Here is a 72,089-nt window from a genome sequence, read left to right on the forward strand (position 1 = left end):
ATCTGGACCACCACCACCTCCACCACCACCACAAGGACCACCACAAGACCACATTGGTGGTCATGAAGAAGAGGAGGACGAAGAGGAGCAGGAGGAGAGGCAATATCTGCCTGAGGACAATCCCCCATACAAACCCAAAGAACATTTTATTTGGGAGTTTTTCAAAATGCCAAGGGGTGCCAAAAAAGTAAATGCAGCAAAGGTGACTTGCCTCATCTGTGACCAAGAACTGTCAAGAGGGAACCCAAACAAAAAATATTCGTTTGGGAACCACACGATGATAAGGCACATGCAGAGGAAGCACCCAAACAATTATTCAAGAGCAGAAGTCAGGCAACTGGCCAAGAACCCTCCCCAACCTTCTACTTCCAGCACCTACATCCAACCCACTCCATCGGGTGAAGAGGCTAGGGAGATGGTCCCTAATGTCCAAACCAAGTTTTCAAAATTTAAATTCGTTTGCATATATTGCAACAAAACGATCTCATATGGTGAGCAGAGCATCACTTTACTTAATCGAGCTGCAGACAACCATCATTGAAGCAAGCAACCTTCATTTTTTTCTTTTTTTTGCTCCAGTTGAGCTGTTTGCAATTCCCTGTCTTTTGTTTCACCCCAGAAAAACTACAAAAAAAATATAAAATTGTTCTGAAAATCCCCCCCCAAAAAAATGTTCCAAAAAATATAAAACAACAAAAAGAAAAGAAAACTGTTCTTTTCAGAACTACCTCCAATTTATATGAAAATGCTAAATTTTTTAAAAACTGTCTTTCTTTTTTCCCCCATGGTACGCTCCCCGGTCCGCTCGCCGGTGCGCGTACCGGGCGCTCCCCCCACGACAATCGAAAAAAAAAAAAAATTTTTACCCCGCGGGGCCCTTTTATGACCCCCACATCAAACCTAGGGGGTCAGGGGGAGTCTACCCCTGCCCCTTTATGGTCATTTCCCCCTTTGTTTTTGCCACCTCTTGTGTCTCGATCCTACCGAGACACAAGATGGCGGCCGCTCCGGACTGTTTGGAATGTTTACAGACACCCGAGAGCCAATCAGCTTTCTGTGCGCAAGTCGCGTGGCGCGCCCGGAGCGCTCCCCGGAGCACGTACCGGGGCGCGCTTATAGATATATATATTTTTTTTTAACCTAAATTACTCAAAATCCACTGGAGCACATATCTTGAGACATAGCAAAGGCACATCGGGCTACCAGTCCCTACAATTTTGCCAAGTTTGGTGTAAATCCATTCAGCCGTTCGGGCTAAAAGTGAGGTCGACCGACCTATGGAAATTAACATGGGGAAAATGCGTTTTGGGGCCCCCCTTTTATCTCGGCCCCGGCTTGACGCATCCCCCCCAAACTTTAAAGAAGGACCGGAGCTCGACTAGGCCATTTTGAGGAAATTTTCAGGCAGATTCGTCAACCGGCGCCAAAGGTATTCCAAATAGAATTCTGAGATTTAACATTGAAAAAAATCCTAACTATAACTATATATATATATTACCTACTGGCGGTCGCCAGTAGGTATATATAGTTAGGACCTAGTTACCATAGGAAATTCCGAACATTCTATTGGGTATAACTTTGGCGCCGATTGAGGGGTCTGCCTGTAATTCTCCTTAAATTTGCCTCGCTGCGGTCCGCTCCTTCCCTGAAAGTTTTGGCGGGATTCGTCAATCGGGGGCCGAGAAAAAGGGGGGGTCCCAAAACGTGTTTCCCCATGTTAATTTCCATAGGCACATTCTGATAAGGCTACAGCTCGAACGGCTGAACGGAATTGCACCAGATTTGGCAAAATGGTAGGGACTGGTATGCAGCAGTGCCTTTTGTATGTTTGGTGTAAATCCCTCCAGTAGTTTTTGGAAAAATTGAAAATGTGAAATGTAGCCCAATGCAATTTTCCATAGGACCTTTAGACACGGCTACAGCCCGAATGGCTGAATGGAATTACACCAAACTTGGCAAAATGGTAGGGACTGGTATGCAGTAGTGCCTTTTTTATATTTGGTGAAAATCACTCCAGTAGTTGTTGAGAAAATTGAATTTTCCCAAATTATATATATACTCTGTACCTTCCCGAGTATGAGCTGCATGCTGATTGGCTGCCACTGTCTGTCAACACTCTAAAACATAAATTGTTGGCAGCCATCTTGTGCCTCGGTAGACTGAGGCACAGGAAAGCAGAAAAACAAACGTGTAGAACTCAAAAAGGGGGCAGGGTAGAAGCACCCAGTCCCCCTAGGCCTGCTCAGGGGGTCCCACAAGACCCCTCCAGGCCCCAAATTATTATTTTTTTTTTCGGAAAATCGCGGGGGTACGTGCACCGTACGCGCACTGTACACATACGTATGCGCACAGTGCGCATACGGTGCACGTACACCCGAGATTTTCCGAAAAAAAATATTTTTTTGGGGCCTGGGGGGGCCTTGTGGGACCCCCTGAGCAGGCCTAGGGGGTCAGGGTGCTTCTACCCTCCCCCCTTTGCATGTTGGGCACCTTTGTTTCACTGCTTTCTTGTGCCTTGGTTCTACCGAGGCACAAGATGGCAGCCAATCAGCATGCCTTTCACAGGAAAGCAGCATGCTCATTGGCTGTCAATACTTCTAACCAGGAAGTGTTGGCATTCATCTTGTGCTAGGTAGACCGAGGCACAAAAGAAGCAGAAAAACAAATGTGTAGAATGCAAAAAGGGGGCAGGGCAGAAACACCCTGACCCCGTAGGGCTGCTCAGGTGGTCCCACAAGGATATTAACATATTTAAACGTTATCCGCTAATAGAATTAGCATTTAAAAAACCTTGCAAATTCAATTAAAAAACCATAGGTTTCAGTTCATATATAGTTAGGAATTAGCATTTAAAAAACCTTGCAAATTCCCTGAAAAAACCATAGATTTCAGGTCATATATAGTTAGGTATTAGCATTTAAAAAACCGTGCAAATTCACTGAAAAAACCATAGGTTTCATGTCATATATAGTTATGAATTAGCATTTAAAAAAACATTGAAATTGCTCCTATATAGTTAGTTGTACTAACTATATTTCGCGCACCCGCAATCCACTGCTGATGATGGAACATATTACATCATTCATGACATGGTCAGAGACATCACTGATGACATCACTGAGGTTAATTGACAGTACTTAGATAAAAATAGGTTGAAAATATAATTTGGAGAAGGGCCCTGGTAGTAGGAAGATTTTGTGTGCTCTTATAACATTGTACTAGAGATGTCCATCTCTAATTGTGAGCAAACACCCTCAAAGCACATTGCACTTCATGATGACAAGTACTCGCTCTACACCTGTGCATGGATCACACAAAGGCAATCTCCCTCCGACAAACACTTTGGTTGTCATGACTATGGTCATTCTAACGATCACACACTGCATGGAAACACTAGCCTCATAGCGCTACAGAATATAGCACATAGGCTAACAAGCCAAACAGGAGGGGACATTACTGTTGTTAATCAATCATAACTTCCTAGTACACTTCAGTAGAATCCATTGTCAACCAGAAAGACAATAACAGTATATTTCATCAACCATCTGCCCTGCAAAGATCACAAGTTTTAATACTGGAAAATACAATTTTAGTATCGGTATGAAGGATGTCCTGCTTGGTTCCTCTAATCCTTAAGGCATAACATCAAGTAAGACAGTCAATGATGCCTACACCACCATCCCAAACTCATCACACTGCCTACTAGCACCTAGGATAACACAATGGATCTTCTGTGCACCTTCATGAACAAACGTGTCTGTCTTCCACTGCAACACATACACTGAGCCAGCCACACTGCCATTGTCTTTAACCTCCTACACTCTGAGTCCACCCACCATGGTCAGCCAAAGCAATGGAAAACAATAAATGAATCCTTGAAACTCTTCTAAATAAATGATATCCACGACAGCCTGGAAAGAATAGTTCACTCCAATGCAGAAATCATACAAAATTGCTTCATCCGTGTCCGTGTAAATGTAAGTAAGTGCCCAAATACTTCTGTCCTTGGCCATATTTATGGGGTTTTGACATAAGGCAGTGCAGTAAGCCACCTTGTTGAGCAGCCCTATGTAAAGGTGAAAGGGAAGGAATGCAGCACACATGGAAAGAGGAAAAAAGAAGAGAAATAAGGTTATTTCTCTGCGTTGTGCCTCCCCTGGGAAGACGTAACATTTTTTGTGCATCCCAAGGTTTACATGGTTTTGTAAATCTGGGGAAGATTCGAAATACATGGGTGTTGCATGGGAACACCCATCGCAACACCCATGGAACGCCTCCCTAGAGCATAGTAAGGCAACACAGCAATTTTCACTGCCTTGCCTTACTCCATATCTATGAGGCCATTTAAAGCCACGCAAAGTGACTTGGTGTGACCTCATAAATATGCATTTGTAGATTGCACCACCAGAACATCATAAAAAGTGGCACTCCAGCAGTGCAAGAGGCTCAGAAATAGACCCCTAAATGTTTGGTAGACAGTACAAAAGCTATCAGAAATCACAAGTGAAATTTGTGGTGAACAAAACAAATGATGTCCCTAAATCCCTAATTGCCTGATGAGCTACCTGCAAGCTCTTCATGCCAGAAGTTAAACCATCCAAAAAGTTTCCAAAAAGCTTCCTTTAAAGCATTCAAGAGCAGTTTATTCCCCTCCCCAGAGCTCCCCTCACCCACTCCAAGGAGAAAAGCAGAGCAATCAATAACCTATTCAAAGTCAAGATGGACAGGATCCATCATCAAATTAACAATACAGTTGTACGTAACATCACTGCACCAATCACAACCTGCAACTGGAGAATACCCCGTACCACTTCCTCTCATTTTCAGATCTGAAAGAAATCCAACATTTTATATTGAAACAATATCATCCCATTTTTAAAAACATCTTTTACCATCCACCCTTTCAGATGCAACAGTACAATCACTTAGTCTCACTTGATTCCTTACACTGTCTCTGGGACTGATGAGTAAATATGTGATGAAAAGAAAGGCCCTTCTTTTTTAAGCATTTCCTGGTTGAACTGGAGCAAAAGATGGGAAAACAGAGTTGTGTAGTGTGATTCCTAGCTACCAATGCAGCTGTTCTTCACCTGGGATCCGTGGACTTCTACGAGTCCACAACATCTACTGAGGGGGTCTGCAAGTGCTCACAAAAGTAAATGTTAGCAGATTAATAAAGTATATGTACATAAAAAATTACAATTTGAAATTCAACATTTTTTAAATGCTCCAATAATATTTAGGAATTTGATTGTTTTTAATTGGAGTCTAAACATTAAGAGCATTATTTAGTGGTTAGTGTAGGAAAAGGCTTCTTTTCACATGGTTCGCCCCTAATCTTTTCCTGATGTCTTAAGAAATTTCAAACTGTAAGTGCAATGGGTCCCTGTTAACCAGGTTCCCAATGCTAGATCTCTTTCCCTAAAACTGTACCATGATTGGCACAACATCAGTTGCCCCGGGTACCTAGGGAATGGTTACTGAGGAGGGCCGTCAAGGACTGTAGCACTGGTTCTGCCACCCCAGGTACTCCTCACCAAGTATATACACTCTTCCATTTCAGGCTGCGTATTTTAGAGCAGAGAAATCAGAAAAGTCGACATGGCACACTTCCCTATGTAAACTGTGGCAATGGGGCGACATCTCACCCCAATCCAATCGCACAGCTTAGTTGTGCCAACCTCGGCAATTACATCAAAGACATACTCCATATTTCAACTGTCAGTTCATTCATTCTGCTCTTTATTTTTAATTTCATCTTGCTTAAATTCCACCAGCGGAGTGAATATGCAATTTCCCAAATTTCTGATGCTCCCACTGTGCCCTTCCAGACCTCTCAGAAAGAACATGACTTAAGCATTTCTTCATTTAGGGCAGTGTTTATTCGTCATAACCCAATGCATTTCGTGCTTGTAGGCACTTCTTCAGGGGTCACTACAATCAATAAAAAACGGCCTCTGATTAATTTAAATCATTAGCATTGTGTTCTCAGAACAATTCAGTTACATTGTGCGCAAAACTATCATTTTATGTGCAAACGCGAAACCTATCCTGTACCAGCAGCATCTTGTTACTTTAACATAAACCATGACATTCACACACCCCATTCACTCGTGCTCAAACCCCCAATTACCTTCAAACTACCACAACCCTTGTCCTTCCCCGTGGATTTCCACTTTGCAACCGCTGTATGTATCGCTTGACAACTGATCCTGGTTTGCTTTATTAATTAAACCCTTTATCGGACATCCCTATGTGCCATACCTCCCACACACTGCATGGGATATAGGTATGGCACCACTACTGCAGTCCATTAGTCCTAAGGCAGGCTGAACTATATCATATGTGTGGGAATATCAGCATGAGCAGATATGCTCCTACAATGTCCAGTCAATTTTGTGTTGTTGTAAGTGCACAGGGAAGCCATGAAGAGTGCTCCGGCTGGATTCTTGTCAAAACGAGTTTCCAAGTTTCCTAGCTCCATGATGGCTTCACTGATTCCTAAGGTGTTTGGTACCAAACTTGATGTCTTAATAAATGCTCACTGATGCCAGTGTTGGATTTAGTAATACATTCACACAGGAGACCCTTTTAGAGGGTCCCCTGAAAACCTACCAAGAGCCAGTGAATTCCCTGCCAGCCTGCCACTGGCAGACATATGTCTGACTTAACAGGGCGAGAGCCAATGCTCTCTGAGGACAGAGTCAAAGCCTGTGCTGGGTCGAGGTGCTTCACACCTCCTCCAGGACAATATGGCCTTCCTGGACAGGAGCTTCAAAGGCCATGCCAACTTTGAAATCCAACCAAGGAACTTCCAGATAATGGGGGAGGTGAAGCCCCCTTACCTGCACCACTTTTTGGGCAGGACAAAAGGGAAGAACATTAGGTAGATTAGGAGGAGCATCCCCACTCAGCCTACACCATCCCTAGGGCAGGGCAGGTGATCAGAAACACTCCCCTGAAATGTCACCATCTTAGGATGGTGAGAAAACCTCTTCTCAAGGCTAGGGTAGTGACTCTTCCAACAGGAAGTGGCCACTAGAGGGAGTAGACACACTGAAGGTAAGTAGACCATAAGCTACTACCTGTCTCCCCTTGTAACACCCCTAAATGTAGTATTTAGAAGGCACCCCAAAACCTGAACATCATTTAGACAGACAAGAGAAGATCACGACAAAGAAGACCTGCTGCCCGAGAGCTGAAGCCCTACTGCTGAAGAAAAAGGCGTCAAACACTGCTGGCTGCTCCCAGGACCCAACAATTGCTGCTGCTGGGCCGTACTTGAACCTGAAAAGACTCCAAGAACCCCAGAGCACCTCTAGCCTATGATACTTCACTGTGAAGCTTCCTTAGAGTTAAGGTATCAATCCCCTGCACAACACCGCCTGCACACCGCAGAAACTGGAGTCCAGTTTGTTGACATACTGCTCCCCAAGGACCTTGATGCAGCACCAAAGCAACAAAAGATAAAACAGCTCTGGAGGGTCACATCTGTCTACCCACCAAGTTTGGTGAAACCAGGACCTACCGCACACGAGGCGCACCATTATCTGGGGAATCAAACCCCCACCTACAAACACCAGGAAGAAAAGAACACTCCAAGGTCCTGAAGCACCAGAAGCAAACAGCATTAAGGGACATCGAGACACCTGGGACCCACTTCCTGAGTGGCCCAGCTGTCCCGAAATCGCCTCTTCAAGTAGCCTGCTCCTAACCGAGAGGATCTCAAGACACACAACACCCAGCAGACCTGTTTGCTCTGCACATGGCCCCACCGTCCTCAGCTTTCACCATCCCAGCCCTGTTCCCATGGTCCCCCAGGCCTTGTGTCCTCCTCCCTCCACGGAGATCCACCGGACTTACCTGTAGGTCCCTCTACGCTGTGTATTTTTCAAGTGGTCTATAATTAAAGTTCCTAGAGCGACTTCAAATTATGTTTAAAAATATATCATAATATTCTAATCAAAGGTAGAGACCATCATTCATGATTGAAAAAATATAAAAATGTAATTTATTTGAATATTTTCATCAATAATTATAAGATATTTTAGACAGAGAAAGGAACAACAAAGTGCAAACATTCAAATTCATCCATTTATCCAATCATACAAGTCACATACATATCAGGCTAATTTTAATATGTTTTTTACATTAGATATGCATTGGTTGTGCATAGACCATGATTCAATTATATGTTTATATTGATATTACGCGCATTTCGGCAGAGAGGTGCCTTCATCAGGAAAGCCACTTCTTATAATGTTTCTCAAAAGATACTGGTACCACAAATTAGGATGTACTGTCCTCCAAGAGGATTCCTAGGTGTGATGAGAATGGGGAATCCCAGGATTGGATGACTTGGGAACCGAAGTGTAGCTCCTATTGAAAAGGTAGACTTGTGACAGGCTTGTAAAAAGATCTCTAATAGCTGGAGGATGTTGGTATGAACATGAAGCATCGAGCTGGATATGTAAGAGGGCGTTCTGTTCAGAGGATGATGAACCTCTTGCAGGCAAATCCTATGACCTCCGCTCGTGCTAAAACATGGTCCTCTAAGATTTCCAAATTCAGACGGAAGTGAGGAGAATGAATGCTGGACTCTTGCCTGTAGTGCCTCCTTCACAGCGAAGGAGGCACTACAGGTCCAAAGCAGGCTCTGGCCGGAAATGCTGGCCAACCCCTTGCCACTTCAAAACCTTGAAGCAAAAACTCCTTATAACTAGCGTGTTTTTGAGAAGGGAATCCCCCTCTGACACATAGATAAACACTTTAGGGCATGTAGACACATAGTCTGAATCACACACCCACTAGTTTTAATTGCACACACCTTTTAATCTGTCCTGAAGAAAGCCAGCATATTCATAAGGCACTGGCTGAAACATGTTGACCCATCAAAGGATGTGGGAGGTCGTAACTCGCCTCTAACATCCCACAGTCTTATTTTTAACCGCTGACGGTGGCCCATGTATTAAAGTTTAATTCACTTTCGGGTACTGGGACCTCCGCCAAGCCGTTTTAAATTCACATTCAAAGCACCCTTCACCGCACGCTCAGCGATATACCTGCTCCGCTGTAATCAGGCGTCAAAGCACACCCGGGACACGCTAGGTGTCACTGGGTGGGCCCGATGATGAAGCATGCCACCAACTAGGTTGGTGGGTGAGGGCTTCATGAGCACACCTACCAGGTGTCACTACCCCTTGACGAAACAAAACTGAGTCACTTAGATTTAAATACTAAATCTTGTTAATCCTCCCTCAACTTTAGCTAGTCTCTCATTCGTATAACTATAACTGCTGTAGTCATGCTTTTGTGCTTATGCTAACCATGCCTAAAGGAAGTGTCAATGTATGATATTTAGGGCCTCTCTTTCACATTTCATCTCTCTGACAAGATATCAAGTTAATTTTCTTCCTTTCTCATGCTTTCAGATTAAGACAACTGTGTCCTGATCTGCTTTGCAAATTTGTTTGCAGAACTTGATACATTTGTTTACCAAGAACACTTCATCAGTTTGCTGTGGCAACCCCTGGTCCCCCAATTGGTTCTTCACAGATTTTGAGTTTTATTTTGTTAAAAATCCTTTCAAATTTTAATTAGCACATATGCATATTTTTTTAACAGGCTGTGTGATCAAAATGACAGCACTCAGGCACCGCACACAACTGTGAATTAACATCAACCTTGGACAATTCGTCTAATTTAATGATAGGCCTTTATTGCATGAGCAAGGTATAGCATAGTGTTGTATGGAAAATGTGGCCCTACAGAAGCCTTCTAGCAGCTGTTCTTCCCTTTTAAAATAGCAGAGGTGTGGCTACCTCAAAACTGGTACAGCTACCTGATGCTGACCCTAGTGCACTTGTTCATAATTGTCTGACAACCATGCCCTGCCAGGTGGATCGCTACTTAGAGTGAGGTAACCACTTATGTATACTGGCTGTCCAGAGCTGAATGCACCAGTAGGTCAAGAGTTTCTGATAGTGGTACCTCCGTCAGAAACCCAACAGTTTCTGTGACTTTAAAGGAGGTTGGTGTAACTAAAAGTTTGGCGAGGCAGACATTCAGCCAATTTATTGTGGAGCTTCCATTACACCAGACTCTAACAGATGCCAAAAGTATGTTAAGGACCTTTTCTTTGCAAAGTTTTAATGCACATATTTTGTTTTCATACGTATGTCAGTGCTGTGTTGCCCTAGGGTAGCTATGCGCTTTACAAATCTGAAATCAAAATCAAATCAAATCATATTTCACAATATGTTTCATATCAAATTACTTTACTCACATCAATTTCTAAATTATGTTTCAATTCAAGATTTTTTATGACAAACATGCCATTACATTGTGATGTAATACTTACTGTAATGCATTCATCTTTCAAAACCAATATATCCACAGGGAAATAGCCCTTACAATGCGGACATCACCACGCATTACATTAACAACGCAGTACTTACAACGTAACTATTGTTTGTATGCATATTCTTTACCACGCATGAATTTACAACAAGCATGCCTTACCACACATGCCTTTCCAACGAATTTCATTATAAATGTATGAAAGGTAAAGGCATATGCATGGAAAGACAATATATGCGTGGCAAAGGCAATCAAAGTCATCTTTACCTCATTTAGAGTGTGACGTAGCTCCAGACTCCAGTCAGTGCTCTGCACGTCAATATCGTGTTTAAAAAACAAAAGGTTTTCGGATGGTTCCGGTCCAGGGGAAGTATAAGCAATCTCTGTTGTTTTCTTACTTAACCCCTTAAGCGCTGCCGTCGGCCAACGGCCGACGGCAACGCTACCTCCCCAGTGCTGCGAACGACAGTTGGCCGAAGGGCCAGCGCTCGTTATTCGAACGTTCAGCACTGGGTGCTGAACGTTCGACGCAGCTAAGGTGTTAATGTGGATCTTTAATTGTGTGGATATGTTTGGCAGCACACCCCCTGTGGGGCTCGCCCTGCCTTTCCCTGCCATAGGTTAACATTGGGCCAAAGGCTGTCATTGCAAATAAGCGCCACACGAGGATGTTTTAGGGTTCAGGGCCGGGATTAGGATCTGGAGTATGTTTGTGGATGCTGGCCAGGCGTTGGAATTGGGTTTGGGAAGGGAAAGTGTGAGTTTTCTGGCTCAGGGCTGGGAAGGAGTTTTGTAGGGCTGATGGCTGGGCTCGGACAGTGGCAGTCGGGGTCCCGTTTTAGGTCAGGGGCGGTTGGTGGGTTTAGTTCTGGGGCAGTGCTTGTGCTAAGCTGTAGGGCTCAGGGTGCTTTTCTTTTAGGGCTATGACAGGGGGGGTAGTACCAGGGGCCGGTTCAAGGGCTCAGGGCTGGGAGAGAGGGTTTTCTTTGTTTTTGTTGTAAAACCCTTACCTCATATAAACCTTTACCAAAATGCCTTTACATCGAAATTTGTTCTATAGTTACGTTAGATAAAGGCATAATCGTTGTAACATCCTGTGTTTTAAAGGTAATGTGTGGCAATGGTACACGTGTTGTAACCACCACATAGTAAATGCAAGTGTGGTAATTGCATTTGGGGTTCCATCCTGTAACCTATTAGAAATGGAGGTCTTTAGTTGGCAGTGTTTTTGTAGGGATCCTAATCAGTGCAAGGGAGTTACACAGCTAAGAGAAAGCCTGCTCACCCCCTTGGTTTCTTGTCACGAGCAGTCAGGCTTGACTTGACTTCACTTGCAATGCAACCATCACATCCTAGAAAACTCCTCAGCAATTCTTTCACAGTTTATTTTACTGACACAACCCCATAAAGAATTTAATCTGCTTGATATCAAATCTGTTCCCCACTAGACCCCTGTCACCCTAACATTTTGCAACTAGGAGCCAAGAGAACTGTCCCCCGCCTTACAGAAACTGTCAACAAAGTTATTGCATCTGGATGTTTTCCATTGATATGGAAAAAGGCGGTAGTTAAACTGTTGCTTGAAAAAGTCAATTTGAATTCTGAGAACCTAAAAACTACCGCCCCATCTTCTTGCTGCCCATGCCCACAAACATCCTTGAGAAACACCTACATTCTCAAATTATGAATGATGTCAAACAATTGCAACTCCTAGATGCTTCCCAATTTGAATTTAGAAGCAACCATGGGACAGAGACGGCGCTAGTATCTGCAGTCAATAACATCCATACGTTGGTAGATGCTGGGAGGCGGCAGTGCTGTTTTTTTTGGCTCTATCTACAGCTTTCGATACCATCTCCCTGACTCTGCTTTAGAGTGGCTCCAGCAGGTGGGAGTTACAGATTTGGAACTCAAGCGCCTGACATCTTTTCTCAGAGATAGATCTCAGATGACAATGGTGGAACAATACTGCTCAAACTCCATAATGTTGCCTTGTGGGGTGCTGCAGGGCTCTTCACTGAGCCCCACCCTTTTCAATTTGTATGTCTCCACACTAGCACAACTTATTAGATCATTTGGGCGCCAAGGATTGTTCTATGCTGATGACACCCAAATCATTGTGTCTATCTCAAAGGACCTTAATGCAACTGCCTTTAATTTTAAAATCTGTATGCAGGCAGATGCCACTTGGATGAAGAGAAACTACTTACATTTTAATGGTGACGAGTCGGCGGTCCTGATCTTTGATGGGCAACCCTCTGTATGGTCCAATCTGTGGTGGCCAGATAGGCTGGGGACTCTACCTAACGCAACGGTCTCAGCAAAAAACCTCAGAGTACTTATTGACACAAAATTATCATTTAACCTACAGATAAACAGAACATTTTAGACCTGTTCTTGGATAATTAAATCCCTGAGAAAAGTATTTCCCTTCTTTCCTATTCAGGCATAAAAACAGGTGACTTTGGCACTTGGTTTGTCGAGACTAGATTTTGTAACTCTCTTTATCCGGACATCAACAAGACCGTCCTTGCAAAATTGCAGCTAGTTCAAAATGTAGCTTCTAGACTGATTCTTAATATCTGTGAATGTCAGTCTGTCTCTGAAGGATTCAGAAACTTCATTGGCTTCTTGTTACCAGGCAAATTACCTTTAAGACTCTTTGCTTGGTCCACAATGCCCTTAACTACAGAGGCCCTTAACTACTCAGGAATCTATCTCACTGCTATACCCCCACCACCCCAGACAGCTCTGATCTTCAGTCAAATATCTTCTAACTACACATAGGTACGAGAGATCAAGATGGGGCGGCAGAGACTTTTCAGTGGCAGCATTCACACTGTGGAACTCTATATCTGCATCAATTTACATTGTTCGATACCACACCTTATTCCGTAAGGCTTTAAAGACCTGGCTGTTCACTCACTAAAAGCCACTAGCTAGCTTCCTTATATCTCTTCTTCCAGAGACTATCTGGTTTTAGCGCCTTGATCCCTTCTGGCATTTGTTATGCTCTACAAATCTTTTTCAATCCTTCATTTATTCATATCTCAGAGGCAATGTCTAAAGCATTTGTACATACACACATAGTAATACAGTGAAAACACTACCAAAGCATACCACACCAGTTTAGAGAAATAACGAATATTAATCTGAATAAAATAAGATCAAAACAACAAAAATCCAACAAAGACTAGTAAAAATATTATTTTTAAAAGGTTCAAAATAGTTCAGTCCATAGAAAATTATAAAAAAGCCACTTTTAGCACAAAATATCTAGGATGCTTCAAAATCAAAGACGAAAACAGGTGCAGAGGAGGTGAGGCGCCAGAAAAGCAAAGCAATGCTTCAGTTCCATACTCCCAGAGGAGGTGATACATTGGTTCCTTACAGTCAGGGGAGGTGATGCATCGATCTCTGGACACATGGCCTCGGTTCCTTACTGAGGGTCTATGTTGATAAAGAACTTGGCGCCCAGGGATGATGCCCCAAAAATCCAGATGTGATATGTCGATGCAGCAGCAGTGAAAAAAAGTAGTGCTATTTAGAACAATATATTGACAATTGACTCCATTTTGTGTATTTTACTCAATTTTCTGAGCAGACTCCATATTGTCTAACTGAATTCAGTTTCTGTACTCTCTCGCAGTTGCAGGGTGAGGAGGGGATTTTTCCCCTCATAGCAGTGTAAGCTGGAACATGTTGTGTGGGAAGTGTGCTTGGTACCTTTCTGGGGTGTCATGCTGAGCAAAAGAATAATGGATTTAACACAGATCTCTTGACTGGGGATGAATGTTTTGATTTGTTCTGCATTCCGTCCATCAATTGTGTGTCTTTTGTTTTCTCGTCCTAAGTGTGCCAAGTATGCTCAGACTTGGGTCCCATACTAATTGTGCCACTAGATTCAAGCTATCCTGGCTGATGAGGGGCAAAACCCCGAAACTGGTCCTAGGATGCTTGTTTCTGGTCCAGGGAGGACCTGGCTTGGCAGTTTGGGCTGGAATGTTCCCATGAGGCACAGGGTCAAGACTGATTTACATATGGTCAGGTCTAAACTGGGGTGGCATGGTGAGCAAATGAATGATGGATATAATCCAGTGTCAGGAAACAAGTAATCAGAGCCACTATCACCCCACCATTCAACAAACTCTGGAGTTGGTCTGCCTTGGTTAGAAGGCACCTTCGAAAGATGAAGGTGCAGCGCTAGGTTAGCGCTGCAGCCTTTCTGCTGATTTGCGCGAGACTCGGGAGTACAGCTGAGGCTCGCACTGGCTCTGAGTCCCGCGCACTTCACCAAGACCATCAGGAGAGTCAGAAGAATTTCTACTGCGTTCGTGTTAGTGTTGAGTGTAGAAAGGCATCATAACCGTAAATCGTACCGGCGGTAGTTTAGCTTAACTATGCGTCGGTTCCTGAAGACCGCTCCAGACTTCCGTAAAATTTTCTCTTCACCGAGCTTCCAGCTTATTCAGTCACGCAAGTACCTAGAGGAAAATTAATAGAAAAATAAAGTTTAAACTAAGATAATTAATACGATACTAGAAAAATGTAAATAGTGCAAAAAACTAAAAAGTCCAGACAAATACTTACCACTGTTTTCTGTCAATGTAATTTTCCTCCTGTCAAAGAAAAAAGAAAGATGTTTATTTGAAAATTTCGATTGAAACATATGAATGGTGAATGAACACAGAGCTTACGAACTATACTTACCTTTCCAGTATAGAACTGTGCAATCTGTTTCCAGTACTGAGAAAGGACAAGGACAAGAAAACACAAAGGTGAACGTCTGTTAAGGTCTAGACATTTAAGAAAAGAGAAATATCAACATTGGAAGAGAACTGTTTAACAAACTCTCTGGAATTGTCTATGTTAATTTGCAGGGTATAGTACTACATTAGGACTGAACTAATAGACTTGATAGTAGACAACTATATCAAAATATATAAAATAGCTTGGTCATGTAAAGGGTAGGTAGTGAAATCTAGAGAGAGTGCATGTTTAGAGATATTTAGTAAAGAGAAAGTGGTATTAAACTTGTGTTTACATGTATTGCAGTGAAAGAAGCAACTGAAAGAACTAGTTGCAGTTAGCTGTGAAGACACCAGGTTGAAGACCAGCAGTCTCTTCTCTCTCCCATCCCCTTTCCCCCTGGGAGTTCTTTCACGCTACTAGAGTTCTCAGTTGGTGCGTGGGGGAAGGCTTGGTGTGGAATTGGGAAAAGTTTGTCATTCTGTTCCTGGGAGTTTTTCTGGAAACTTCAAGTAAGATACTCTGACAGAATGAAGTGCCCAAAAAAAGTTTACTCGACCGAACAGAATGTCCGAAGGAACTGACTTAAACAGTTTTGGAGGGATTCTAGAAGTCATACAAAAGGAGTTATTAGCCGTACGGGAGGAGAACAAGGAGTTAAGGCAAGATTTATTGGCTTCAAGGAGAGAAACCCTAGACTTGGCCAATAGAATGGATGGGTATTTCGCAGGTACCAGCTTTTCAACACTTTCTCAAGACACCCAAGCTAGTAATGTTAATGTAACTCTTTTACCTCACCCTAAGAGCACTACACCAGTCATTCACTCCCCTGTTATTCCTCTAGCTCCTCCAGAACGATTTAGTGGTGACCATCAAAAGGCACAGATTTTCCTCACTGAGTGCTCACTACACTTCATGTGTCCGCCTGCTATTTTACCTGACGCACAGTCCCGAGTAGCCTTTGTTCTTTCATATTTAAGTGGTGACGCAGCAGCTTGGTCCTTACCTCTGGTCTCTAAAGATTCCCCTATCTTATATGATTTTGAAAAATTTTAAAAAGAATTCTTACGAGTCTTTGATCATAGAAGAGTGTCTCAAGCTACGGACAATGAGTTGTTGGAGTTAAGACAAGGAAATAAGGAGTTGGTTGCTTACCTGGCTCAATTTAATAAACTAATTGTGGAGACAGAGGGCAGCTCTATTTTGCCAAGGCTTAAGGGATGAATTGAAAGATGCTCTGTCCCAAATTCCTTACTGACCCACTGATGTTTCTGCGCTCAATGATTTGGTCTTAGAACTGGATTATCAATCAATCAATCAATCACGGCATTTGTAAAGCACGCTACTCACCCGGGAGGGTCTCAAGGCGCTGGGGGAGAGGGGTAAGTTACTGCTCGAACAGCCAGGTCTTGAGCTGCTTCCTGAAGGATAGATGGTCTTGGGTTCGCCGTAGATGGGTGGGGAGGGAGTTCCAAGTCTTGGCTGCCAGGTAGGAGAAGGATCTTCCTCCGGCGGTGGTTCTGGGGATGCGTGGTACGGTGGCGAGGGCGTGGCTGGTCGATCGTAGCTGGCGGGTGGGCGTGTAGAAGGTCAGGCGGTCGTTGAGGTACTTGGGGCCCAGGTTGTGGAGAGCCTTGTGTGCGTGGGTGAGGAGTCTGAACGTGATTCTCTTGCTGACGGGGAGCCAGTGCAGGTCTCTCAGGTGTCCGGTGATGTGGCTTTGTCGGGGGATGTCCAGGATGAGTCGTGCGGAGGCATTCTGGATGTGATGCAGTCTTTTTTTAAGTTTGGCTGTGGTTCCGGCATAGAGGGTGTTCCCGTAGTCCAGTCGGCTGGTGACGAGTGCCTGGGTAACGGTCTTCCTGGTTTCTGTGGGGATCCATCTGAAGATCTTGCGGAGTATGCGCAGGGTGTTGAAGCATGATGAGGAAATGGAGTTGACTTGTCTAGTCATCGAGAGGTAGGAGTCCAGGATGAAGCCCAGGTTGCGTGCGTGGTCCTTTGGCTTGGGAGCGGTGCCCAGGGCTGGGGGCCACCAGGAGTCGTCCCAGGTGGAGGTTGATGATCCCAGGATGAGGACTTCCGTCTTGCCTGAGTTCAGTTTAAGGCGACTGTTCTTCATCCAGTCGGCGACGTGTTTCATCCCTTCGTGTAGGTTGGCTCTGGCGGTGGTGGGGTCGTTGGTGAGGGAGAGGATCAGCTGGGTGTCGTTGGCATAGGAGATGATGTTGAGGTTGTGTTGGCGTGCGATGGCTGTGAGGGGGCTCATGTAGACGTTGAAGAGGGTTGGACTGAGTGAAGATCCTTGTGGTATGCCGCAGATGACTTCGGTGGCCTCGGATCTGAACGGAGGGAGGCGGACTCTCTGGGTCCTTCTGGCGAGAAACGAGATGATCCACTCCAGTGCTTTCTCTCGGATTCCGATGTTGCTGAGGTGCTTCACTAGGGTGCGGTGGCAGACAGTGTCGAATGCCGCAGAGAGGTCCAGGAGAAGGAGGGCCGCTGTTTCCCCGTTGTCGATCAGGGTTCTGATGTGGTCGGTGGCTGCGATGAGGGCGGTCTCGGTGCTGTGGTTGTCCTGGAACCCAGACTGTGAGGGGTCGAGGGATCCGTTCGTCTCGAGTAAGGCGGCAAGCTGTCTGTTGACGGTCTTCTCGATGACTTTGGCTGGAAAAGGAAGGAGCGAGATGGGACGGTAGTTCATGAGGTCGGTGGGGTCCGCCGTTGGTTTCTTCAGGAGGGCGGTCAGCTCGGCGTGCTTCCAACTCTCCGGGAAGGTGGCGGTGTGGAAGGAGGAGTTGATGATGTCTCGGAGATGGGGTGCGATGATGCCGTCGGCTTTGTTGAAGACGTGGTGTGGGCATGGGTCGGTTGGTGATCCGGAGTGGATGGAGTTCATCGTGTGGGTGGTGTCTTCGGTGCTGATCGGGGTCCAGTTGCAGAGGGTGGTGGTGGCGGGCATTGGTTCGGTGGTAGGGTGCGTGGTCTGTGCATCGAAGCTGTGGTGTATGTCGGCGATCTTGCGGTGGAAGAATGAGGCGAGTGAGTTGCAGAGGTCTTGCGAGGGAGTGATGTTGTTATTTCCGGCTCTGGGTTTGGAGAACTCTTTGACGATGCTGAAGAGTTCCTTGCTGTCGTGGGCGTTTGTTGTCTAGTCGTTCTTTGAGTGCCGTCTTCTTTGTTGCGCGGATCAGCTGGTGGTGTTTGCGGGTGGCGTGCTTGAAGGCGGTCCTGTTGTCTGTGGACTGGTCGAGCCGCCAGGCTTTCTTGATGGTGCGGCAGTTCTTCTTGGATTCCTTGAGTGCGTCGGTGAACCAGGGGGTTTTCTTGCTGCCGGGTCTGCTGGGAGGTTTCTTTAGTGGTGCGAGGTCATCGGCGCAGACGGTCAGCCACTTGGTGAGGTTGCATGCTGCTTCATTGGGGTCCGTTGTGCTGGTGGGAGTGTTCTGGTTGAGGGAGGCGGTGAGCTGTTCGGCGGTGATCTTGCTCCAGCTTCGGCGGGGAACCTGTTACGGGTGGTGGTGGGTCGTAGTTCTTCTGAAGCTGAAGTGGACGCAGCTGTGGTCGGTCCAATGGAGTCCGGTGGCGTGGCTGAAGGAGATGTGCTTGCTGGATGAGAAGACGGGGTCAAGCGTGTGTCCGGCGTAGTGGGTGGGGGTGTTAACCAGTTGCTTGAGTCCGAGGTTGGCAAGGTTGTCCAGAAGGGCGGTGGTGTTTCGGTCGTTGTTGTTCTCCAGGTGGAAGTTGAGGTCCCCTAGGAGGATGTAGTCGGTGGAGGGAAGGGCGTGCGGGCTGATGAAGTCTGCGATGTCTTCGCTGAATTGCGTGCGTGGTCCCGGTGGTCGGTAGATGAGGGTGCCTCGGAGGGTGGTCTTGGGGTCAGTGTGTATCTGGAAGTGCAGGTGTTCGGCGGCGGTGAAAGTGTCGTCAGAGTTAGTCGAGATGCGGATGGTGTTCTTGTGTACGATGGCGATGCCTCCTCCCGTCTGGTTGACGCTGTCCTTCCGGGTGATCTTGTATCCGTCCGGGATTGCTATGGCGATGTCGGGCGCTGAGGAGGCGTTCATCCAGGTTTCTGTGAGGAAGGCGACGTCCGGTGCTGTCGCGTTGAGCAGGTCCCAGAGTTCCACGGCGTGCCTGTGGACGGAGCGGGTGTTGATCAGGATGCACTTCAGGTGGTTGCTGCTGGTGCTCGACTTGGTGGGGTGGTGCAGGTCTGGTAGCAGGTGAATCGGCAGGCTTGGCAGGCGAAGGGTCCGTGGGTGCGTCTCGGGGTTGCTCGGTAGCAGGCAGGGTTTCGGCCGGCATCGAGTGCGTTGAGAGTGGCGGCGTCGTAAGTCCTTCGGGTGGTCTTGCATCGGCGGGGCCAGGGGTCCTGGCGCTGGGCGCGGTCCAGGTGCAGACGGGTGCAGACGGGCTTGCCATTGGCACGCCTTCGGCGCACAATGCGCGGGGGTGACATAAGAGGGCAGCCGGGAGAAGGGTTGGCGATTATATGCCATAAGGGTAAAAAAAGAAGAGAATTTGGTTCCAGTGTGCCTCGCTTCGATTGAGCTAGATCAGAAGGAACTAGGTCTACAGAGAACACCCAAATGGTAGAACCAATGCAAATTGGAGTAGTAAGAGGACCCCTTTCAAAAGAAGAAAAGGATAAGCTGAAAGCCAATAACCTTTGCATGTACTGCTGTGTTAGCGGCCATTTTGTAAAAGTGTGTCCGAAAAAAGAAAAGACCTCACAGAAGGAAAACTTGCGCCACCACCAGTAGGAAGGGTTGGACTGGTGGATGCTAAAGAAAACACAACTCCAGAATCCCATTCGTTGGCAAATACACTTCAGTCTCCAACTCCTCATTTAACCTTATCAGTGACCCTGAAATACAGAACTTTGATTCAATCTGGTATCTCGGTAATGATTGACTCCGGAGCAACCGGAAATTTCTGTGACATCAAGTTTGCTTCTAGTATTGGCTTGCAAGCTATACAAAAAAACTAAGAGTGAAGCAGTGAGAGCGGTAGATGGTACTAACCTCTCTTCTGGTCCAATTGTTAGTCACACCGAAGAGGTAGAGTTGGTGTTAACAGATGGGACTAGGGAACACATCAAATTTAACCTAATTGACGTGCCCCAATTCCAGTTAATTTTAGTACTTCCATAGTTAACAGAGCATAACCCAAAAATTGACTGGGAAAAAAGATCGATTGAGATGAATTCAAATTACAGTTAAGAATCCTGTTTTCACGGCAACGGGCAAGTGAAGGAGGCCAATTTAGCTGCCAGCTTGTGTGAAAATGGAGCAACGGTGTGCGTAATTCGTACTGAAGAGATTCCAGAAATGTATCAGAACTTTGAAGATGTGTTCAGCAAATCAAATGCAGAAAGACTTCCACCTCATAGACCGTGTCATTGTAAAATCGAGTTGGAACCAGGAGCCAATCTTCCATGCAGTAGAATCTACGCCTTGACTGAAAAAGAGGATGCTCATTTAAAAGAATATATTCAAACCTACTTGAAGAACGGCTGTATCCGACCATCTCAATCTCCGGTCTCTACACCATTATTTTTTGTCCCTAAGAAGAGGGTGATCTTCAAACTTATATTGACTATCGCGCCCCGTAGAAGATCACAGTCAAGAACAGGAACCCACTACCTTTGATTTCGGTACTCCTGGATTAGTTTAAGGGAGCTCAAATCTACACAAAACTCAATCTCCGGGGAGCTTACCACCTAATCTGGGTCAGAGAAGGCGATGAATGGAAGACCGCATTCAGAACTAAGTTTGGCCTGTATGAATTTCAGGTTATGCCCTACGGTCTTTGTAATGCCCCGGCAGCCTTTCAGTATTTTATCAATGACAAGTTAAGTTCCAATATAGACAAGTGTGACATTGTATATATAGACGATATTTTGATTTACTTGTCATCTGAAGAAGAACACTAGGAGCATGACAAAGGAATCTTGGAAAGGCTACGAGAACACAGTATTTATGACAAACTTGAGAAATGTGCTTTCCAATTTCTATGTCCGCTCTGTGAATTTCCTAGGTTTCATCCTGTCTCCTGAGGGAATTACTATGAACACCAAGCTGATTAAATCAATATTAGACTGGCCATCTCCTGTCTCAGTGAAAGAAATTCAATGATTTCTTGGATTCGCAAATTTTTACAGACGATTTATTCAAGGTTTCTCCCAGAGGATAATTCCAATAACTCGTCTGTTAAGGAAAAGAGTTCTTTTTTTCTGGTCTAAAGAACCAGAAGCAGCATTTCAGTCCTTAAAAGAAAGTTTCACCTCAGCACCAATCCTCCTTCATGCGGATCCCACAGAGCCCTTCTATGTGGAAACAGATGCTTCAGACCAAGCCATAGGAGGAGTTCTTTCCCAGAGGCTTAAGGAAACCGGGCAGTTACACCCAGTTGCTTACCATTCTTGTAAACTTCTTCCAGCGGAAGTCAACTATACTATTACTGAGAAAGAGCTCTTGGCTATCAAAAGTTTCACCTCAGCACCAATCCTCCTTCATGCGGATCCCACAGAGCCCTGCTATGTATTGTATTGTATTGTATTGAAATTACATTTATATAGTGCTTACTACCCCTGACAAGGCGACAAAACGCTTTTTCGGCGAGTAGCACGCTACTCCGGGACCCATAGAGGATTAGTGTCGAATTGGTATAATGAAACATGCAAGTACATTTTAAGTGGTAGATAGGTTAGTCAGTTATTTGGATTTGGAATGATAGCAGAAGGATAGAGGAGGGCAAAGGTTTGTGTTTATATAGCGCTTGTTGACGCACGCTATTCAGGAAGCCTACAAGGAATTAGTGGTGAATTAATATGGTGAAATATGAAGTAATTTCAGAGGGGATATTAGTCAGTTACTTGAAGTGAGAATGATAGCGGAGGGATAATAGCGGAAGAAAGATTTGCATTCATATAGCACTTGTTACCCCTGGTGGGTGTTGAGTCGCTTTTCTGGCGAATAGCACTCCACTCCGGAACCCATAAAGGATTACTGTTGAAAATTAGTATAGTAAAAAAAATATGAAGTAATTTGAGTAGTGGATATGCTATTCAGTTATTTGGGTAGTATATTAGTATAGTTTGATGTGGAATTTGAGAAGTGAACGTGTTAGTCTGTTAATTACGATTGAAAAGGATAGTGGAGGGATAAAAGAGTGAAAGATTTTTATTTTATTTTTGTAATTTTTTTTAGGTCTTAGCAATCAGAGGATGCTTTTGGATGAGTAAAAAGGAGTTTTGGAGGGGAGGATTCAGAGGAAAGAGTTTAGAAAGGTTAGTTTTAGGGGATCAGTATAGTAAAAGAGGTGCCAGATGATGCAAGTAGGGGTAGAGTAGGAGAGAGTCTAGAAAGGGTTATTTTGGCAATCATAGTAGTGGTATGGGGTTTGGGATAAACGAGAGAGTGGATGTAGAGGATATATTGATAGATGTATAGGATGAAAGATAGAGTAGTGCATTGGAAGGAGGAGTAGAAGAAGTTTGAGATGAGTCAGAAGGTTGGGCTATAAGATATATTGAGCGAAGCATAGGCTGAAGAATATGGCAGTGCATTAGAAATGCTAAATTAGAAGAAAGTGATAAATATATAGATCCATAATTACATTGAAAGTATATAGATACATAAAGGAGGTAAGTATATGTAGATTAAAGATATTGATAGAGGCACATGATGAGAAATAGGGTAGTGCATTGGAGATGCTTTTTCAGGAGAAAAGTAACAGACACACAGATCCAAGTACATGGGAGGTACATATATGCACAATGGAAGTATGTACATGTAGACCAAAAATGATTTTTATTTATTTATTATTATTACTACATGTTTATACAAAGTAGTACACAAAGATAGGTACATATCTATAGTAAAAAAGAATGCTTGTATACAGGGGATATGCTGTAAATTTCTGTTTGCGTATGGTGTTTATGTGGGGAAGAGCCAAATATTGAGTAGTTTTCTGAAGATAAGGTGGTTGTCGGTGGACCTTATGTTAGGGGGGTATAGAGTTCCATAGTTTGGCTGATTGAACAGAGAAGGATGTGCCACCCATGGTTTTTTTCTTGTATGGTGGGATTTTGAGGCGAGATGCTCCTTTAGAGCAGAGGTTCCTTTGTTGAATGTGTTTTGTGATTTTATTCCTGATGAAGAGCGGTCCCATTCCATATATTGCTTTGTGGGTGATACAAAGCAGCTTGAACGTGGATCTTCTGGCAACCGGTAACCAATGCAGGGGTTTCAAGGTAGGGGAGATGTGGTCTCGCGGTTTGATATGCAAGAGTAGTCTGGCAGCCAAGTTCTGAATCCGTTGTAGTCTTTTCATGGTCGTTAAAGGTGATCCGTGGTAGAGGCTATTGGCATAATCGAGTTTGGACACAACAAAGGAGATGGTAGCTTGGACCTTGTGTGGAAATCCCAAATGAGGGAAAATGTGACACAGCGTTTTTATAGTAGCAAAGCTTGATCTTGCTAGTTTATCCACTTGGCATTCATCGACAACTTGGAGTCCATGGTCATTCCGAGGTTTCTTACTTACATCAATACTTTAGGCAGTGATCCCAGTTCATCAGGCCATGTGGCAAGCGAGTTGTAATGTTTCCAATCACCACACGTGAGTATTTCAGTTTTGGAAGCATTAAATTTGAGATGGCTCCAGGTCATCCACTGATCCACGGCTCTGAGACAGCTGAAAATTTGTGATTTTCCAATGTCTTTATAGTATTCCAGTTGAAGGAGTATTTGTGTGTCATCTGCATAGTTATAGACCGTGAGGTAACATTTATTGATCATGTAGGTGTTGAAAAGCATGGGCGAGTTGATAGAACCTTGAGGGACCCCTGTTTTTGTGGAGTATGGTTTGGACGAGAAAGGTGGGGTAATGATAACATTAGTTCTGTTTCAAAGGGAGGACACAATCCAGTCTAAAGCAGTTCCCTCTATGCCGGCTTCATAGAGTCTTTGTTTCAGAGTGTCATGGGCCACCGTGTCAAAGACAGCTGAGAGGTCCAAGAGGAGTTGCGCAGCAACCCCATTGCGGTCAACTGTATTCTTTAGGTCATCCCAGATGGCAAGCAGGGCAGATTCAGTGCCTCTTCCCGGACGGAATCCTGTTTGGAATTCTGAAAGTATGTCATTCTCTACAATGAATTGTGACATCTGGGTGAACACTGCTCTTTCTATCAGTTTGCCCAAAGACAGACCATTTGTAATGGGTCTGTATTTCTCAGGGTTCAGCGGGTCCAAGTTTTTTTTTCTTCAGTAAAGGGTTTATGTATGACTTTTTGAGTTCTTCTGGAAATATTCCAGTAGTTAAGGAATCATTGATGATTCTTCTTACTGGAGTGGCAGCAAAGGTTGTTAAAAGAATTGTCTTGAAAGTTTGTGGCGCACAGGGGTCAGAAGAGCTGCCGGCAGGCCTGCTTTCTTTGACCAGGTCCATAAATTCATCGTGTGAGATGTGTTGGAAGGAACGGAGAGGCTTGATTAGAGCATTCTTGGATTGTTATTTTGTACAAAGGTTAGTGCTGGTGCTTTGTTTCAGTTTTAATTATGATTCCAATGTGTTTATTTTTGTCCGTGTAATGAATTGCCAATTTGTCTGTGAAATGTTGAGTACCAGGATGAGTTCCTTCTAGGCAATTTGGTTTGCGAAATTCATTGAGTACTTTATAGAATTCTTTATTTGCACATTTAGTGTTTTGAATTCTGTCGGAATAGTACCTTTTCTTAGCTTTTTTGATAGCAGCTGTGTACAATCTGTTAATTTTCTGTAGGTGAAGTTTGTCTTGTTTGGCGTTTGTTTTGAGCAAGGCATGTTGCAGCTTTCTAATTTGTTGTTTTATGTCTTTTATTTCTATGTTTCGCCCAGGCTCTTTTTTTATTTTATCCTGTTGTGTGGTTTTGAGTGGTATCAGGATGTCAAAAGCTTCCTGTAGCCATTCATATAGATTTTGAACATAATTTATGCTTTCCAGATTTGAACTGGATGTTAATTGTGTTTCCAAGTGTTCCAAATTTTGTTTGTTCCACGGCCGATAGGTGGATTGATGCGAGGTCGTTTTAGGTGAGTCGCTTAGCGTTGTTTTATGTTGGAAGGGAAGCAAGTGGTGATCTGACCATGTAACTGGAGTTATAGTTTGAAAGGTAACTAGTTCAGTATTAGCAAAAATGACATCTAGGATCTGTCTAGCGGTGTGTGTCGGATTGTGGACAATCTGATGCAGGTTCAATGTGTCTAGGCCAGTGATTATAGTTTTTGGATGGATCATATTGGGTTTATCAAACCAAATGTTAAGGTCACCCAGAAAGCATAGGTTGGAGTGTATTGTTATCAGGTTTGAAACTGTGTCTAGAAGTGCGTCTGGGAATGTTGCTTTGCTAGGTGGAGGTCTATAAAGGAGCAGGAAGTTACAGGAGGAAGACGTGTAGGATTGCATCTTGTTCGAAGAGCCTTACAATTCTTTATGGAGATGTTGTCAAAGTTTAGTGATATGTATTGTTTACCTGAATACAACAGCTACACCACCTCCTATTTTGGCTATATGATTTTGGGCGAATATTTGATAGCCTAGAGGAATGGCTTCATGCAGGACTGGAGCCATATCTTCTCCCAACCATGATTCGGTTATGAATAGTATGTCTGGTTTTGCATTGGTGAGAAGGTCGTAGATGTGATGCTTATTTTTAGAGAGGGATCGAGCATTTATTAGTAGACAGTTTAGTGAGTGGCCTTTGGTGATAGTGTGACTTTGTTTGGTAGAAGAGTGATCAGTATTGTGTGCTTTTGTAGCAGGTGTGTATTTAGCGCTGGTATTAGCTGTATTAGGATAGCAATCGTGTAGCTGTTCTGTATCGTGTTCCTCATCCAGCATGCTAAGAAGGCATTTTGATGGGTCTGCATGTGTATGTGTTGAAGATGGTGTTTGAGAGTATGTTGGAGTGCTGTGTTGCTTTTGTGGTGTAACATTGTTGTGAAGTAGACATGGGGAAGCAAAGTTGTGACGTATGGCATGTTGCTTATCTTTTTGTGTGTGTTTAAGGCGGAAGGTGTATGAGTCGGGAGGTGGTGCAGCATGTGGGTCATATAGTAATGTTCTAAATGATCCAATGGATGAGAGGCGGTTAGAAGAGAGGTGCTGTATTGCTGTATCTGTGTTAGGTGTGGTGGAAGAGTGAAAGCTTGGCAGTGGAGTTTGTTCCTTTGTGTGGTTTGAAAGGTGGGTATATGTTTGTATTTTGTGATGGTAAGTATTATGAGGTGTTGGGCTTTGAGGATCTTGTTGTGCTGGTGTGTGTGATATGTTTTGCTTTTGAAGAGTAGTGAAAAAGGGTGCTGATGTATATGTTTCATGCAATGGATTTGGTTGTGTAGTATTGTTTATGAGAGGAGGTTGTGATGTAGAGGGGGTGGTGATGTGTTTATGAGTAGAGTGTATGTTTTGTGTAGGAGGGAATGAAGTAGAGGTGAGAGTGTTTATCTGAGACTGCTTTGTTGCAAGAGTTACAAAGTGTGGTGGTGTGCAGTGTGTGTATTGTGCGTTAGTGTTATTATGGTAGAAGGGAGAGGAGGGTGTTTGTTGGACAGCTGATGGAAGGATGATTATACTTTTGTTAGTGATAAGAGGTGGTCTGCTGGGTGTAATTACAGCACGGAGAGTGTGTCTTAATGGGATGTAGTTATGTATGGTGTTGATTGGCGTTGTGTTAGTGATGAGTGTATTGGTTAGTGGTATAGGATAGAGTTGTGTACTGTTTGTAGGTGATGGTGGATATGTGTGGTAGTTGGCATAGTAGGGTGTGTAGATGTGGTTTGGTTGGGTTTGTAGCGCATGCTGGTACATTAATCTGTGCATAGTGTTGTGCGTGGTGTACATTTGGTGTGAGTGTGTAGCTCTGTTTGTGGATGTGGATGGTGTGGGCTGGGAGTGGGTATTGCTGAATGAGAAAAAGGGCAGCATTTCTGGCCCTAGTCATGACCAGTCTCGAACAGGCTCAAACAGGAAACTGCCCTTGACCTCTCTGCCCTTAGCATCGACGCCCGGGCTGAGACACCCTAACCCTGGCTTTTTTTATAGCCCTTGTAATCAGGTGACCCCTTCAGCCAATTGGAACCCTAGCCCTAACACTATCCAATCACAAGACTAGCCCTAGAATATAGAACCAATAGGAGACCAGGACCTTACAGCCAATCTTAGCCCTAGTCCAACCGCCCAATCAGTTCAAAAACCCTGATCTCTACGTCCAATAAAGGCCCTAGCCCTACCAGTAGCCCCAAAACAAGTCCATGCAACCAGTGGCACAGGTAGCCCTAGTCCCTACTTCCAAATGAAAGCCTAACCCTACTCTAAGACCCACACCTACTCCAGAAACAAATCACACCAGAAGCCCTAATCGCTACTTCCAATTAAAGGTCTAACCCTAGCCTTAGTCCCATCCTACTTTCAACAACCAATAACATAGAAAGCCCTAGTCTCCACTTCCAATAGATATCCTAGGCCTAGTCCCAACCCTACAATGATGGAATCACAGACCCAGAAACTAATCAAAACCCTCAAATACCCAACCAATGAGGACATTAACCCCCTTATCCAATAGAAACACCAGATACAACCACCAATACGTGTAGACATGTACCAAACTCTAGCAGACCATGAAGGTCCCAGCGACCTCAGACAAGGTTTGTTGGCCATGGAGTTGGAAGCTGCTTCTCCTGTTCAGAATCTCCTAGGAGACAGACAGGCTCAATCCACACTTTGAACTTCAGCACGTAAGTGCCTCATTACCTTGAAATCTAACAACACTGTTTCAATAAAACTTTACTCCCCCTGCTCGCCAAAAAACGAAGTGCACAGGCCCTAGTAAAACACAGTTCAAACAGCTCACAGAAGCACCCTCTGATGTGGAAAATCCCTGTTGCTGGTGGGGGAGGCAGGGGGGCCAGTTTCACTGGCTTGTGAACACAAAATGGTCGCTGGGAGTGCACTGTTTTAACATACAAGTCTTACCACAGAGCAAAGGAGAAATTTGGAGGGAAAACAGAATTGTCACCAAGGAATGAGAGGGACACACTACAGAGGTTAGACTGCAAATCCCATAATTAAACATGCTAAATGGAGGCAATCATTGGCAGGAAAAACACAACATAGGTGATAAAATATGCACTTACAAGCAGGCTAAAACTACAGTAAACACAGAAAGTGAAAATCGTTTTTTAAACAACTTTTTGTCTTGGGAAGAGAAAACACTAGTCTCATTACCACTTCCTGGACTCTGCTCACTGCAATCTGGGGCACAGGTAGGCTGCAACTCACAAGATGGAGGAGAATGATTTGGGGTGCACCCAGCAAGGCCTTAAGGGGCCTGGGCAGGTGTGAGAGGAGGGCTCAGATTTGCCTGGTAGCTGAATAGCCAATGGTATGCTGGCCTGGGGTGGGGGCGGGGCAGCTGCTTTTCCTGTTCAGAATCTCCTAGGAGACAGACAGGCTCAATCCACACTTTGGACTTCAGCATGTAAGGGCCTCACTAACTTGAAATCTAACAATACTGTTTGAATAAAACTTTACTCGCCCTGCTGGCCAAAAAACAAAGTGCACAGGCCCTAGTAAAACACAGTTTAAACAGCTCACAGAAGCACCCTCTGATGTAAAAAATCCCTGTTGCTGGGGGGGGGGGGGCAGGGGGGCTAGTTTCACAGGCTTGTGAACACAAAATGGTGGCTGGGAGTGCACTGTATTAACATACAGGTCTTAGCACAGAGCAAAGGAGAAATTTGGAGGGAAAATAGAATTGTCACCAAGTAATGAGAGGGACAAACTACAGAGGTTAGACTGCAAATCCCACAATTCAACACGCTTAATGGAGGCAATCATGGGCAGGGAAAACCACAAGTTTGAAACACAACACAGGTGATAAAATATGCAATTACAGGCAGGCTAAAACTAAAAAATTTAACTGTAACAACCACAGGCATAAACAGTAAACACAGAAAGTGAAAATAATATTTTAAACAACTTTTTGACTTGGGAAGAGACAGCACTAGTCTGTCTCCTTACCACTTCCTGGACTCTGCTCACGACAATCACCTCAGGGCTGTTACAACCCATGCCTACACCCCCATACCCGTGGCATATGGTAACCTTGGATCTAATTGTAGATTTACCTTTTAGGAAGGGTTACAGCGTTATCCTGGTATTTGTAGATGCATTGACCAAGATGGCTCATTTTGTCCCGTTAAAAGACACTCCTAATGTTAGGGAATTCACCACGCAATTTGGTTTGCATGTAGTGAGATTACATGGGATTCCCAAAGTCCTAGTCTCAGATCGTGGTAAACAATTATTGTCACATTTTTGGAAGGCTTTCACCACAGGGTTGCATATTGAAACTAAATTCTCCACCAGTTCTCACCCCGAGACTGATGGGCAGACTGAAAGGGCAAATCAAGAACTAGAACAATACCTTTGATTGTATCTATTAGAGGAGGAGGGAGGTTGGTCAGACCTTCTTTAGGCAGCAGAGTTTGCACATAATAATTCCAAAACCAGTTCCACAGGCCATTCACCGTTTTACCTAAATTAATGTTGGCATCCAAATCTGATGATACACTCTAGTGAGATTTCAGTTCCAGCCACCAATGATCTGGTACAATCCTTAAAAGACACCCAAGTGGTTGCTAAAGAGAAATTAGAGAAGTCAAAAGAACTTTACAAGGGTTATGCAGATTAAAAAAGAAGGCCAGAAGAAAACTACTCAATTGGTAGCAAGGTTTGGCTTAGCACCAGGAATTTGAAACTAAAAGGAAATCGGAAGTTTCAAGCTCATTTCATAGGTCCATTTGAGGTAGAAAAGAAAATAAATCCAGTGACTTATAGATTAAAAGCACCGACAGACTTGCAAATTCATCCTGTCTTTCAAGTTTCATTTTTGAAAAGCTCTTCACCTCTTCTTAGGCCCTGAATCATTCCAAAACAAATTCAAACCTTAGATGAAAAAGAATTCGAAGTGAAAAGAATCCTAGAATCTAAGTGAAGAAACAAGACACTATACTATTTAGTCGATTGGAAGGGTTATGGTCCTGAAGAGGGATCGTTGCACCCTTCTTCTAATGTTCATGCTCCCAGACAAGTTAAGGTCTTTCATGCTCAAAACCCTCACAAAGCAAAGCCTGGGGAAACCCGCTTGTGGAGGGGTACTGTCAGGAAACAAGTAATCGGAGCCACTATCTCCCCACCATTCAACAAACACTGGGATTGGTCTGCCTTGGTTAGAAGGCACCTTCTAAAGATGGAGGCGCAGCGCTAGGTTAGCGCTGCAGCCTTTCTGGTGATTTGCACGAGACTCTGGAGCACAGCTGAGGCTCGCGCTGGCTCTGAGTCCCGCGCACTTCACCAAGACCCTCAGGAGAGTCGAGAGAATTTCTATTGCGTTCGTGTTGGTGTTGAGTGTAGAAAGGCGTCATAACCGTAAACCTTACCGGCGGTAGTTTAGCTTAACTAAACATCGTTTCCTGAAGAGAATTCCCAACTGAAGTCATCGTGAAGACCGTTCCAGACTTCCGTAGAATTTTCTCTTCGTCGAGCTTCCAGCTTATTCAGTCACGCAAGTACCTAGAGGGAAATAAGTAGAACAATAAAGTTTAAACTAAGATAATTAATATTATACTAGAAAAATTTAAATAGTGCAAAAAACTAGAAAGTCGTGACAAATACTTACCACCTTTTTCTGTCAATGTCATTTTCCTCCTGTCAAAGAAAAAAGAAAGATGTTTATTTGAAAATTCCGATTGAGACATATAAATGGTGAATGAACACAGAGCTTAAGAACTATCCTTAACATTCCAGTATAGAACTGCGCAATCTCCAGTAGTGAGAAAGGACAAGGACAAGAAAACACAAAGGTTAACTTCTGTTAAGGTCTGGACATTTAAGAAAAGAAAAATATCAACATTGGAAGAGAACTGTTTAACAAACTTACTGTAATTGTCTATGTTAATTTGCAGGGTATAGTAATACATTAAGACTGAACTAATAGACTTGACAGTAGACAACTATATCCAAAAAGAAGAGAGGCAATAGCTTGGTCATGTAAAGGGTAGGTAGTGAATTCTAGACAGAGTGCATGTTTAGAGATATTTAGCAAAGAGAAAGTGGTAATAAACTTGTGTGTTTACATGTATTGAAGTGTAAGAAGCAGCTGAAAGAAATAGTCACAGTTAGCTGTGAAGGCACCAGGTAGAAGACCAGCAGTCTCTTCTCTCTCCCATCCTGTTTCCCCACTGGGAGTTCTTTCACGCTACTAGAGTTCTCAGTTGGTTTGTGGAGGAAGGCTCGGTGAGGAATTGGAAAACGTTTGTCATTCTGTTCCTTAGAGTTTTTCTGGAAACTTCAAGTAAGAAACTCTGACACCCAGATATCTTGACTGAGGGTGAATGGTTTGATTTGTTCTGCATTCCGTCCATCAATTGTGTGTCTTTTTCTGGTACCTTTCAGTGCAGAGACTGTTGTTGCCAGAGAAATATATGGAATGTACGTCTTTGTCTTGGAGTCAAAATACAGGGGCCTGGCCATCTTCTGTCTTGGCCCTGACACAGACCAGTACGGGCAGCTCGGTTTTTCGTAACAGAAGAAAGGGGTTGCGTTTTCTAGAAACTTCTCCTCAGGTTGAGTAAAAGGTATTGAAGATGGAAAATCTTGGCTCCCATAGAGGATCTTGCTGTGGAGAAGACATTTTGCTATAGGGAACTCTGAGGGTCCCGACAAAGGCTTCTGCCTGGCTGTCAAGGGCTCCCCCAGCTGAGTTGGTAAGAATGTTGAGAGAGTGATCTGTGATGTATTCTTTTTACTTACTTCATGTATATAAGCTTTAAGTTTTTCTGCTCTGTGTATATATGCCATATGTTATTTTGTATTTGTGCCTAAGTTACTTGATATTTGGGAATCTGCATCAACAGATATAATTTGCCTTTCTTCTAAAAGTAATGGATTAATAAATGCACATGTTTCAATTTAAATTGCACATGGATCTGTTTTCTTGGTTCGCCTTGAGAAAGTGCTGAAAATTGTTTTATTGCCTCATTTTTAGGGAGTGCTGAGTTATGCGTTTTATTTAAAGGTGTAGCAGTACATTTGCCTCATCTTTAGAGTGCTGAGTTTAGTTGCGTCCTATTGTTTTCAAATCAGAAGAAATACAAGAAGGTGCTGAGTCAATTTCTCAGCTGCCAAACAGTAGATACGTCAATTCATCAGCAGCACAGAGCCAATGCAATTGTTATTCAAATGCACGGCAGTGCTGTATGAGAAAAAAGGCACTGAGGGTCAATGTGTGGATTTTTTTATCAGATTCTACTTCCACAGCCCCAGGAACTGGATTTGGCACCACTTGGCAAGTCAGGACTCTCAGCAGAAGAGCCCAGGAACTTGTAGGTAAAGTCTTTGATTGCCCTGAGACTTCTCAGCAGGAGACAATCATGCACAAGCTCTTGAAGAACCTTGGAAAGCAAGATGTAGAAAGCAATGTCCAGCCCTTTCACTCCAGGACAGAAGCAGCAAGCAGCAGGTCAGCACAGCAAAGCAACGAGCAGAGTGTCAGTCCCTCCCACAACATCCAGCTTTACTTCCTGGCAGAAATTCCTGTTAGTCCAGAAGTGTTCTGAAGTTATGGTATCGCAGCTCCAGTACTTATACCAGTTTCTGCTTTTGTAATAGGCAAACTTGAAAGGTAAGTCTCTGCAGTGCACAAGACCCTGCCTTCCCTGACTTAGCGCTAGGCAGACCACAGGGGGGTGGAAACCTCTTTGTGTGAGGACAGGCACAGTCCTATTCAGGTGTCATTGACAACTCGTCCCACCACTCTAGCTCAGGAAACCCATCAGCCTGGTGATGGTCCAACAGAATATGCCGGGCACACCTCAGCTTCATTTGTGTGGCTGTCTAGAGTGATTGCACAAACAGCCCAACTGTAACCTCCCTCAGACGTGAATTCCACGGTTGGCATGACATAGAGTGGTAAAGCAAGAAAATGCCCACTTTCTAAAAGTAAAAGACACATAATTGGCATTTTGGGCAAGAATGTTCCCATGAGGCACAGGGTCAAGATTGATTTGCATAGAGCTGAGTCTGAACTGAGATGGCGAAGGGAGCTAAAGAATGATTATGGATTCAACCTCGATCTGTGACTGAGGGTGAGTGTCAGCGCTCCGTCCATCATCTCCTTGTGTTCACTTAATAAAAGTGGCATTTTCAAACATTCCACTTAAAAACCAACATCACTAAAATAAGCATTTTTAAATTGGGAGTTCAGGGACTCCAAATCTCTAGCTCTTCCAAATTGGAAATTACAGTACATGTCCTAACTTTTATATACACTGAAACATGCACATGGGGCTACCTTGGGCCTAACTTAGGGGTGCCTTACATGTAGTGAAAGGGAAGGTATGGGAATGGCAAGTGGGTGCACTTGCCTGTTCGACATGAAAGCTTAAACTGCACTCACAGATACTGCAATGTCAAGTCTGAGACATGGTTGCAGGGCTACTTTATGTGGGAGGCACAATTAATGCTGCAGGCCCACTAGTAGCATTTGATTTACAGGCCCTGGGCACACTGGGTACAGCTTACTAATAAATCAAATATGCCAATCATGGATAAAACTAATTACAGGCATATTTTAGGCAGGGAGCCCTTGCACTTAAGTACTGGTCAGCCATGGTAAAGTGCCCAGAGCCCAAAAACCAGCAAAAACGAAATGCAGGACACAGTCAAAAACAGGAGGTCAGAAGCAAAAACACTGGGGAAATCACTCCAACGATGCCAGGTCTTACACAAACATATCCATCACCTGCCAACTCTATCAATTAGTAAACATCTAAGATATGATTCTTGTTAACATTCCTCCCGCTGACCACTCTAGAACTTGCCTCACATGTTCACACTTATTCCACGTTCCTTGACTGAGGGAAGCTTCACACCATTTTACTCACTTGCTTTCTCATATAATGCTTTCTCTAAATAAGTTGAAACTTGTGGTTATAACCATAGAGATTCCTTTGTTTAATAGCAGTGGAAATTTATAGAAGCAGCGCCCAGAGTGCGCATTTTCTTGATTTAATTCCTGACACCTGTAGTACGACTAGGTGATACCTCCGTGGCACGCAACAACTTTAGAAGTTTGGAAAAGTAGCCAGGGCGCAATCATCTTGCTTTACTTTTTGTATTCCTATTTGTAGCATTCTTTCGCACTTTCTGTCTTTTACATTTAAAAATTAGTTTATTCATTGATCAAGGACTAGGGGTATGGTCTGTTATTCAATTTTATGCAAAAATACAACCTTTTTGTTTCACGCTTTAGCACATATATACTTAAAGGATACTCAAATAATAATAGTTTGTCAGTGTTTTCTAAACTGTAGTATCAATATTTTTTCCACAATGCATTTATTGATTATTGCGGATTTATTTCAAAATATGTTGTCAATTCAAGCCTATGAAGAAAATATCAAAATCTCACCTTCATTTTGTTCTTGAGCCGAGTGTTAATTGGTTACTTTGTTGTTGGTATTGTAATTATTTACTATTATTCATCTTCATTCTACTCTCTGACTGTTCTAGATGTTGAAAATACTAACTTATGTTGTCCATCTCTGTTATCCTCTTTAGATAAATATTGATATATCTCTGGATTCTGAAGGAAAGCAGAACGTATGTAACTGAGAAAGCAAAAAAGAAGAAGAGAACTAGGAAAGCAAACATGCAACTGGAAACACGTTTGAAAGAATGCAGAAACAGCCAGGAAATCGTGAATATCCAATAAAGAAACTGCATGAAATCAAGTGTGGGAACAAAAAATCATTAAATAGATTTTTGTAGAGAAATTTAGAAGTAGCTAAAGCATTATAAAAGGGACCGAGGAATAAGAGCAAAAGTAGCAAATCAGGGTACTTCAGGAAAGGGAGCTAAAGAGAAACTAGAGGAATCAAGAATACACTGAGCCATAGCAGCAGAAGTGGATTAAGGAACAGAAGTAGATATTGCACCAAGACAGGAGCTAGAATCTAAAAATCTGAAAAAGTTGCATAGAATACAGAACAAGAAATTGGCTTTACAGCAGAGTAGCTGGGCAGATTCAAATACAGTCCCACGAGAAAAGAAGGCTGTGAGAACCATCAACACTGAACTTGCAAGGGATATATAATAAAAATCTCAGAGGGCAGCACAATAGTGAGGTGTAAACATTTGACCAGGTGCTGAGAATTATAGCTCTGGTTAAAGACTGAAGGACGTGTTAATGAACTGGAGAAGGAGAATATAAAAGAAACAAAATATCTAAGAAGGAAATCGGAAAACAGAGAACAAAATCTGGTCCTAAGCAAAAGACTCAAGAAAGTGTGTATAAGCTCGTCAATAAATGATGTGTAAGTATCAGGACAACCAATAGGGCTTCACCTTCTGGATGTGTATTTGGCAAGCTCTGAGGAAGAAAAGGAATAAATTGACCGGAAGTGTGAAAACCGGGACAGGAATAAAGGGTGTGCTGTCTGTTAGGTGTGCACTTTGCGGTGTTGGGCTAGCGGCGCGCTGCCTAATGTGTGTGCTGCGCAATAAACAGGACACATGCCAGTAATCATGTGGGTGCTGGCTGCCCCCGAGCGGGCACCCTCCTTCCTTCTATTATTAGCACGCCGCTTGCCGGCAGGAGTACGTGCGGGCCACATATCTGGCGGCGGCCGGTAACAGCTAGACCACTCACTTATTTCATCCCATACCAACTCATTCTCTTTTCCTTCTGCTTGAGGCTGTACACTCCACCACTTGGCAGGCGCAGTCTTTCAGGCGGGCGCTTGGTCTGGGGTTCTCTCGTAGTCTGCATATGGGATGAAGTTCCCGGGAGACAAAGGTGGACTCCGGTTGCTCAGGGGTTGTCGTCGCCGTCACACAGGTCTCAAAGAGCATTTGTGCTGCATTTTACAGCACACACAAAATATGAGAAAAGCCTCAAAGGTAGTGTAAGCATTGCATTGTGTACAAGAATACTACACTGGACACAGCCTATGCTAAATCATGCACAAACATTTGCACCATGGTGCAAAAGTAAGTATTTGGCACTAGGCTGCCTGTTTGTGTGCCAGAGCTGGAGAAATAAAGCAGCAGTGCCATGTACTAGTAGATGTGACTCTGTTCTCTCTCCCCTAGTGCAACGCATTACAGCAACTTTACTGAGCGACGTTGAGCTGCGGCACTGCATTACTTTTTAATAAAGGTGTTTTTCATTCAATAGAGCAGGCTGGGCATTCTCATAGCTTTGGGGTTGATCTTTTTTGTATTTTGAATTTTTTTCTGGACATTTCACATTGTATTGTTCCCTCCCACTCTCTGGACTAAAAGAGCCAGGGCCACAACTAGACCCAAATTTCGGTGGGGTCTAACTTTTCAAACTGTCGGGGCAGAGCCATCTTCAGAAATAGAGTGAAAATTACTTATAGACGCTCTTTTTACTCTTGTGGCACACTGCAAAATAAGGGTGGCCTTTTTCTGGGTAATATTTGGAAATTGATGTACCAAGGACCACTAAAAATGGTGTGAGTTATACATTCTTTACAGAGGTTAAGGGTTTTCCGTAAGGAGTGTTATCCAAATGGATGAAAAATGCTGCATTGTATACACATGAAGCCAGCAGAATGAGCAGGATTTTGAAATTTGAGGTTCTTGGGTCAAAGACAACCATTGGTGCATTTCTAAATACACTGAGTAAGTAACATTCATTTCAAGCTTCAAAAACTGCTTTTATAAGCTATTTAGGCATTTACCCCAAAAGAATAATTTTGGGACATCGATAGCATTGTGGTACGAACTGAGGATCTCCATTATACTTAATTATTTGATTACTGACTACATTTGCTACGCCCCGAGGAAGTCATTTAGCACAGACAAGTGTATGACAAAACACTTGTTGGCTGCTTCTTCAAATTCTTTTCGAAATAAGGAAGAATTGTTTTTGGGGGAAACTGACTGAAAATAAAAACGGATGAGAAGATAAAAGACTTTTCGAATTGTATTACTGGCACATGAACAGATTGGATGGATGGTGCTACGGCTTATGTGTGGATCTGACTCTATGTTTATGATTTATGAACTTTGACATATTCTGTCATGAAGCTGTATCTATTTGGGAGTATTCAATATCGTTCTTATATTATGTTTTTCAAACTCTCAAGTGATTTATGTATAGTGCTCAGGGAGGATTAGATTATAGCTATTAGGAACCGCAATTCATGGGGTTCTGTGGGGTTGCCTGGTAACCAAAACCTTCCTTATCCTTTTGATGCACTTGTTATATTGTTGTCTCATGATATGTAACCCGTACAAATAGGTGAGAGCCCTGACAGAACCTGGTTACCAGAAGTGCTGAATTTATTTCATAACGGAATTGGCAGGATAGGAAAGTAAATACAGGTCTAAAAGTCAGGATTTCTTCCTTTATATAGAAATTGTTGTCTCCAGCTAGCCTGTGGGTAGTGAATAGGAGGTTCTTAAATGGTTGTGGGTGGATCATGCAGTCACTCGTATGATTAAATTGATGGTCAAATGGTGTTAGATGTCACTTCTGGTCAAACAGGAAAGCCGGGAAATTCCATTAGCACCATGGTTTTCTGAGGCACTCGAAAAACAAAACTGCCGAAGACAGGAAAGGAACTGGTGGACACAATACTACGAAAGAGAGCGTCTGGTGTATAAGACCTCACTATCCAAATTTGAAACCCTCATCAGTAAGGAAAAGAGTAAGTACTACACTGAGCAAATTCACGGAGCCAAAAACGCCACTAAAGAGCTCTTTCTAGTGATATCCAAGCTCTCCTCTTTGCCCAGGAATATAGTGAGTAATCATTCTCAAGCCTCCTGTGATACATTAGTTTCTAACTTTCAGGGCAAGGTGGAACAAATCTAGTCTAATTTTAATGTTCCCCAGGCTAATTCAAGTTTCCCCTCTTTCTATGAATTCATCCTAGGTACTAGAGATCAGATTATAGCCATAATTACCCTAAAAAATGCTGGCTGCGCCAGGACCCATGTTCTCCATTGGTTCTCAAACTGGTACTTGGAATCATAAGCATCAGTCTCCCGCCCAGCTTTAACGCTATGTTTAACGTCAGGATTTTTCCGGTTATCTGAAAAAAGGGCTCAGTTTTATCCTCTCCTTAAGTAACATAATCTTGATACAACAGATTCAAATAGCTACCGGCCAATCCCCCACCTCCCTTTTGCAGCCAAGATAGTAGAGAAGTGAGGAACACTCAGCCAACCAAATATTTCCAGGAGAATCACCTTCTCAAGGAATCTCAGTTCGGGTTCAGGTCAGGGCACAGCACAGAAACGACCTTGATCAAGGTCACGGAGGAAATCAAAACAGTTCTAGATAGTGTGGGGGATGAAGTGTTCATACTTCTTATTCTGTGCACGGCATTTGACACCGTTGACTATATTGTATTGTTTAGCCACCTAAGCTCTTTATGTATTAAAGGAAAAGTCCTAACACTGATCACATCCTTCCTTTTTAGGACCCAAAAGACTCCACTCATCTAACTTATCGTGCTGAAGTACATTGGTTGTTAACCAGGATCACAGCCAGGCTTAATGACTCAGGATTAATAATTACTGGTGGCAGGGAAAATATAAGTTTTATACACATGTGTTTCATAGACCCTAGGGTAAAATGCACTAGTACTACCCTGCACACTAACAACTAAAACACATTTTTTATGCATCTCCTTTTTAACTTGGCCCATTAAATGTCATCCATTTTGAATGTATAATGGTAATGATAGAAGCAAAAAAAGGATGTAAAGGTGGGATTGGTGGAGTGCAGGAATGCAAAGAGAGGAAGGAATGAAAGAAGGGTAGAAAGAAGGAATGGTAGAAAAGAATGAAAGAAATGAAAAAAGTAATGCAAGAAATAAAATGCAAAGGGAAGAAACTGAACAAATGTGTTAAAAGGAAGAAAGAAGCAAGGAAAAAAGTGAAAATGAGAATGAAGCAAAGGAAGCAAAAAAGATACCAAGGAGAGAAAGAAAATAGAGAAGGAGAGAATGAAGCAAAGAACCATAGAAAGAAACAAGGAAAGGAGCAGAAGAGACCGAAAGAAGAGCAAGAATGGAGGATCAAGGAAGAAAGAATCGAAGAAAATGAATGAGAAAGAAAACGGAGACACAAAGAAAAAAGTAAAAAATTGAAAGAAAGGGGCACAAAGGAGAAGAAAGGAAGGACGAGATAGAGAGAGGAAGAATCAATGACAACATAGGCATAAAAAGAATACAAAAACATTTCAAAGAGTGTTCTAGGAAGTATTTATTTATTTTCAGGCTTCTCACCAGGCAGCAGCTAGACAATGTTAATTGAACTAGAGGGTGTGCAGCATGCGGCTCCAGCACTGTATCTTTTGGTAGCCATTTCTATGCGGATGCAGGTTTTTTAAGGTCTATCATTAGAGGGAGAGCATATGAATCTACTCCGCTTCAGGAAAGCCCTGAAGACCAGCTTGTTCCGAACATCGTTCAGCCCAGCCTAGGCATTCCACCTTCTCTCTCTCCTGGATGTTATGTTCTGTGGTCAAAGTGCCCTGAGACCTGTAGGTGACTCGGCGCTATATAAATCTTTTAAAAAAAAAAAAAAAAAAATACTCCTGAACTCCACTGACAAGCAAACTCCTCGAGGACAGCCTGAGTGCTAATGGTGCAGAGTTCTCTGTCACTGAAATCTCTGTACAGAGCGAACAGGATATACATTTTGAAATAACATGATTTTCCTAGGACTTCTTATGCAAACCTGCTCCAGGTGCACCTTTGTATGTGAATTCCATGCGGAGATTCTGTATTTCAGAAAGTAGTATCTCTACACTTGGAAGTAGATGTAAATCTCTGAGTGTAGATTTACTACTATCTTTGTGAATCGACTCCAATGTTACATACACATGTACAGTTTCTAGACAAACATGGGAAGCATTCATACTCTACTGTGTGATACATGACTGCACTTGATCACTGTCGTTCAGAAAGCACAAAGATTTCAAGAAGCGTCAAAGGACGCAATGGGTAAAAAATATATAGCAAGCATACTGATATACATCAGTTGAACAGCTCTTTAATGAAAAAACACCACTACTAAATCAATAATTCTGACTGCCTACCATTACTCCACAATCCAATTGTGCATTATTCTTTTCTAGTGCTATGATTTTTTTGTTTAAGTGAAATCACTTTGCGTTTTGAGTACTTTAGAGCCTTTTTTTGGGGTGTTTTAATAAATGGCTATATGGCTGAGATACCCGCCACCCCCTCTCAACACAATCCCCAAAAGGAGGGAAACCGGAAACAGTTCTTAAAGTTTTTGGATGTGGGAGGGAGTGACCCTCCCGGCCGTATTTATTAAAACAAAAATTAAAACATTAAACGTTTCATGTTATGTACAATTTCATTATCACATTGCGATGTTTGGCTAACCTTAACATATTCTCTAATACAAAGGTTCTCCTAGCCGAACTAGCATCCTACAAAAACATTCTCTAGAAACACTGAAATTGTACATCCTAACGTTTAAGGGCCAACGGCAAGGTCATAACCGGTGTCAAGATCCCTAACCAGACTTACCCCTCCCACTTGGGAGGGGCGACAGCACAGAGGCTTACCTCAAGTGCAACTACTAACAATTTCCCTTGACTTGACGGGGGCACTTAAGACTCGACGCCATTTAAAGGTCGTTCGAAGACTTGTGTGTGGTATCTAGAAGGTATCGTGGACCTCCCCCCAGCCCACACAACTTACCGCATCTGCCGTCGCAGATGACACTGGCCCCGGGAAATTCCCCCAGGAGGGGGCTGTAACCCCTCCTACAAAGGAAGGGGCCTTGACCGCCTTTCCTTTACTTCCGGCGACCCGCCCTTAGACGGGACCGCCTCCCCATTGAGGGGCCAATGGCCACCTCTCCCGAGCGCTCCCATCCGTGTTGGGTGACGCCCACTCATAGGGATCTACCAATTAGTGCTCACCGATCATGACCTTACTGCCTACCAAAAATAAATACGACAATTCTTACTCAAACCTAAGAAAACATTGGTCGCTACGACCGAAAGAACATGCTTAAAATGCAACACTACATCAAATCATTTTAATCGTAACAACTTACACGACATTCACCATACTTTATTATGATCAACAACAAACTGATACTTTCACAGCCTGTAAACGAAACGTAAAACATACTCATACAAATTCCCTTTATTGCACAACGACTTGCTGTCCTCAGGGGCTGGTGGGTGGGTCAAAATTGGCTCTTCGTTCTGTCCCGAGCTCACGGGTAGCGAGGAGGTGCAGCTTCGGAGCACAAGAACAAGAGGACGTCTTCTGGTCTTGCGTCTCTTTTTATCCGTCTTCAGGGCGGGCGAGAACCCGCCCCTGCCTGCCCCTAGGGCGGGGGCTGGCTACGTCGGTGTCTAGGCCAGCCCACTCTAGGGCGGGAAAAGGCGCGCCCCGGCTACGCCGCTTCGGGCATACCAGCCGAGACGCGCCTCCCGCCCAAAAATGGCTTCCCGGGGGGATCGAGGCACTCCGCCATACGTTCGGGGGGACCGAGTGGTCGCCCCTTTCCATATGGCTGAGATACCCGCCACCCCCTCTCAACACAATCCCCAAAAGGAGGGAAACCGGAAACAGTTCTTAAAGTTTTTGGATGTGGGAGGGAGTGACCCTCCCGGCCGTATTTATTAAAACAAAAATTAAAACATTAAACGTTTCATGTTATGTACAATTTCATTATCACATTGCGATGTTTGGCTAACCTTAACATATTCTCTAATACAAAGGTTCTCCTAGCCGAACTAGCATCCTACAAAAACATTCTCTAGAAACACTGAAATTGTACATCCTAACGTTTAAGGGCCAACGGCAAGGTCATAACCGGTGTCAAGATCCCTAACCAGACTTACCCCTCCCACTTGGGAGGGGCGACAGCACAGAGGCTTACCTCAAGTGCAACTACTAACAATTTCCCTTGACTTGACGGGGGCACTTAAGACTCGACGCCATTTAAAGGTCGTTCGAAGACTTGTGTGTGGTATCTAGAAGGTATCGTGGACCTCCCCCCACCCCACACAACTTACCGCATCTGCCGTCGCAGATGACACTGGCCCCGGGAAATTCCCCCAGGAGGGGGCTGTAACCCCTCCTACAAAGGAAGGGGCCTTGACCGCCTTTCCTTTACTTCCGGCGACCCGCCCTTAGACGGGACCGCCTCCCCATTGAGGGGCCAATGGCCACCTCTCCCGAGCGCTCCCATCCGTGTTGGGTGACGCCCACTCATAGGGATCTACCAATTAGTGCTCACCGATCATGACCTTACCGCCACAGGTCCGGATAGTTGACCGGCTATCCGGACCCCCCACAAAACTCCTACCTAAAGGTCATGTTTTAACGATTTTAACCAAGCTAGGAAGTCACCTATGAGTAACTCATTCCCCACCCTCGACAAATGCACACCATCCCCCAGATACATACTGTCATCATTAATACAACCATGCGAGATCGAATGCAATGTCTTGGAACGGAACAACCTACTCACTTTGTTATTCAATTTTCTAACAGAATGATTCAAAGCAGGGATCGAGATAGCCCCCCGCCACATTTTTCGTGGGATCATATGAGACCACGCAATTATGCACCCCGGAACTCTCCTCGCTAACCAACTTACCGTGGAAAGCATAGCCTCCTGGAGAAGTCGTCTACCGGTGGTGACCAAATCATTGCCCCCCAAATGCACTATGACTATGGACGGCGGTGACCTCATCCGCTCTAACAAACCCTCAAAAAATTCCTGAAACTGGTCAATACAGAGACCGCCCCTTCCGTAGAAGGACACTCTGTACCCGTATTCCCCAGGGACGTGAATCATGTCACCTGCTTTGAATACGTCTGCGGCCCGTCTCACGTATGAGTGGCCCACGACCCACACCTCCTTCCTCACAGCCGGTGACGTGCAACCGCTGGCCTGGTGTTGGGTCGACTGCACAGTCCGCCCCGCCGCGTAGGCTTGCGCAACTGAAAACAAACAAAAGACAAGAAGCGTGAGTACATGATTACAGCTTCACAACATGTGCAATCGCACGTACCTCTTATAACAATTGGAGGACCAGCGCCCCACACGTTTCACTTGTTCTACATTAAGACCCCTGGCTGTAGCTTCAGTGGCAGCCCCTATTCGAAAGGAATGGGTCCCAAATTCGCCCGGGTCCAAGCCCGCTGCGGCAATGGCCATTGCAAGCACCCGCTGAAACTGAAACCTCGTCAGCGGGGTGGCGTCTGCATGCCTCAACAATGTCCCCCCCCATGATGCCACCCTTCGTGCTAGGTAATCTTCTAAGCACTGTACCGGACACATGGAGGACTCGGGGTTCCTGCGAATGATCGTGCAGTCCCCTCTCCCATCTTGGTCAGTCTTGGACCTGAGAAAGGAGACAATCATCGCATCACCCCTGATCTGAACATGTTCCCTGCACAAGCCCCCCGTCACATCCTGTTTGTTCCTTGCAACTAGCTCACTAACTCTCATAGCCCCGTGAAATGCCAGCGTAAATGCAGTCCGGAACAAACAGGTCTCGAAAGGGGACGAGCATGTGTTAGGGAGTGTGGCCAGTAACTGGGACAACCTGTCTAAACCTATCGGTCGTCTTACGTCTACTCTGCGACCCTCTAGGCGTTGCCACCCACGCAGCGCTTTCTGTACTGTAAAAGACGCTGTTGGGTCCAGGATGCCATGGGCCCTGGCAACAAAAGAAATGGCGGCACGATGCCTTTGGGCCGTAGCCACCGATTTCCCAGCCCTACGTAAGGACATCAGAAAAAGTACTACCCACTCTTCCTGACCCCAAAGTCCCCCTCTCTCTGCCCCCAAAAAGGCTAAATAGGCCTGGAACGCCCCTTCATATGCCTTCCTTGTCCTGGGTGCTAGACTCTCTCCCACGAGGTGACGAAGTTCGGGGCACCGAGAGACCAGAGAGCTTCGGGGAAGGGTGCCGGCTCCGGGTCCGCTGAAGGAAGGAAACCCGAGAAAGCCTGCATGTGAAAACGAGACAGTGCATCAGCAGCCTGATTCATCACCCCTGGGACATGTTTTGCTCTGAATACCACGTTCAGTTGCATACACAGTAGGACAATTTCTTTGAGCAGCCTCAAAATCAATTTACAATGGGCTGCCTGACTATTGATGCATTCTACTACGGTCATATTGTCGGACCAGAACACGACAGAATGATCTCTGAACCCTTCTGGCCAGGTTCTCAGGGCCACCAGAATGGGAAATAGTTCAAGGAAAGCAATATTACTCGTTAGCCCCTTCTCGTGCCACCATAGGGGCCACCTTTGAGCAGACCACTTTGTGCCGAAGATGGCGCCAAAGCCTATGCTTCCTGCTGAATCTGTCCATAGCCCAAGCTCTTCTGAGGACACGGCTGGCTTGTTCCAGACGACTCGGCCATTGAAGTCCGCCAAAAATGCTAACCAAATCCGCATGTCCTGGCGGACCTCAGCCGATAACCTCGTGCGATGATGACCCTCCTTTAGGCCAACCATCGCTTGGGCAATTGAGCGGGAAAAAGGGCGAGCCATCGGGATCACCCTCAAGGCAAAGTTCAACTTTCCCACTAATTGTTGCAACTGATGCAGTGTAACCTTAGATGCATTCAAACATACTTGGAGGGCTGCCCTGAATTTTAACACTTTGCTAGCTGGTAAACGGAAACACCCCTCCCTTGAGTCCAACTCGATCCCCAAAAACTCGAGGCAAGTCGTGGGACCCATAGTTTTACCCGGTGCCAATGGCACGCCAAAATGACCCATCAACACACAGAATTCAGCTAAGGCCTGAGCACATTCGGGATTTCCGGCGGGACCAAGGAACAAAAAGTCGTCAAGGTAGTGCATTACATTTCGGAAACCCGTTTTCTTAGTGAACACCCATTGCAGGAAAGTACTGAATTGCTCAAAATAAGCACATGATATAGAGCATCCCATTGGCATACACCTATCCATGTAAAATGACCCCTGGAACCCGAATCCCAAAAGACGCTGATCGTCTGGGTGTACCGGGAGCAACCGGAACGCTGACTCGATATCTGATTTCGCCATCAACGTCCCGGGCCCCAGGCGATTCAAGATGGCTACTGCCTCATCAAACGATGCGTATCGCACCGAACAAACTTCTGGATCAATTGCGTCGTTCACCGAAAGGCCGTGTGGAGCAGACAAATTATGGATCAAACGAAACTCACCTGGGTCCTTCTTGGGGACTACCCCTAACGGAGAACAAACAAAATCCGGTCCCGGGAGTACACTAAACGGGCCAGCGACCCGTCCCCGGCTAACCTCTTTCTGAATTTTTTCTTGCACCACAGATGTATGTTGTAAAACAGAAAGTTGATTTTTGCAAATCCCTACACCCTGAAAGTCCCCCACCGGGATGCGGAAACCATGTGAAAAACCGTTCCGCAGCACCCCAGCAGAAGTACGATCCGGGTATTCACTGAGCCAGGGAATCATTGCCAAGGTATCAATCGGGGTTGGTAAAGGCGCCCCTCGGACTAGTTTAGACCTGTTTGGCGCCTCCCTTACCCCCATTCTCACCCGTTCTGGCTCTGCACGATGACTCAGGATGGGACGACCCACACGTACTACACTCATGTTTGAATTTACACGATCCCGGAGGTCTGGTACACTTCCCTTTGTTGAAATTAAAGCAGAAACCCTTCCTCCCTGTATTGCCTGCGGGCCTCGACTGATCGTCGGTGCTCGTATTTGGTCGAAAGGGCGTCCCCACATTTTGGCGGGAGTAATCTACAACATTGCTCCCAACCAATGGCATCTTTAACATTCCTGATTCTTTCATTTTATCCCATGTTACAGAATCGTAACAATCCCAAGTCAAACCCTTGTTATGTTCCTTTTCTTTCCTGAACAGATTGTCATAACAAAACCAATGGTTACCTTGATACGCTGTCGAGTAACCCATAATTCGTGATTGATAAATGGGAAATTCAGAAAGCAACTCGGGCCTACGTTCCCCCAAAATCGATGTAAAAATACCCCACGCATTGCCCCAGTTGCCAATATTCTCATTTACCTTAAAGGCGGCCATTTTTGCGCGCCAAACACTCGGATGCATTAAGTCCTTCTGACTTTTAACATGCTCCACCTCATAATGATCAACAAGCAAGGAGAAAATATTCACGTACTCCCCAGCCCAGATCTTTTCTTTTATAGCTAAAGGCACATGTTGTCCCAATCTCTCTCTACGAGAGGGTGCTGACTCGTCCCTTGCAATCGGCAATGGCCGCTTACCTGCACCGGACGCAGCTTCGGCCGCTTGCGGCTTGTCTATTCCCGCCAACGTCGCAGTCACTTTAGCTGCATCTCTCTTCTCACGAAGCCCTTTTATCAGCGCCCGTGCCTCGGCAGCCGTGGCGCCATCACTACTATCCCCCAACCAAGCTGCTAGCTGTGCTGCCAGCTCGGGGGGCATGTCTTCTTTGGATGTCGGGGTGACGACAACGGGGATTGGATTCCCCTCCATTGGTACTGGGGTCGGCGCCTCGAGCGGTACAGAGGGGAGCGGGACGTCTCCACCGGCTGGAACCCTTCTCGGCCTCTTAGGTCTCCCTCCAGCCGGCGCAGGGCCCGAACCCTCCTCCCCGTCCCGTTTCGCCAACCGTTTCTTTATGTCGGACACCTCTTTGCAAAGGGCCCGCACCATCTGGTCGGTCGTCATTCTCTTTGCGGCTTTCTTTGGCATTTCTCCGACGAAGTATCTAGAAGACAAAGAAAAAGATCAAAACGCTCAAAATTGGCTCTTCGTTCTGTCCCGAGCTCACGGGTAGCGAGGAGGTGCAGCTTCGGAGCACAAGAACAAGAGGACGTCTTCTGGTCTTGCGTCTCTTTTTATCCGTCTTCAGGGCGGGCGAGAACCCGCCCCTGCCTGCCCCTAGGGCGGGGGCTGGCTACGTCGGTGTCTAGGCCAGCCCACTCTAGGGCGGGAAAAGGCGCGCCCCGGCTACGCCGCTTCGGGCATACCAGCCGAGACGCGCCTCCCACCCAAAAATGGCTTCCCGGGGGGATCGAGGCACTCCGCCATACGTTCGGGGGGACCGAGTGGTCGCCCCTTTCCATTAGAGCCTTACCTTTTTCATGAAACAGTTGTTATTTAATGACTATATAATTTTTAGCCCAAGAAGTGCTTGTTACAAAAGATGAATCTGTTTTTAGGACTATAACTACCAAGTGTGCTGACATCAATTCAGTGATAGACTTTCAACCTTCTGAGACTGATAACATGGATGGGATAAACCTGCTGGAATTCAAAACTGCTGCAGTTTCACATAGAAGTCTGCAAGGGTGTCAGTACTGGGACATATGCCCACCTACCTAAAACTGAACATTACATGCATGAAATAGAAATATTGATAGACTACTTTTACTAGATGCAAGAATGCAATTTTTCTTTTGCTCAGTTATTTTTTTAAATGGTGAGGCACACTATCATGGCTTTTACAGGTCAACAAAATAAAACCAGTATTCAAATGTATGCACAAAGGCGTCAGGTTATATCTTTCTCCCAGATTTCCCATGATAGAGAGCCCAGCGCTCTTAAAATTTGTAAAGGTGCATTATACTCATGGACCAACTGCACTCGCATATATGCTGTTATGTTGCTGTAATTTGTGCTATTAGAATGAAGCTTATATCTCCATATTAAGATAGTAGAATGAAATTTGTAATGTTATATACAGGAAACATTATTTCGCACATGTTTAGAGATATCATGTAATCCTGCATGTGCATTATGAAAATTATGCAAAATAAATGTATCCACAGTTTTTAAATGATTGGTATAGAGACTTGTGTAATGGGTATGCATTAGAGAACGTTCTTAGGTTATCCAATCTTGTAGGCCTAACATGTGTTTTTCTTAAGTTTTGTTTCTCCTTGTTTGCTCTGAAGTTATAAGTTAATTAGAATTTATGTGTGTGACCTCGTTATTTTAGATTTAAGAAGATATATGGGAGGAGAGGAATGTCTTTGAAGAACTTGAAGAGAGAGAAGGGAGGACACCTTTTGTGCCTGTTGAAACCTGGGAAACAAGGTCCTTGGAGAGAGCTCGAATCAATTGGAGTTTGTGGACAGTTACTCAAAGGACGTGTTCACCATTTGACCTGTTATGGGTGTAACTTTGTCTTTTTGGTGGAGAAGTGTGGCTCAATGATTAGAGCGGCAGACCCTGATGCAGAGGTCTAGCCCGGGACCTGATAATTCTAGCCTCGTGCCTATTCCAATCATGGAGTCCCACTCTGCAACTCTGGGCAATAGCTTGCTTAATCTCCACAACGGCCCCCACAACGCTAAGTATGCCTGGCCTCCACCTTGGGGGTGCCCAGGAGTGGACGCCTCACAGGGAAAGCCTGGATGGGTTCCACAGCGGTATTCGCACAAGTGCCTTGAGACCCTTGTGGGTGAGTAGTGCGCTATACAAGTATCAATTTACATATTTTTTTGTAATAGGCACAGGGACAATTTGGAGGACTTCTACTGTGAACTGAGAAAAGGGAGCATCTTAGAATGAGCTCTGTAACTTTACTCTACTTGACCCATTTAATTTAATGTGAGTGTACTTCACAGGAAGGTAGCAGGTGCTGACACCTTTTGAGGGGAATTCAAATGGGAAGCTAGCGAGGGATGTCACTCTAGGAGTAGCCAAGGGACAGATTATTCTTTTAAATTCGGAAATGCAAATAAAAAGGGTTGTGGACGCAGTGTCCGTACTCAGTTGTGTTCTGACATTGGAATTTATTGTTCTGTGCCTATTGTGCAGAATCAACTATATTCACATGCTTGGCTCTGTATTAGTATTCATGTATCTTTATACTCTTATGTTGAGGTGTGTCTATGTACTGCTATTTTTGGCCTTATAATAAATTAGCAGACATTGAATGAAGGGTTGGCAATCCTTTGAGTGCATGGGGAAGGCAAATACATTATTTGTTAAAAAAAATATTCTCCCCTCCACACTTTCCTAGCAGACAAGAATGACCATCGGCCAGGGGTCCCCAAGTAAATCTAAAAAGTAGAATTCGGCCTCATCACCTTCTTCCTGTCTTATTTGCCATTTGTTTCTTTTCATGGAATTGTTGCTCGGTGACTCTATTGTTTATTTGTAAATAAGGGGTGTGATAACAGCAGATTCATCCCTGCTGTGATTTCACTCCTGTCCCCTACTCAGTTTAAACACTGCACTTCACTGCTCGTTATTTCCTCAGCTGAAAATGCTAGGTTTACAGAGTTGAACAGGGGTGTTTACAGAATAAGAAAACAAAAGTCCTTAGGAGGACGAGATCAATCGTTCTGGAGGTGTCAGGCCTAGAAGACCCCAGTTCTAGCCATGCCAGTGCACGGACCCTGACGGGGGTGGGGAGTTAAGCCCTTTCCGCCGAATGGGTGTTGCGTGCCTGGGCAGAGCCCATTTGAACCCTTTTCTAGGAACACGTGGTGCCAAAATCCATTCAATTGGTCTCTTTTTCAATATTCAGCAGTGTGGCAAACAATTTTCCGCAAAACACATCAAATAACAGTAAATCTTCTTTGACGGGCAAGTGGTGTACCTGATGCATGTGCTGCCTTTTCTCTTTGTGTAACTGGAAAGCCTGATAAACGTCCTTTGATGCAGTGTCTCCAGGTCTTGTTTATAGTGTGCAATAAATATCTAAATAAAAATAAAAACACGAGCAGCAGCCGTGAAGGAAGCCGAACATGCTTTATTTATTTCTGCCTCAAACCTTCGTTGAATGTATCAAAATGCTTTCCTATATCATGTAAAACCTATTCAGCTTATAGTTCGAGGGCAGCTTGCTTATGTATATATGCACATTAATTTATGTTTTATTCAGTTATGAGTTTAACCCCAGTGAGGAGCTAAAGCATGATTTACATCGAACGGCCTTGTACAACTCCATCATGTAGAAATCCGCCTTCCTTGAATTTCAAAATGTTCCCACTGTGAAAAGAATATTACAAAGAGCTTGACTCACAGAACCTTTTGGGGCTTATTTACAAGCCCATTGCGCCGCTGTTTCGGCACTTTTATTGATGCACCGGCGGTGCAATATACTTGCCTATATGTACAAGGCCACATAAAGTCACCATGCATGACTTTTCATAGTCTTGTATGGGCCTCTTTCACTCATTACCCTGCGTGAAAGGAGTGTTCTATGGGTGGGTGTTTCCACGCAACACCCATGGAACCAGTGACGACCGGTACAGGTAAGAGTGGTGGGATGGGGGCATTGTGGTGAGCACAAGGTAAGTGTTTTTCTCTTTTTATATTTTATTTTCCCTCATCATCATCTGTCCACTCTCCCCTCACCCCTCCGCCTCACCACACTTTCCTGCACCAGCCGTCACTACATGGAACTTGACGCATTCCCATATTTACAACATTTTATAAAACTAGGAATGCGTCGGCATCCAACTCCTCCCCAGGGAAGGCGTAGGAGTGGTGCAACGAGGATAAAAACTTGTGTGTCTCCTCATTTTTTCCTCTATATAAGCATGCTGCATTCTGCACCACGCATAGACAGAGGAAAATGCTGTCAATTATTATTTTTGTGCAGGAAGATGTCGCTTCCTGCACAAAAACAATCATCCCCGCAATGCAGGCTCCCTTGCCACATGACACAAGGGTGCTTGCACTGACGCATGGCAGCCAATTGTGCGCCAGTGCAGGGGGAACCACAGAGATGTGTCATATTGTTGTTAATACGACACCTTCCTGTGCTTTTAAAATGACACAGCTCAGCGCAGCGAAATGGCTTGTGACGCCATGCTGCGACATTTTGTAGTAAATGAGGCCCTCGTTTACCAAACCTGAGGCCTAATTTACAATGCCATTTTGCGATCTCAAAGACAGCAATTCAAAAAATCACTTTGTATGGACTGTAAAATGCCATTTTCTTATATACTAAACCAAGTTTTGGGTTCAGGAACATTTACTGAATAGTAAAAAGGGTTCAGAAAGTCACAGCAAATTTTTATTTCGAATGGGCATGTTTAGGGGGCCTGTTCTGAATAGCAATATGTTAAGATCTATATCAGAGTTTAGCGATTGAAATCAGATTACAAAACATTGACATTTTACCAACACCTTAGAGGAGGTGGTAGCTCTTAAACAAATGGGAAGGTCTCCCTTTTTGGAGCACTTCCCCTTTGTGAATGTAAAAAAAACAGTTTTACTGGAGAGTAGTCAGGGGTTCATAGGACAACTGTCAAATCTCAAACAAACAAAAAAAGCTTCTTTTTAAATATATCCCCAATGCATTTAAGGAAAACGGGTGCATTAATAAAAAACTGTTGGCTTTATTTAAATTGCAACGGTAGATATAGTGGTCTGCTGACACCTGCAGGTCAACCTTCCAATCATAGTGACTCGAACTTTACGACCCTAATTCATGAATATTAATGAGGTAGGTCAGATTATGATCCACTACAATGTGGAATTTTGTGAATCAACCTATTAGTACATAGGTCAGTTTGGAAAATTACTTTCAATATGCCATAAGTTAGTATAAAATTGGAACCACATTTTACGAATAGAAATTTTGTACATCAAGGGTAAACTGTGAAAAATGTGGCCAATCGTGAATTTTGGGGGGCATATTTAGCTAAGGGGCAGGATTTTTTTTCTCAAAAGAGGCAAGTAGGAAGATCATGTGGAATGACGGGATGAGGCACAAAATATTTTTCTATATTCCAAAAGGGCTTTAATTCTAATTACATGCCTAATTTTAATTAAAAGAAATGTAGAAGTAAGTGTGCCATTGAGGACTGTGAAATCGCTCAAAACCACTAATATATTTTATGAGGGTTTGAATGAAATGGATTTCTCCTTGTGGAAAAAAGATTTGTTTGAAGAGAAAAAAACAGAAGGACAAAATGTGCAAATGTACATTTTGCTTAATCCTAATGTCTGCCAGCAATAGCATCATTCGAGGTAATGGGCTACAAATGCAAATCTAAAATAGCCATGGGTTCCCATACATAAAGGCTGGGAATTTCATGAAGCTCAAACATCATAGCATGCACGAGACCCCAAGATTAAATTATTTTTGGTTAATCATGCACACAAAAGTGTGCATAGTTTCAAAGATAGTTGGTATGCCTGTTACAAGCATTGTCTTTCCTAGTAGTTGATTTATTCTGGTGGTTGCAGTAGCGCTAATCAGCACGTATTTCTTGGGAATGGGACACTTTGTACCATCCCATAGGTGGAAGTCATGATGTTCATTTGATTTACATTGTCCATGTTCAGACCCACTTAAACCAAGATATGCAAGTCACATTGTCGTGATATGTAACTGTTAGAAATGGAGGTCTTTGCCTTTGGCAATGGTTTGCACCTTTGTCCGTATAGGGACCCTTCCTTCTAGTCAGGATAAGGGGTATGCACTACTGAAATAACCCCTGTTCACCCCCTTGGTAGCTTGGCATGAGCAGTTAGGCTTATTTCAGAGGCAGTGTGTGAAGCATTTGCACATAACATATAGTAATACAGTGAAAATACTAAGAATAACACCACACAAGTTTTAGAAAAATAACCAATATTTATCAGTGCAAATAAGACCAAAACAATAAAAGTCAACATACAGACTCAACAATATGCACATTGCAAGAATGACTTTAAAATGCAGTACCTGAAAAATCCATAGCTCAGTCTGAGGCTACACCTGTCCTGAAAACAACCGAATCCAATAGTTCTGGCCAACCACGTCAGTGCGGACCGGCATCAGTGTCAGCATACTTGTAAACAGAGCCTTTGGTTCTGGATGACCACATCAGTGCAGGTCTCTTGCAGCAACCGTTGCAGTTACAATGTGAAGCAAAGTGCTGTGGGGTGCCCTCAAGTCATGATGCAGGCAAAGGTTTGGTTACGGTTGTCCAGCAGTTGATGAGACCAGGGCTGCAGTACAAAGTGGGGCGGTGGTTGTAGTCGTTTCGACAGGTTACAGTGCAATCGGTAGTGCCGATGGATGGGAGCTCGCATACGGTTCCCAGAGGTAAGTAAAATCTTTGCTGTCCCTGAGACTTCGTGGACAAGAGGCAACCTGTAATTCAAACCCTTGGAGATACTCAGCAGCAAGTGAAGAAAGTTCAGTCGAGTCATTTCACTACCCAAGGGAGAACCAGCAACTGCAGGCGAACCCAGTAAAGCAGTAACAAAGCAAAGGGGCAGTACTCCTAGTGGCAGTTCTTCCAGCTCTTCTTCTTGGCAGGTTCCTTGATCCAAGCAAGTTCCAAAGTTCTGGGGACTAGGCCCCTATATTTATACTCACTTTCTATTTGATCTTTTGGGCAGAGTGTGTCTGTGCTTGGCCATTACCAATTCTGTCCTCTCGGCTTACTGGCAGTGTAGTGTAGGTCCGATAGTACCCTTCATGCAGGACCTACACTGTTTACGGATAACATATACTGTGGGCTTGGTGGAAAACTGACTCAGTACACCCCCACCGAATATGTCAGCCTATGTTTTCGCATTAGCTAGCTCGCAGTGGTACTAGTATCTCCTATTATCAGAGAGATTCGTTTTTGGCAACCTCAGAACATAATATCCTCAGACTCATGGAAAGAATATACTACTTTTCACCTAGTCACTTGTACTTGCTTGTTGTGCTCGCAGAGAGATACACAGAAGAAACAGTCAAGCATGTTTGCAATAAGAATTTATTCTACTGTTGTTATTCTCATATAAAATAGGTGCGGTGCTACAACTGTAACACAGTAGCAGAGATATAGAACCAGCAGTACAGCAAATAAAAATGAATAGTATTGTTCTACCATTTTGCAATAGTCATGAACACATATATGAATATAAAATGCATTTATAAAATAAAGTGTGTACTCCTAAGATGCCTGTCTAGATGTACCTAAATGTACCTAGCATGTGAGTAGGTGCAAAAGATCCTAAGTCTAACAGCCAGATTCATCAAGGGAAATTGCGCTCGCAAAGGGCCAGATTCTGAGAATCTGGCCCTTTGCGAGTGCAATTATTGCAATTGGGATTCATCATCCCAAATGCAATATTCGCTATTACAGATTTCGCATTTTAATGAGGAATAGCATTTAAGGAATCTCTATTTGAGATTCCTTAAATGCAATTCATGAAACTTTTAAAATGTGAGAATTCGCAATTTCCGGCCGCAATTTACCGCGAAGTCTGACATCCTTGTAAATAGCGGAAACTTAGAAAAATGCACTTTAGTGCATTTTTCTAAGTGGTATGTTACACAAACACATGTCCTTTGGGCATGTGTGTGCACAACATCAGGCTACATTTCCATTTCAGGGGTGCTACAGGGTGTCCTTTGGACACCCTGGCACCCTTGAAATCGCAATCTTATTTGCGATTAGCAAATTGCTAATCGCAAATAAGGAATAACTCCCCATTCATTCCCATGGGCCTTAGGCCCATAGGAATGAATGGGGAGTTATTCCTTATTTGCGATTAGCAATTTGCTAATCGCAAATAAGGAATGTGTAGGAATCGCAATTTATTTAGCGATTCCTACATGAATCCCGTTTTGCAAGTCCTTAATAGCGATTCCTTAATAATTGCTATTAAGGACTCACAAAACTGCAGAATGATGAATCTAGCTGTTAGAGTCGAACAGCCAGATTCATCAAGCGAAATGCGCTCGCAAAAGGGGCCAGATTCTGAGAATCTGGCCCTTTGCGAGTGCAATTTTTGCATTTGGGATTCATCATCCCAAATGCAAAAATCGCTAATGAAGAATTCGCAAATTTGCGAGGATTAGCATTTAAGGAATCTCTATTAGAGATTCCTTAAATGCTATTCATGAAACATTTAAAAATTGCGAATTTGCAATTTAGGACCGCTATTTACCACAAAGTCAAACCTCGTGGTAAATAGCGAAAACTTAGAAAAATGCATTTAAATGTTTTTTTCTAAGTTGCATGTTACACACACATGTCCTTTGGACATGTGTGTGCGCAACATCAGTCTACATTTTCATTTCAAGAGTGCTACAGGGTGTCCTTTGGACACCCCTGGCACCCTTGAAATCGCATCCTTATTTGCGATTAGCAAATTGCTAATCGCAAATAAGGAAGCTGTAGGAATCGCAATTTATTTTGCGATTCCTGAATGAATCCCGTTTTGCAAGTCCTTAATAGCGATTCCTTAATAATCGCTATTAAGGACTCGCAAAACGGGACATTGATGAATCTGGCTGCAAGAGCCAAGACTTCCACTTGGTTTTAGTCAAACCCCCATGCCTGAATAGTGAGAGTGTGGGACTTCGTACAGGACTTGGGTTGGAAACCCCGCAAGGGATCGTCAGACCACTGTCAGCTGGAGCCATTGCATGCCGGTGCCGCAGCGTCTCTGTCCAATGTGTCGGCCTTGAAGTCTCAGTTCCTTCCCTGGCTACTGACTGCAAGAGGTGCTGTATTTATACAGTCTAAGTGTGTGTGTTCCCCATTGTTCGGTATGAGGATGATGTTGGGGATTAAACCTTGTGCCTTGGGAGAGGTGAAGTGTATCTCATGGAGAGTGTACTAAAAAATTATTCATATGTGGGATGACTTCTTAGCACTATTGATTGGAAAAACCCACCCTCGGCATAGAACATAGTGAAAGGTTTAGTCCATAAAAGGTTGCAGTCCTTATAAGGCGTTATGTCCATACAAGGCATCTGTCCTTATTTAGAGTTATGTCCTTATAAGGCTTGTTCATATGAAATGACAGGGAGATGATGTAGGGAAAGTGTACGATGTTCCCTGGACCTATATCAGGGTACTGATATGAAATATAACAGCAGGAGGTGGAGACAGCATTATCCATTGCAGACCAGGCCCATTCGGGTGCAAGGACATCTCCCCACACTACTCTAAATGAAGCCCATTTCCATTAGGCCCAGCTCTGACTCAACCAGGAGAGGCAGGAGAAACCTTGATCCCCCCAGTGGCTGTCTGAAGAGAAGGCACATCCCAAGCCCCTGTCACACAGGATGGCTAAGCAAGAAAATACCTGCTTTCTAAAAGTGGTATTTTCAAACACAGAACATAAAAATTATCTTTACAAAAAGATGCATTTGTACATTCTGAGTTCCGTCATACTAAACTTCTTTTCTCTATCTTGTCCCCTAAGAGAAGATATACCCATACGATATTACAAGTAAACTCCCATTCTATCCTATGGGAAAGAAAGCCTTTCAATAGCTAAAAACAAAATACACTGGCTTTCGCGATCAGGACATGTCACCCATACCAGTACATGTCCTACCTTTCACATACCTTGCACCCAGCCCACTGGGGTACCTTGGGCCTACCTTAGGGATGACTCACATGTAATAAAAAAGGGAAAATAAGGGTTTTGTAAGTGGGTGTACTTGCCAAGCCAACATGTCAGTAAAAACTGCCCACAGACACTGCAGTGACAAGTCTAAGAACACTTTGAAAGGCTGCTTGCCTGGGTAGCACAATCACTGCTGCAGGCCCTCAACCAGCATTTGATTTACAGGCCCTGGCACTCTCTGTGTACTTTATTCGGGGCTTACCAGTAAATCAAACATGTAAATCATGGAAACACCAATCAATAATGCAATTTAAAATTGGAGCCCTTGCATTTTAATACTGAACAGCAGACAGAAAGTGCACAGAGACACTTAACCAACAAAAACAGAGTCAAAACCAGGATGTCAGAAAGCAAAAAGACAAGGGAATCACACCTAAAAATGCCAGATCTAATACATGTCCCCTCCAGCTAAAAATAGGGAGCTTAATCACCTTGGAGTTCTTGTCACAAACGTGAAAGAACCCGGACAGATCATTAGCATTGGCGTGCTCCGTATCAGAGTGGTGTACCACCATGAATGAATGAATGAATGAATGAATGAAAGGCGATTTATACAAGCGCTACTTTGCCCCAGGCGTCAAGGCGCAAAAGATGGAATAAAAAAGCCAGGTACTGAAATGAAAAGGAGGTGAGAGAAAGCCTAAGAGTAGGCTTCAGTAAAGAGCAGGGTTTTGAGGCCCTTTCTGAAGAGCAGCAGGGAATCCTGGCCCCTGAGTTCCAGGCGGAGCTTGTTCCAAAGTCTGGGAGCTAGTGAGGAGAATGCCTTATCACCCCATCTCGCCTTGGCAACTCGGGGAATAGACAACAGATACTGACCGGAGGAGCGTAGTGCCCTGCCTGGGATATAGGACGACACTAAGGTCCTGATGCCCTCAGCGCCAGCACCGTGAAGAGCCTTGTGGGTGATGGTCAGAATTTTAAATTTTATTCTGGCATACACCGGGAGCCAGTGAAGGTTTCTCCTGATCCTGGTCCCGGAGGAACGTCTGGGGGCATTGACAATGAATCTTGCTACCGCGTTCTGGATGACCTGCAGGCGATGGAGTAGTTTAGCGCTCATGCCAAGGTAAAGAGCATTGCAGTAGTCCAGTCGCGAGGATAGAAGGGCAACTGCCACCTGTTTCTGGGCATCAGGAGAGAGGTAAAGAGTAAGTTTTCTTAGGATTCTTAAGACCCCACAGCAGGTTGCGACAGTTCTACTTACTTGCTTATCAAAAGCAAGTGAGGTGTCAAAAATGACTCCCAGGTTACGGGCAGAAAGGGAAGGCTGGGGACAGGATCCAAGTGTCTGGGGCCACCATTCATCTGACCAGATCTCCTTATTTCCCCCGAAGATCAAGATCTCCGTTTTCTCCCCATAACGTCCATTCCCTTATAGGGATATGGAGCATCTCAAGAGCGTTGGGTTCTCACCCCTCATTTGCATTAACCATCTGAGGATCCTGTGGTCTCTCTGAACTCGGAAGTGATGCCCAAAGAAGTAGGGTCTTAGCTTCTTCAGTGCCCAAACCACATCAAAAACTTCTCACTCTATGGAACTCCACCTCTGTTCCCTGGGGAGTAGTCTCCTGCTAAGGAAGACTATAGGCTGGTCTAGGCTCTTATCATTCAGTTATGAGAGCACCGCTCCCACACCATGGTACGAAGAGTCAGTCGGTACTACCAATTCCTTGGAGAAGTTAGGTGCCTTGAGCATGGGCAGCATGCCACAGCTGCCTTCAGGACATCAAAAGTTTTCTGGCCAGCATCAGTCCAGATCACCTTCCCTAGGTGCTTCCTGGAAGTCAGCTCTGTCAATGGGACAACAATGGTGCCATAGCCCTTGACAATCCTCTTGTAGTAGCCGGTGAGACCTAAAAAAGCCCTCACCTCTGTCTGTCTGTCTGGGTCTTGGGGGGCTCCCAAGCCAGAATGGTGTCAATCTTAGGCTGTAAGGGCGCCAGCTGGCCACTTCCTACATGGTGCCCAAAGTACACTACAGATCCCTGACTGATCTGGAACTTACTGGCCTTGACTGTGAGGCCTGCCCTCTGCAGAGCCCTAAATGCTTTCCAGAGGTGTTGCAAGTGTTCTTCCCAGCTGTAAATGAACACTCCAATGCCGTCCAGGTAGCAGGTAGGCGGCACTGAAATCCTCAACCCCAGCCAACACCTGGTTGGCCAACCTCTGAACGATGGCAAGGACATTCTTTAACTCAAGGGGCATCAACTGAAACTGGTAATGCTAACCTCTCTTTGGCCCCCTCTGTTAAGGCAATCTGCCAGTACCCAGGCATCAAATCAAACATGCTGAGGAACTTGACAGCTCCCAACCGACCAATGAGCTCATCAGGTGTGGGGATGTGGTGCACATCAGTCCTGGTGACAGTGTTGAGCCCACGGTAATCCATGCAGAACTGCAGTTCAGGAGAAGCACCGGTTGCAGCAGCCTTTGGGACGAAGACCACTGGGCTGGTCCACGGACTGTTGGATGGCTTGTTCATGCCTAATACCAACATCTTAGAGACCTCCACTTCAATGCTTGCTCTGACCCGGTGAGTCAACCTATAAATCTTGTGTTTGACAGGAGGGCTGACATCAGTGTCCACATCATAGGTACCCATGATGTTACACCAGTAAATAACACCTGGGGTCACGGAGAATAGCGTGGCAAACCGCCTCAACAATTAGCGACAGTGACTCTTCTGTACTGGGGGGGTCAGTGCAAGGGAGAGGATCACGCAAAGGTTCACTCTCCTCTTCCACCCCATCATCTGTCACTAACAGCATGCTCACTTCAGACCTCTGACAGTGAGGCTTGATGTAGTTTACATTGAGTACCCTCAAAGTGTTACTGGGAGTCTGCAAATTCACCAGGTTGGTGACATTACTTTTGCGCTCCACCTCCTCAAAAGGCCCAGTGCACTTGCCCAGCAAGCACAAGGTTCAACTGGGGCCATGGCCCACAATTTTTGGCCAGACTGAAACTCGACCAGAGTGGCATTCTGGTCATACCAGCATTTCATCTCCTCCTGGCTTCTATGTTCACCTGAACGAGTTTCCTGAAGCATGAAGTTTGGTTCCTAAAGGCTAGCATGTAGCTAAATACAACCTGGGGAGTTTTCCACTGAGGTTTTACTGAGAGGTCCTCTTACATGTTGCCCATACAGAAGTTCAAAGGGACTGAACCCTAATGACTTCTGTGGTACCTCCCTGTATGCAAAGAGCAGGCATGGTAAAAGGACATCCAACTTACGCCTCATGGGTTCTGTTAGACCACTTGCCTGGCAAGTTTGCAAGACCTGTGATGTGCATCTGACTGACGTCGCTTTTGGGGCCAAAAGAAGTGGGTGACAAGCATGTCAAAGGTATTTTCCTTTCCCAAATGTCCTGCCAAAGGCTCTGTCATGAGCCAGACCCAGTAGGAAGGTCTTGAAGCACCAGGGTACCACCAGTACACAGGCTGACAAAGGTTCAGAGTCCTTAGTCTTGCTGTATAGGAGACCATTCTCCCAGAAGATCCAGTGTGATCCAGACTGATCAACAGCTTTCTGGTGTGCAGCCTGCCACCACAAACCCTCCAGAGAAGGGAATTCCTTCTGCTCCCTTCAAAATTCTTCCCAGGTGGGACCACCTTCTTGCTGCCAATGGGTAGGCTCAGATAAGTCCCCCTGTTCAGCCACCAGCTCCTCTGTAGGTACCATGGCATCCCCCTCAAAGTCAGCCTCCTCCGGACCATGGGGACCTCAGGGACAGGTTTCCTACACCCCTTTCTCTTGGCAGAGACTTTACGCTCCAGGTCCTTCCGATCACCCTTACTGACTGCCATTGACCGAATGGTCAGGCATGCCCACTCTTGCAACCCACGCATTTACAAGTGAGACCTGAGCTCAACATCCTTCCGCAAGGACTGCTCCAGGTCATTACCTAGCAGACAATCTCCATGCATGGTAGGGCTCACAACCATCCTCGAGGCCACCATACATATGCACTCTGATTTGATCACAGCAACAACTTGGTGGAATGCCCCAGGGACTACTTGCTCCTCAGAGACCAGGTGACACCGGACTGAGGTCAAACTGGCTCCAGTATATCTGAGAACCTCTGCCCTTCCCCTATTGATGGTCACCCAGGCATTGTATTTCTTAGTGTTAACAGGCACCTGGTTTCCAGGGACCATCTCACTGTCTCCTAGTGAAATGAAGGTCATTTCTGCTGGGTCCCCACCCACCTGTGGGTACCCCTCCTCCCTAAACGCTACACTAAACAACACCTTGGAATGCCCACCGGTGGGTGGCTGTGCCCCCTTGGGGCACTTGGGATCTCCCTTCAAGTGACTCACCTGCCTAAAGGCATAGCACTAGTGGGTGCGGTCTCTGCAGGCTTCCCTGAAGAAACCCCTTGTTTCTTATCTCCTGGGAGATTGAAAGCTTTACCCTGGGTATTAGTTTGGGACCCTTTAGAGCACTCCTGTGCTTTACCCTTGCCCACTTTCCGCAGAGTCTCCCCATACACTTTCTTATGGACCCTAGTTCTCACCCAGTGGTCTGCCTCCATAGCAAGTTTTCTTGGGTCAGGCAGTTTACAATCAGTCAAGTGCTGGCACAGCTCTGTAAAACATAGACTAGACAAGTGCTTTCATGCTATCAAATTGTAGAGCCTGTGAAAATCTGTCACATTAATGCCCTTCGCCCAACCATCCAGTGACCTGCAAAAAGAATCTACACATTCCAACCAAGTGTTTGCATTAGTGTTCCTACTGTACCTAAACGGATCCCTGTACTTATCAGGAGTTAGACTATACCTGGTGAAAAGGGCCTCCTTCATGTCAGTGTAGGTGAGGCTTTGCCCCTTACCCAAAATCACTAAAGTATCCTTCCCCTCTACTGAGAAAATAGGCCACAATCCTGCTCCATATTTCTTTTCAAGCACCCCATTCATGTGGATAGATGCCTCATAACCCTGAAACCACCTCTGTATGTCATCTCCCTTCTTGAATTGCTTGCCTACATTCTTAGGGATGTGTGCAATTCTGAGTGCACTGAGGAATTGCTTCCACCATCTGTGCTGGACCTACTTTTTAGGTCCAGCACTTTAAAACCATGCTCAAGATCCAAGATCATCTTCCTCTCTTCTATGGCTATCCTTTTGTCTTCCCTCTCATTCTCCAGCCGGAGTTTTTCTAATTCAAATTTCCTTGCCTCCCGCCGGTCCTCCAGCTCCTCTAGGGACAAGCCACTGCTGCCTGGCCTGGGGTATCCACCCCTCCCAAAAGCACATCCCCCTAGTAATAGGCTCTTCTGCCTCCACAATGTGATCTCCAGACTGCTCACTCAAATGTCTGGCTGCCACACAGGCCCTCAGCACCTTTTGTAGATCCTGTTTCCTAATGATGCCCCTGATTTGGACTTTGAGGTTCTTGCAAATAGCCTTCAACTACTTCACATTGTACGTTTCTAACCTCTCCTCCTCAAAAGCCACTTCCACGAATTGAACGGATGATGCTTTTGACTCAGGCATAATGCAATAGAAAGTTCAAGTTCTCAACAGAAGGCAAGATCAAACAACAGACCAAAAATAAACAGTATGTAGTACATAGTGGTCTGAGATATGGTAGTAGAGTATATCAATCACTGTAGGTCAAGTGCAAACACAACTCCTATCCTCACCGCTGACGACCAATGTTATAATGTTATACATACCTCTAGATGTCAATGGTTTGCACCTTTTGTCAAAAGAGGGGCTCTTCCTTCTAGACAGGATAAGGTTGATACACTACTGAAATAACCCCTGCTCACCCCCTTTGTAGATTGCCATGAGCAGTCAGGCTTATTTCAGAGGCAGTGTGTGAAGCATTTGCACATAACATATAGTAATACATGGAAAACACTACAAAAAGACACCACACCAGTTTTAGAAGAATAACAAATATTTATGTGTAGAAGCAAGAGCAAAACAAAAAAAGACCACATACAGTAATCTAAAATATGGTCTTTGAAAGAATGACTTTAAAATGCAGTACCTTAAAGCCGGTAGCTCCTTTTTGGGCAACCGAGGTGCTGAAAATAACAGAATCCAACAGTTCTGTCTGACTGCATCAGTGTGGACCAGCGTCAGTGTCAGCTGCTTAGTAAACAGGGACTTTGGTCCCAGCCTACGGTGTCAGTGGGGGCCAGTCGCAGCAACCATCGTGGTTGCAATGTGAAGCATAGCGGTGCGTCACGCGGTGCCCTCAAGTTGGGGTGCAGACAGGGGTTTGGTGACGGTCGTCCAGCAGTGTTGGTGAAATAAGGACTGCGGTTCAAAGCAGGGCGGTGCCGACAGGTGACAATGCAAGCAGCATTGCCAGCTGATAGGAGCTGTCATTGGTCTGCCCACACTGCAGTTCAGGATGAGGCAGTGCATCGTGACTTGCAAGTGTTGCCCCAAACCACGGTGAATTCACAGGTGTCGAGATCAGTTTGCAGCAACATTGTCAGTGGGGCCTGGTCAGCGGAGTGTCGTCTTCGGTGAGACCAGGGTTGTAGTGTGAAGTGTGGCAATGCATCCTTCTGTCACGTGGCCGATAGGGACATTGTTGACATTGCTAAGGTAGCGTGAGCCCAGCAGCCATGATGCTGCTTTTGCGTGCATTACTACATTGCTTTATTTTTGCAAGACTCTGTTTATGCCTTTCACACAAGAATCGTCTGCTTGGTTCATTCTCTGCCTGTATCTGGAGTTTAGTCTGAACACTGTGAGCAAGGTCAATAAACAATGCCACTTGTTATTCTGTTCTGGACAATCCCTAGCACCTAGACAAAAATGCTAATGCTGCTGCTACTGGAAACCCGTGCTTTGATATTATGGGGATGCATGTTTAGGTAACGAACACTTGGAGAGGGTGCTATCCAGGGACAAGAGCCATGCGGTTTCTATGATGTAGATTTACCACCTAGGCACTAAGGTATGGAGTCTGCTGTCAAAGCCCAAAGATCTTCTATTATATAATAATACTCCTTCTTCCTACCAAGGGGAGGGTGGTTAGGTCTTATAGTCCTTTATCCACTGCCTTTATATGATGACATCTCCCTTTATGATAAATGGCCTTCCTGAAATGATAACTGTGTTGATTTTATGCATTTTTCTGCTGGCTGTGGCTCATATACTGCATTTTAGAGAACAATAGTTAAAATAAACATTTTAAACTATATTTGTGTTTCGGTCAGTTCTTACTGTGGACAGGTACGAGTGTGTGAGCGAAAAGGTGTGTCTTGTTACCGCGATTCCTGAGAGATCCGGAGTGTTGTGTTCTGGGGTGTCTATTCATATGCTTCTTCATGAGTGTGTAGGAGAGCAAGTGAGGCACTATAGCTAATCAGTCCTGGGTTTGTGGGCACTGATGTGGTGGAAAGGCTTCACCCCTGTAAACAGAGGTCCCATATACCTGCACATAGGTCTGTGTATGTACAGAATCCCTGCAACACTGCAGTGCCTATTGGACACACAGCAGTGTTGGTGATGGTGCCAGCTGCTTTCCCCTCTGTGGCAACTGAAACACATGGTTCGAGAGGTAAGTGAAGTCTTTGCTGTCCCAGAGACTTTGTGAACAGGAGGCAAGCTCTATTTTAAACCCTTGGAGATACTCAGCAACAAGTGAAGAAAGTTCAGTCCAGTCCTTTCACTGCCCAAGGTAGAAGCAGCAACTGCAGGCCAACTCAGCAAAAAAAACAACACTGGGGCAGTACTCCCCCTAGCAATCCTTCCAGCTCTTCTTCTTGGCAGCTTCCTTGATCTGAGTGAGTTCCAAAGTTCTGAGGTCTGAGCCCCAATATTTATACTCAGTTTCTCTTTGTTCTTTTGAGCAGAAACTGTCTGCTCTCAGCCCAAACCAGTTCTGTCTTCTCTGGTCTAGCTTCTTGGCAGGAAGTGGAGACAGAATTGTCCATGGAAGACCATGCCCATTCAGGTTCAAGGCAATCTCCTCCCACTACTCTAAATGCAGCCCATGTCTATTCAGCCCAGCCCTGACTCACCCAGGAAAGGCAGGACACATTTCGAGCCCCCCTAGTGGCTGTCAAAAGAGAATGCACATCCCCAACCCCTGTCACTCCAAAGCCAGACAGTCAATCAACAACCCAGCAGAGGCACACAGGAGGGATAAGCAATAAAATACTTACTTTCTAAAAGTGGTATTTTCAAACATAGAACATAAAAATCATCTTTACTAAAAGATGCAGTTCTCCATTCTGAGTTCAGGCATACTAATTTCCATTTCTCTATCATGTCCCAATGGGAAGAAATGCTTATAGTAAGCTGCATGTTATAGTTGCCCGCATTGCCCTTTTACTCAACTGCCTGCAATCCATAATCAAATAACTATAAATGTTAAAAGGCTGGGACAATTCAAGAAGCACGTTTAATTCTTTTTTATATGTAGATTATTGGCAGTGGCCCTGTAGTGGATGGAAACAGATTTGGTGTGAATATAGAAGAGGTGAAAAGTTTAGCATCAGGGGGTTAAAAGCAATGCTTTTCTTTTAACTGAAGCCTGTAGGCAATGTTAAGTGCTGTTGGCTTTGTTAAAGTATACGCAGATGTTAATTTATGTGGCGTCCAGAACATACACATGGATAGATGCAGGGCCGGCTCTAGGGCGGTGCGATGTGTGTGACCGCACCGGGCGTTGACTTTAGGTGGGGACGTCATTTTTGAAAATGTATATTCTTATTTTAAAAGCACCTGCTGCCGCGTTCCTGGCCTCCAGCAATTTTCAGGCATCAATTAAAATGTCTAGATAACTCCAGTGATTAATCGTCTTCATGGAAAGAGACCAGAGATTTCTCTAGAGGAAGTTTTTGACTCATCCAAAGGTAGCACAGTCGGTTAAAATGCCTGCTGCTAAGAATGTGTACCATGCAGATAACAAAGTGCATGTAATGTAAATAGGTCAGTGAGTTACTGCTTGTGTAAGAGAGATCCTTTAGTTACTTGTCGTTTATAAGTCAAAATCCTAATATAGAACAATTAACTATTAACTGTCATCCTAGAGCTGCATGCAAACTGCAAGGTACATGTTAGAGCTATATGTTTTTTGCCCTATCTATCAACATCCTAATCTTGTGAAAAGGGTTCATTTGGGTAGAAAACAATTCTTATTATTAAAGAGAACCACTAACAGTGATGTTACATTTTCAAATTCTGAATTTGTGCTTTTCCAGAATAAGGACTCAAACTATATTGCCTATCAATATCGATGACATGTCACTTCTACATTACACCTTGTGGTCCAGTCTGATATAACATTTCCTATACATTGATTTACACACATATGATTGTCTTTGTGCAATGTGTGGGGTGTAAAGTGCTCTGAGACCTTACACTGGTATGAGTGGTGCTATAAAACTAAATGAATCTGACAGACAGTGGTTATGGAGACTTGAGAGGCCCTGTTAAAGGTCGCTAGTGAGGGAATCTATGGGAGCGGTGTCCATTGAGGGCGTGCCAACAGACATTGTGGCACAGGGCGCCACCAGCACTTAAGCCTGGGTAGCTGGATGGTAAACAAATGCCCCTATTGGTACCGGAATAGTGTGTTGAGTGTTAGCGCTTAGATAGTGTGATGCAATTGCTTATGTAATGTATGTTTTAAATCTATATTTTGTGAACATCATGTTTTAAATGAAAAGAGCCAGTACGGTTGGGGCAAAATTAGTTAGTTAGGAAATAGGTAAGTACTTTTAAACAAGAAAGCAAATAAACAGTAAATGTTAATAGCATCGCCTACTGTTAGTTTTCCCTGGGCCTACTGTGATGCGATGAGGGTCTCCTGCAAGGAGTAGGAAACCAAGCACCTCGGTAGTTAGCCCAGGGTTGTTCTTCTAAGTGGCTAAGAGATAAGATTATGGTTTTCATTCTGAAAGCACTCAGAGACAGAAAAAGAAAAAGAAGTGCAAAACGCACCAAAATAGACAGAGGGGTCAATAATACTTGTAACAGGGCCACTCGCCAGGGACAGAATCCACCCACGGAAAGGAGGGACAATTGCATAAATTAGCCTCTGAAAGTAAGAGAATTTAGACAGACGCACAAAGGAGCTAATGGGGAGTGACGGGTGAAATTAAAGTCCCTTGCAAAGATACAGCATGCCTCTGCAGATAGCGTATGCGCTTCTAGGCTCGACCTAAAAACCACCATTGGATCCAAATGATATAAAAAATTATTGTCCGATCTCATAATTTCCTTTCCCTGAGAAAATCTTGGAAAAACCAGTGAATGAAGAACTGGCAGTCTCCTTCGAAACTTCATGAATCTGTTTCAACATGGTTTTAAACCTAAACACTGCACTGAATCAGCCCTAGTGGTTGCTACAGAGGAGATCTGCAGAGTGGTCAAGGTAGCGCAGTACTGCTTCTTTTGGACCTCTCAGCCTCTTTTGATACTGTGAACCATGTGGTGCTTATCAGCCGGCATGAGAGGATTGGGATTAGAGGTGCAGCCCTGACTCTACTCAGTTCTCTTTTAGCCAAATTGAAAGCACATGGCTGAGTTGGGTATTTTTAAATCTAATTCCTTTTCTTCGCCTTGTGGAATACCGCAGGGGTCTTCTTTATCCCCTACGCTCTTTATTGTATATGTTACTTCCCAGGTGAATCTCATTCAGTCATTTGGATTCACCGGCATATAATATGCCGATGATACACAAATAATTGTATTCATTCCCGCTGAGGAGGGTTTGGCTGCAGACTTTTTTTTAGCAATTGCTGAACTCTGATTGCTATCTGGATTCAGGAAAACTGCTTGAAATTAAACACAGCGAAAATGTACTTCGTTCTAGAGCAACTCCTGGTGGCCTATATATCTTGACACCCCACCATCTCCTGTTGAAAAGGTAATCAATGTAGGCATCATAGTTGATAATCATTTAGCCTTTTCAGAGCAGATAAATCGTATAACATCTTTATGCTTTACATTTTGGTGACGCCACCCTTATCTGGGGTGTAGCCAGATCCTATTTGGTTCTAGATTATTGCTCGAATGTTATGTTGCTGCATTTTCTGACCTATCTGTATTAACATTTTGGTGTCACCACCCTCATCTGGGGCATTGCCTGAACCTGTACTGTGCTAGTTTTTGTAATTATTATTATTACTCACTTGTCATGTTTTTGTCTTTTTGACCTATCTCTCTTAACAATTCATTGAAGATTCTGGGGTGTTTACTTATCATGTTCTTGTTTATGACACTATTGGTTCTATACATTTCTGCTCCCTATCATTTGTTATTGCTTTGATACCTTTCAAATCAATTCAAATCAAATAAGAAAACTCCCATAATACCCTATGGGACAGATAGCCTTTCAATCGTGAAAAAACAAAATACACTGTATTTCACTATCAGGGCATGTCACCCATACCAGTGCATGTCCTACCTCTCACATACATTGCACCCTGAGCACAGGGGTAACCTGGGAATACCTTTGGGTTGACTCACTTGTTATAAACGGGAAGGTAAGGGTTTGGCAAGTGGGTGACCTGGTAGTAAAACGTGCACACAGACACTGCACTGGGAGGTCTGAGAACCCTTTGAAAGGCTGCTCACATGGGTGGCACAATCAGTGCTGAAGGCCCGCTATCAGCAATCAGTGCTGAAGGCCCGCTATCAGCATTTGATTCACATGCTCTGGCACTCTCAATGCACTTTTCTAGGGGCTTCCCAGTAAATCAAATATGCCAGGTATGGAAACACTAAACCATAATACAATTTACAATAGGAGCACTTGCACTTTAACACTGTACAGCAGTGAAAAAATGTGCAGAGACACTAACCCATCAAAAACAGAATAAAAACCAGAAGGTCAGGAAACAAAATGACTGGGGAATTGCACCAAAAGATACCAGGTCTAACAGTGATGCAACCACATCACACTTCATCCCATTCATAAAGACACCTCACCAATGGAAGAGCTTGTCTCAGTCCGAAATGAATAAAAAATCTTCTGCTGTGAATGATGCTTAGACTCATACACTTACAAGGAAATTGACAAATACACTTCTTTATTGAGCAAGTGTAGATCAGATGTAGTCTCCTAATCAAAGCTGATTGGGTGCACATGGGTATCGCCCTCTGATCCTAGGCATAGGTCAGAAATTATATGAATGTGATCTTCCTGGCTTAGAGCAACATCCCCTGTGTGCACTCGTTTAATGGGTCAATCATATACAGAAGATTGGGCCCCTTCTTGGTACATTTCTCCTAATGAATAATCAGTCTTTAATTTGATAACGTTCTGCATGGGTTTTCATTCAAGGATATACAATGTAGTGTGATCCCATTAGGTGAATATGGTATGCTCCTACACTTCCTTGATCCTAATGAATTTTGGACCTTGCCCTTCTTCAAGGGATATATAATTCTGAGGAATGGTAAAACAATGAATAACCAACTGATTTTCAGAAATGGAGTTCAGAACAAAAATGTCTTAAATCAAATCTTTACATATAAGGGTGGTGTTAGAACCCCAAAATAAAAAAAAATGATAGAAGGTGATATTTCTAGGAGGATGTGTCAAACAAATTCTGAACCTGAATATGCTTAAGAAACCAAGTTTACTGGTGGATATAGACTCAAATTGGAGACTGGTTTCATGGCCGATAAAACCATGGTGTACTGTGCTAAAACAAATGCTAGCCCTGTGTGCGAAATAGATATGTACCGGTCACTGTTTACAGCATAAACCGATCCCCAAGGACAAATGTAGCGTTCCAGTAGTACATCCTACTTCCTCATGTTTAGAAGTGTGACACAATCGAGAAAATATATTGATCCTTAAAGAAAGATTTTACGTTTAAATGGTGAATTATGCATCCCATTAACTGCAAATAATTAATTAAAAAGTGAAGATGCTTCAGTAAACGAGTTGATCCACCGCATGGAAGAATGTCACATTCAAATGGTAAATCGTGCTGTATACAATGGCAAACCCATGAGTAGTAATCGAAATTTCTAAAAACATGTCATGATCATTTAGTGCCAAACTCTTACCATCAAGAGCCGGTAACGTATTTCCTCTGTGATTCAAAACGATGGTGTTTGTTGAGAAAAGTTTTACCTCTCCAAAGTGTGAACAGATTCCCATTGTATATCCCTGAGTGAAAACCCATCTAGAACGATAACAAACTCCAACTTGGTGAAATTGACACAATCAGGGGCTTATTTACAAGCCCCTTGTGCTGCCAAGGCATCACATTTTATATGGAAAACATTGACACACCAGCAGCACAAATATGTCCCTTAGATCCTGAGATGCAGTTGAACTCCATGAAGGGCATACTGTCACTCCATAAAGCACTCTAAAATACTTTTACTAAATATCATGTTTGGACTCCTGAAGCACCCTTTGAACACTAAAGTCAGTGGTCATTTATCTTTGTTCTAAGGGAATCCCTAAAGAACATGAACTTCAACTTCCTCAGACTTTCAATCCCTGAGAAACAAGGTGCAGGCATAGACCTCCTGAGGAAGAGAAGCATTTTCAGCCTCTGAACACACAGTGGTTTTTCCTAGGAATCACTGATTCTCACTGAGGAAGGGCCCATCACAGACTCGTTCATTTGAAGTGAATGGCCTTGTTTGTCTACACACAATCTGAGATCTTGCCATACACACTCAGGCTTAGTTATTTGAGTGTATGCGACCTGGCTTCTCTCTTGGTACCTCATAGAACACAGAATCTCTCTCTACAGTTATTATCTTCTCTAGAAGTGGAGTTGTTGAGAATATGATTGATAATACCTCAAGTGAAAAGTATGAATTTATTTTAAAAAAGAGAGATCAAACTGAGGTTACAGTGCAGCACAAGATATGCAAGAGGAATTAGAAAAGAACAGTTGATAAAACATACAACAGAGCACTAGGAAATCAAGGGCATAGAAAAATTGAGATATTGGGATAAAGGGAAGGTATCCCTCAGTGTCCCACAGCCAATACATCTTCTTAGATGCCCTCAAGACCACACATATCGTGCCAAACCATAAAAACCTCACCAATTACCGCCATTTACACTAATGTACACAAATAAAAAATAAACATTGTGGCCAAAAAAGACCATTAAAAAGACAATTTCTCGGTCTGTGCCCAAAATAATATCTATTTTGTATTTCACTAAATGTTATGTTTTGACTTCTGAAGCACCCTTTGAACTCTGATACTAGTGGTCATGTCAGACTATTTCAATTCAGCCATAAAGCAAGATCAAATCCAACACCATTAGGCAGGCGTACCAGTCGGGCTTCATGTCTTCAAGTTGTCAGGTTTCAGGTTCCTTTGCTGTCAGAAAGCAAAAACTTTCAAAACTGTAGAAAATAGTGACAACTACAATCTTATCCTGCTTAACCTCTCCGTAGTTTATGTAACCAATTACCATGAAGTCCTGCTTGAAACCATTTACTTAAAGGACGTCAACAATGTTGCTCGATAGGGGTTTGAGTCGCACTTTAGGAATAGAGCTTAGCTGGTCTCAATTAGCTCCTTCATGTATGCGCTCATAGCCTTTACATGAGATGTCATTAAAATCTCCCTTCTTTGGTGTTATACAATTTGGTCATAGAGTCGCTCAGAGTTCTATTGACTGACAAGGACTTCAGCATCCACCAAAACATGTACAATTCCTAGGTCTTCCTGGAGTGTATATCAAGACACAACATGATATTGCTGAATATTGCATAGACACCACACGCACGTAGATGTCCAAAGCATAACTAAAGGTTGGATACAACAAAGACAAATGTTGACTTCCTTTCTAATGCCAGGAAACAACTTCAGGTTCATGCATAACTTCATGGAATGACTCCAATTGACATGAACAGTGACTCATCAACAGTATTACTTCGATACCAGCACCTGTTTCAAGATACACCAATACTGCCTGACATCAACTATCACTGCCCTGTGACACACAATGACGTCATTCCTTCCTTCTGCACAATACTTGAAAATAGTTATCCAGGCAAAGGTCTTGTTTCACCCTGAAGGAGATAACACTATTGATTAACTACTAAGAAACTACTTATTAAGATAAGGCTGAGGCCAAATTTAATTTACAAATTTGTAAAATGTTGTAATTTCCAGCATTTCTCATTCTGATTCTTACGCAAAATGCCTGAGATTATGCCAATTTGCATTATTGGGACTTCATACAAATGAAATCCTAATACCCAAGCAGGGGAGAAGCATGAATGAAATAATTGATAAGAAATTGATGTTCGTGTCATTAAAAGTTTGCATTTGATTATCACACAAAATATATCTCCGTTCCAAAAATAGATGCAAGGATACATTACAATCTAAAAAAAATGTGGAAAATGCAGAAGGCAACATTTAGTATAGTTTTGCATATTCTTTGGACTTTTTATGCAATTTTCCAGAACTAAATGTATGCAAATTTCACCCAGCCCTTTAAGATACCCATCTGATTCATCTGAAGAGCTTTTATCTTTCTGGAATCTGCTCCATCAATGGTCTATTCTAGTTTAGAAAGATACCACTCATAGATGTTAAATATC

Source organism: Lissotriton vulgaris, chromosome 1_1 (assembly GCF_964263255.1).
Source record: "Lissotriton vulgaris chromosome 1_1, aLisVul1.2, whole genome shotgun sequence".
NCBI lineage: Eukaryota > Metazoa > Chordata > Amphibia > Caudata > Salamandridae > Lissotriton > Lissotriton vulgaris.